We start from the raw sequence: 66,992 nt of genomic DNA on the forward strand, positions 1-66,992 counted from the left end.
AGTTGATGAATTATATAGTTTTATGTGTCTTGTTGGTTATATGGAATTGTTTTGGTGTATTTTGCAACTTGCTTAGAATGGTAATTTAGTAAATTTTTGGGGTTTTTTTTTTTACTGGAATGGACTTATAGCCGACGAAATTCGACATAATTCGTCGGCTATAGTTATTTTTAATTTTTTTTATAAGGTTTAGCCGATGAATTATGGAAATGTCTCGTCGGCTAAACCCTGCTAAAGCCGACGACACAGACTATATTTTGTCGGCTTTAGTTATTTTTTATTTTTTTATTACATACTATAGCCGACGAATATATTAAACGTTTCGTCGGCTAAAGTCTCAGACTAAGTCGACGAAACATTTAAGATATTCGTCGGCTAAATTCTAGGAAAAAAGCCGACGATCTCTTTTTCGTCGGCTAAATTTTGAGACTAAAGCCGACGACGTCTTCTAGTTTCGTCGGCTAAAGTGATTGCCAACGACTTTTTCCCGACGAAATCTTAGCCGATGAAGGCTTGTCAACTAAGATCTTAGCCGATAAATTAAGCTAACAGGCCGACGAAACTTTTTCGTTGGTTAAAGTGCTTGTCCTGGTAGTGTTAGTATGTGATAAATATGGACAAAATTGTTCAGATTCCCAAATAGGGCCCAACTTTGGCTGTTTGACAAAAAATGGCGAAATTACTTTGGGCCCTTTGATGTGCCCCTGTTGGTCTGTGCCTAGTGCGGTCGCACGGGCCGCATTGGGCTTGGGCCGAGCTTGCATATGAATATAACCCTCAGCTCAACACAGGAATAGCAAAAGAACAGTGGTAATGTAACTCCAATTTCTTCAATACCAGATAAACAGAACAGCTGAAAATTTGACACCATCTCACAAATAAGCAGAACAAGCACTCAGACTCATACACTCAAACCATAATCCAACTTATTAGGTCGAGTAATTAGTCCGAAAAACAAGATATAAATTTACTTCGCCACCTTTTTCTTTGGTTGACGGCATACACAATTTTGATAAAAGAAATTACGAAAAGTTGACAATATCATGCATACAAGCCAAGACCACAACAAGAATCTATGAAACAAGTGACTGAACTACACATTCGAATCGATTCTACCAAATCTTGTTGAATGCTCCACAATATGAAGAGAGTCACAATAGCCAGAGAGGCTCATCTACTGAATACTAACACAAGCTTTACACACTCTCATTCTTCAATTCTAAACGCAGGCAACCATCTCTCAAGGAAACACACAACTATCAAATGTAGCCACATAATCAAAACGAAATTTAGATCATCTTTCCAACATCACTAGTCCAAAACAAATATAAAATTTTTCTTCAAACTTCAACTTAAGTTCAATTAACAAAAGAAAAAACAGACAAATGATGACGCATGGCAAGGTGTAACCCAAAAACTCAGCTTCAATTATATGATCCCAAAGATAGAGATACTCAGTCAGAAAGATATTACCAATCTATATTGCAAGCTGTGTGAGATACCCAACCTATTGCAAGAGAGTCACAAATATACAATTTTTCTTCAAATTTTAAACTTCAATTAACAAAAGAAAAAATGGACAAATGATGACGCAGTGTCAGGACCCACCCCAAATTTCACCCCGAAACACGAGGTAAATCCTGTGGGGTCCACTTTCAAGGAAAATTTACCGAAAATTCGGCATAACCTTCCTTGAAAATGGACAACCCTTACCTGAAAAAAAAAAATCCAATTTACACTTCTATAACCAAATAAACCAGCCTCAACACCTGGAGCCTTCCTGCTCCCCAAGTTCATCACATCCCCCAAATTAATCAAATACTAAACTTTAGGAATTCCACAACCAACAACAAAGACAACATTTATTCACTAACTGGTTATCAGAGCATATCTAGTAATGAAAGAATAACAATGAATAAAGATTAAGCTGAAGCAGCCTCTGACTATGTCTCGACTCTAATTTAACAATACAGAATTAGACATGTAAACTTCTCAATCCCCAGGTGGCGGACTACCGCCTAGGAGTGGATCTTGAGTTGATCTATTTTTACTTATTTTGTGAAGTGTTTTTGATTCCTGTCCGTTAATTTTAAGGATTATTGTTTTATTTTCTTTTCCTTATCTCCTTTTGAGCCTGTTACTCTCCTCAACCAAACAATAAGTACAGGTCCAAACACTAAGTCCCATGTGAGGCATGAGCGGATGCGGCATGAGCGGCGTAGAGAAAGTAATAGTCTTTAGGATCTTAAGCCAAGGATCTTAAAACCTCCTATCCTTTTAGTTTCGGTCAAGTTTTCTCTTCTCATCCCAAAATGAGTCGACTTTTTAGGTCTAACTCAGTCACTTCTAGTTCGTCTAAGTCCTCCCTCAATAGAATCTCATATATAAGCAACGAAGAACAAATAGAGTTTTAGTCAAACGATAACATAGACATGAATGACTGGAATATTCCTAGAGTTCCTAGTCATGAAATTTATTGAGACATTTACTTTCCGACGATAGGGCTCCCCATAGGGAATAATAACGGTAAATAGGGTTGACCGCTACTATCGGCACCGAAACGTTACCCAATTTACGTGATTTTTGAACCATAGCCGTATTTCACCATTCTGAACACATCTTATTTCACGAGATTTTTGATAATTTTGCTTCCTATATAGAGTTGGTTCACAAAGTTGTATAACCTGTTAAACAAGTTACACAACATTAGTAGACACGTTGTGATTCCGATGACTAAAATTCACAAACCAAAATTCGACAGTCATATATGATCATTATGATGAAAGATGTCTGTGGTAAAAAATTCAACTGGATCCGACAACGTTAAGGGCTCGATCGAAACAGTCAACCCTAATCCATCGTCACTTATCACACGAAAACGCTCATATCTCTATCTATATTACATAGTTTGGTCAAACCTTCCGCATGAAAAACTCTCAGGAAGATGAGACACAATTGCCCAATATAAAAATTTTGAGACATTTACCTTCCGATGATAGGGCTCCCCATAGGGAATAATAACGGTAAATAGGATTGACCGCTACTATCGGCACCGAGACGTTACCCGGTTTACATAATTTTTGAACCATAGCTGTATTTCACCATTCTGAACACATCTTATTTCACAAGATTTTTGATAATTTTGCTTCCTATGTAGAGTTGGTTCACAAAGTTGTATAACCTAAACAAGTTGGACAATATTAATAGACACGTTGTGATTCCGATGACTAAAATTGACAAACCAAAATTCGACCACCAGATATGATCATTATGATGAAAGATGTCTATGGTAAAAAATTCAACTGGATTCGATAACGTTAAGGGCTCGATCGAAACAGTCAACTCTAATCGGAAATAAGAAAACTGCATTTTGAAGCCCTAAACGGACTTGGATGGCCAAAAAGGCCTATATATCATGGTATAGCAATGAGTTTGACTCATATGGCCGTTACGCTTCCGGAAATGTATCACAATAGTCAATCGGACACCGAACGCCAAATCTGCAGTATACTGGGTTTCGACTGTTCTACATCAGAGACGTTACCCGATTTACGTGATTTTTGAACCATAGTCGTATTTCACCATTCTGAACACATCTTATTTCACGAGGTTTTTTTTAATTTTGCTTCTATGTAGAGTTGGTTCACAAAGTTGTGTATTTGTTTAAAACCTACTAAGCAAGTTATACAACATTTTATTGTTTTTCCTTTAGCCAATGGATAATAGCCGACAAGATTTTTTTTCGTCTACTAAAATACTTTAGCCGATGAAGGAAAACTTTGGCCGATGAAAAAAGAATTTCGTCGGCTAAAGTATAATACAGCCGACGAAAAAATTTCTTTAGCCGATGAAATTTTTTTTACGTCGGCTACAGTTGACTATAGCCGACAAAAGAAAATTTCGTCGGCTAACGTGAACTTAAGTTGACGAAAAAATAATTCGTCGGCCTGGTTTTTTATTTTCGTTGGCTAAAGCCTTTCTTCTAGTAGTGTATATGATCCCAAAGATAGAGATGCTCAATCAGAAAGATATTACCAATCCATATTGCAAGTTGTGTGAGATACCCAATCTATAACCACATTCCTCAGCCGAGTCAGCAACAAAATCTCTCCATATGAGTAGCAGAAAACGAAGCCTAGAACTATAGCAGAGAGCAAGAAAATGGAAGTTACCAAATGGGGAAACTCACCCTCCTATTTATAATGGCTCTCTTTAAATAGTAACTTTAGTGTTATGACCACAACATTCTCATATGAACTCCGATTCAAGTGTGACATGTGTCCACGAACTCAGTTCGACGTCCTCTACAACTTTCATGCAGAAAATTTTCTCAAATTTCAAACGAAGGAAAAAGTTAAAGTTTAGAGCCACTAAAAGCTCGGAAACAAAAGTAAAAGTAAAAATAAAAACGATGCACTTTACCGTCCAAATGACAGTAAACGGTCAAAGAAGGTTCAGGACGTTACAAATCCACTGCCACTGCCACTACCAAATATGAACAGAGTCGCCTAGCCCTGTGCCTCAAGAAATTGAAAACTTGAGTCATACAAAGCCATTCACCATATGCCAAGATCCACCGAGCACAGCTATTGACTGCCATCAAGGCCCCAGCCCCCCCCCCCCCCCCGCCACGGCGGATTAAGATGTTCTTACCGATCCCCCTGCACAAATCGACATGACAGAAGCCTTCAACCAAGCCCTCAAGCCATCACCATCTTCCAAAGACCAATAGGAAATTTGCAATTTGGAGATTTAGAGATCCTGTCCGACAGCCAAACCCTCAGCGTTGACACAACCTACAGGCCTGCCACCACCTAGATTAGCCGCCGGACGAGATAGAGTTTGTCACATCCCGACTCTTAATTTTTACCCTAATTACTTGCATGGTGTTAGTAGAAGTTTTTACCGTCTTCATTAATAATTTTTTGTTTCAAAGGACCCTAGAGATGTTTTGAGGGACGATTATTTAGGGGAAAAATCTTTATGTAGGAGGATTTATTGAAAACGGTAAAAAGGGTAAGTTTTGATTAGTAAAAGGTAAAATTTTATTGTGTTATGTTTTTGGGGTGTTTTATTTTGGGGTTGGGTTTAAAAATTTTGGGTTGGAACCGGTTGGAAAAAGAAAGGAAAAAGCCGAAGTTTTTCTTCTCTCTCTCTCCTCTCACCCAATCTTCTCTGTCCCCGCTAGAATCCTGATCTCCGTCCCACGACGTCCGGCCGATCTGGGCCGCCGCACCGGTCCCGTTTCGACCATTGTCTCCTCCTCTCTCCCCCAATCTTCTCTCTCCCCGCCAGAATCCCGATCTCCGTCCCACGACGTCCGGCCGATCTGGGCTGCCGCACCGGTCCCGTTTCGACCGTTTTCTCCTCCTCTCTCTTCTTGGGTTGGTGGCAGCGCCTCTCCTGCCGTCGTTTGCTAGATATCACGACAGGTTTTAAATTTGTTGTGTTAAGGGGAGTCTAATAATGTGAAGTTTGGAATTTTTGGAAGAATTTTGGATAGGTTTGGGGATTTTTCTAAGATTGGTGAATTTGGGGGTTAATGGGGTAGAATCACTACAAAAATAAATTCAGTTAGCCACGGCAGAAATCCGTCTCCAAAAGCTACTTTGCCGTTGCGAAAGAGCAACGGCGACGTGTAATATCCCGGAATTTCAAATTTCTAATTTTAAAAGGAAAATTATTTTCGAGTTATGTTTATTTTGATTTCTATATTTCTTCACATTCTTTGTGGTTTTCGAAAATTATTCAAATTTTTGTTTGTCGATTTTTGTCTTTCGAGCCCATAGGATTAACCTAGACGTCGTTACGAGTTCGTGAGATTTTTCGGAGCATCGTTTGGACATTAGAGCTATTTTTAATAATTTTTGAAAATTTGGTATTATCTAAAAATTATTTGAAAATGGTAAAAACAAATCAAAGTCGGTTTGAGGGTGTATATAGCAGGAAGAGAGAGAGATTGGATCAGTTCATAAGAGCAAGTCCACCCTCTAGGCCTTCGTTGGGAAGGCCTAGGTCATGGTTGAGACCTAGGTCGCCATGTGGCAGTGATTTTGGACTGTAGTTTCCACCCACGATTTATGGTCTGGGTTGCCACGTGGCGGGTGACTGTTTAATAAATTTTACATTAGGTAATTAATTATGGATAATGAAAAAAATTTAATATGGACCTTTGGATCAAATTGCTATATAAAATCTGGGCCACTCAATGTTGTTTTAAAAGAAGAGAGTTGTGTTGACCCGGTCAAAACACCAAAACTGGCGTTGACCCGAGCCTTTCCTCTCCCCTCTCTCTCTCTCTCTCTCACGTCTGCCACCTTCTTCTCCAGTCGATTCCGGCCGCTTCCGGCCACCACACTCCACCAAACTCCACCAAAACGTTCCTTTCCTCTCCCTCTTCAAAACCCCTCATTCAATAACCGAATGCAACCCTCAACAAAAGAGATTGACGGAGAAGAAGGTGTCACTGTCCGGCGAGTTCTTGGATTGTTTTGTTGTTAAATTCGGAAGCATTATATTGACGAGATCGTTTCATGACATTAGAAAATTTAAGCCTGATGTCGAAATCGAACTTTGCTCTTCAAGTGTATTAGCTACTTTTATTGCATGGAAAAGCGTGAACATACCTAGAGGTATTCAAGTTTTTGGCTTAGGCCCCGTGGAATTTTTTATTTTTTTTTCCAAAGGATGTTCGCGGTATATAAAAGTTCATAGTCATCTGGAAGAAATGTTACGTGTGAGAGGAAGTTCGTAAAAGGTTGAGGGTTTACTGAAGATTCAGAGTCTTTGAAAGAAGCTTTACTCGCGTCGAGCGTGAGATTAGTGAACCAGAGACCGATGTTTTAATTGTAGCGACGCCGTGTTTGGATGAGCAGAAGAGAGATAAAGTGTAGTACGTTTTGGTAATCGGGGGAAACTTAGTCCGAGGTATATTGGTTCTCATGAGAAAATAGAGCAGGTTGGCAAAATATTCTCAAAATATTCAATGACATAATATAATAAACTCAATGACACACGTCAAAATATTCTCAAAACCATAATATAAACGAGATTTAATTAACAAGTAAAAATCATATTTAATATCTCAATCCAAAATACTCGCTAAAACATTCTCAAGGTCAAGATCGATATTCCACCAATAATTTCGAAAATTATAAATAGTGAACTACTGAAAATCCCATTTTCGGAAATCTTTTATAAATCTCTCAAAGTCCACTAATAAAACAATCATAATGAAATCCGGAATTTATAAAGAATATTCAAACTCAAATATCAAAATAATAATCCGAGCTCAAATCCATAAATCATGACCAACACTTAATCAATGCATCAAACTCAAATAAATTTCAAGATCATTTCGCAAGTCAAAATTATAATATACACTCGGAAAATAAAATGATAAATTATAAAATCTTGCATGCACATTTATTAAAAACTAAAGTGTCCACTCACAAATTTAGGCATAAGCCCGATGATATTCGCATCGCCACTCAAGCGAGGTTCCCTTCGTATCCCGACACAATAAATATGCTTAGGACCAAACTTCAATTCCGGAAAATAAATACGTGAATATAAACATCCAAATCTCTTCCATTTAACCCATTACTCTTACTAGGGTTAAGCTCACCGGATTCACACCAAACTCCACCACAACGTTAATTCATCAATTCTAACATTCTAGAATAAATACCAAGGAAATCCAACGGCCGTATTTTCATTCTAATAACCGCCAAAATCCTTAATCATTGGAAAATCTCAAACCTCATCAACACTCCTCCAAAAATTCCAAACTTTACTTCATTAAACTCCTCTCATTAAAACAAACTCAAAAACATGAAAAACTACTCTTAAGGGGCGGCGGCGCCGCCGCTTGCTCCGCCTGCAGCCGTACTCCGGCAACCTCCAATGCTTCCCAAATTTTGACACAATATTCCTCTCAACCCACACAACAACTTCCTTAACTAGCACAAAATCTAATTCTAAGCCTAACTAGGTTAATCGAACCAAAACAGTGAAATAAGCTGTAGAACTTCAATTATACTTTTCTCCTTACCAAGATCGAATTGAACCGATTCAATTTGAGGGATTACTAACCTTGATGAGAGCTACAAGATGAGCTAAGAATCGCTGGCTATGGCGGCCGGAGGAGCGAGTTCCGGCGACGAGACTCCTACAACACAGTCGGCTTTCATGTGTGATTCCTCCCTCATGGCGGCGCTAGGGCGGCTCCCACCGGTCCAGGAAGAGAGTTGGGTTGATGACCGACCGATTGGGACCGGTGCGGCGGTCTCTGATGGCCGGACGGCGGCGAACGAAGGTGGTGAATCCGGCGGGTCAGGGAAGGTTCGGGAGAGAGAAGAGAGAAGGGAGAGAGAGAGAGAGAGAGAGAGTTTTGGGCTTCTCCAAATCCTACCCGGTCCAAACTTAATACCCACAACAAATAAAGCCTACTAAAATTTACTCCCTTTTTACCAACTAAAAATTTCCCCTTTTAACTGATAACTTTTTCATGCTAACTCCGATTTTAACGTATAACATGTCTACGAATTCGTATTAACGTCCTCTACGACCTTCTTTAAGAAATTTTCCCAAAATAATTTTTCCTACAAAAGTCGACTCTAGGGTCCTTAACGGTAAACGGTTACTCAACACGGTAAAAGACCAAAGTTATACCAAAAGTAAATAACCGTAAAATAACTTAAGAACCGAGGTGTGACACTAGAGTTGTTCAAGATATATAATGTTTTTATGTGTCCATGCTTCGCAAGTATATTGCTGATCCCTCCTATGTCTTGCAAGAGCAACCGACTAGTTTGAAGAAAGACTTGACCTATGAAGAGGAACCGGTTCAGATTCTTGACTGAAAGGAACAAGTGCTTAGGAACAAAACAATCCCACTTGTCAAGGTGCTTTGGAGTCAACAAGTAGAGGAAGCTACTTGGGAACCGGAGGAGCAAATGAGGCAACAGTATCCCTACCTCTTTGATGGATAGATATGTGAATTTCGAGGATGAAATTTTTATAAGGGGGGAGAATTGTCACATCCCGACTCTTAATTTTTACCCTAATTACTTGCATTCTGTTAGCAGAAGTTTTTACCGTCTTTGTTAATAATTTTTTTGTTTCAAAGGACGAAAAAAATGTAGAGATGTTTTGAGGGACGATTATTTCGGGGAAAAATCTTTACATAGGAGGATTTATTGAAAATGGTAAAAAAAGGGTAGTTTTTTATTAGAAAAGAGGTAAAAATTTATTGTGATATGTTTTTGGGGTGTTTAATTTTGGGGTTGGGTTTTAAAGTTTTGGGTTGGAACCAGTTGAAAAAAGAAAGGAAAAAGCCCAAGCTTTTCTTCTCTCTCTCTCTCTCCTCTCCCCCGAGCTTCTCTCTCCCCGCTGGAATCCCGATCTTCGTCCGACGCCGTTCGGCCGATCTGGGCCGCCGCACCGGTCCTGTTTGGACCACCGTCTGCTCCTCTCTCTTCTTGGGTTGGTAGCAGCGCCTCTTCCCCCGCCGTTTGCTAGATATCACGGCTAGAAGCTGCGGTTGCCCTCTCGCTGGAGCTCCCTCCTTCGACCGCCATAGCCGGAGCTGTTTGGCTCGTTTGGAAGCTCTTCTTCTGTGCATCAAAACCTCAAAAGGTTTCACTCCCTCTTAGTCTAGGTAAGGAGAATCGGGTGTTAGAAATTCTAGGGTTCCATTTTTATGTTTTGGTTCGATTGACCTAGTTAAGCTTGAAATTAGACTTTGTGCTAGTTAAGGAAGTTGTAGAGCGTGTTAAGAGAAAGCTAGTGTTAAATTTTGGTAGGCATCGGAGGTCACCGGAGTAGGCCACCTGCCGCCGTTGCCGGCGGAGTAGACGGTGGCGCTGCCGCTATTAGGGGGTTTTTTTCAGGGTTTTAAATTTGTTATGTTAAGGGGAGTCTAATGATGTGAAGTTTGGAATTTTTGGAGGAGTTTTGGATAGGTTTGAGGATTGTTCTAAGATTGGTGAATTTGGCAGTTAATGGGGTAGAATCCGGCTGTTGGATTAATATTGTTAAAACTGTAGAAGGTTATAATAAGGCTGCCGGTATTTGTGGTGCAGTTTGGACCGTATTGATTTAAAAAAGGTGAAGTTGGGTAAGGATGAGTGTGTTTAAGGCACACATTTAATTTTGGCTATTTTTATATAAGTGTTGAATTTTAGTTGGGGATTTAATTATATGTTTGAAATAGGACGTGAGGAGGCTCGAGCAAAAGAGACCTCGGATCAACGTCAGGCTTAAGCCTAAAGTTGTGAGTGGACTTTTGTTTTAAATCAAAAGCATGCAATATTTTGATGATCAGTTTATTTCTTCTACTGGAATATATTACTTTTCTGATAATTGGCAATTTTACTTATTTTGGAGAGTTACCGAAAATGAGATTTTCGGTGGATATGTATATGGATATTATGAGGATATTATGTATATAAATGCTAGCTAGCCATACGTGCTTTTCCGCCATAATGAGGTAAAATTTCAATATCGTGTGACATGAGTGTTAGACGCAAGCGTCGTAGCCCTATATAAATATAAGAATTTATATAAGGGATATGCACGTATACATACACCGTCTTTTCTGCATAATGAGGTAAAATTTCATTGTGGCGTGACGTGAGCATTAGACGTAAGCGTCGTAGCCTTGTATAAATTTCTATTTTTCTTATATTTCTTCATAAGAATTCATACAAGGAATATGAAGAGTGTAAATATATACATATATTTATATTTTAGCCTGAAAGGCTCTATCTTATAAAGTTTTAGAGACTAGCCGGGACTAGTCATGTAATTGCCAGCTTTTGAGCTTGTCATTTACAGCATATCTTCTCTATGAAAATTTAATTGGGAAAACATAAAGTTATTTGTTGCTCATTTCTCTTAAATTTACTTTTGTTCACTCACTCTAATGTTTTCAAATGTTTTCCCCTGGACCCTTTGTTTTTAAATGTCCAGTTTGCAGGTTAGCGTAGTTGAGGTCGGGCGTACATGGAGTCGAGGTATAATCCATCGTATAGCTTCCGCTTATGTATATATTTATCTTCCTTTTACTATTAGAATTGCTCTGAACCTATAAATTGTTGGTTAAAGGATTTTTATTATATTAGTAAATAATTTGGGAGGTATTGTGAATTTGGAGAGCACGAAGGCTTCAGGAGTAAAAGGTTGAATTTGGATTGTTAGAAATGTTTGCAGGTGTTTTATAAGGAAGGGTTGTCCATTTTCAAAGGAGGTTATACCGAATTTTCGGTAAATTTTTCTTAGAGGTGGTCCCCGCAGGATTTACTTCAGGTTTCAAAGTGAAATTCAGAATGAGTCCTGACAGAGTATGGGACCAGGTAACACCACCCTTAGAGAGGAAGAGAGAATTCTATTGATTAGGTGCGGCTACTGAGGAATAATAGTTTGTTACCTTCTGAAACAAAATAGTAATTTCTGTAATTTTGATTAAATATATGTATACTATATAAGTTTTTTAATGACAACAGAATTGACCAGATAAAAGATAAAAGGTGATTAAATGTGAACTGCCACATAATTTGGTATACAATATTTCGTAAAAGTAATTTGGGTTCTCTAGCATTTTTCAAAAAAAAAAAATGTATATATGACCAAAATATCAGGAATAATTTCGATTTTTCAGTCCTTGCCACAACAAGACTAAGCCTAATCATCAGGTTGTAGTTCAATAAATACGAATGGGCATATTGTAAATAGAATACTTGAATTATCTACAAACAAAGATTTTAGTTGAGTTGAGATTGGCTAAATTCTTCAAGTCTTATGTAAACTTTTCTGATTGCCTGGTTGCAGATCTTAGGAGATGTGCAGGGTCCGCACATGAGATATATGACATTTCCCAGAGGTCTCATGTAAACACCGTCTTCTCGGAGCTGCTTCAAAAGAGAAGTTGCGTATAGTGACCCGTACCTATTCAAAATCAATAGAACATCATTTCAATAGAGGTTAGAAACATCGCCCTTCAAAGAAGGTTTCAATATCTTGACCAAAAGTTACAATGACTTCATTACTGTACATGGAAAATTCATTTTTTTTGTTCTGTATTGAATTATACAAGCACCTCTCAACATCTATTCGATAATATATATATATATTTAAATATATATATAGAAGGCAGTAAGATAGAAGTATGTATATAGTAGTACGGCGTCACCTTAACTTAACCATGGTTGGTGATTTACCTTAGTCATGTTATTCTTGTAACTATAGTTAAGTAACTAGAGTTACTTTTTCATTGTATATATAACCTAGTTTGTAGAAGAGAAGGCATCGGCACATAGATAGCTTTGCTCTCTTTCCTAGCTTGTGTTCTTCTTGTATGAAACTTCATTGCCATCAATAAAAAATAATTATCTTGTTGTTTCTTTTTGTGTTTGTCTGTTTGATATGAGAAACAGATATTAGAGCATCTCCAACAGCTTACCCATTATCAATTTTAGAAAATATATAGCTGTTTTTAGATCCAATAGCTTCCCTATCTCATTCCCCAAAATGAGGATAGAGAAGAAAGAGAAGCACTCATTCCCCAAATTTGCAACAAAGTCTTCCTTCCCTAAATTATCGAAATTAGCATTGTCATAAATTCCTCACATGCTCCAATGAGAAGAAAAAAATATAAAATATATTATTGAGTATTTTATTGTTCTAATAAGGTATAGAATATTTCTTTTTTGTTATAATTAAAAATGATGTAGAATATTTAATTGTTGTAATAAATGCCAAAATCTCCAAAATGGGGAAGCTGTTGGAGTTAGAGCGGATTTTGACTTTTGCTTCCCCATTTTGAAGAAAATATGCAAGAAAAGTCATGAGCCAAATGGTTGGCATGACAACATTTGATATGATAAGCTTTGGCAAATGATCTTACAGCTCAAGATGTGGTCCATCTGTTAAAACTTTGGATATAGTTCTGTTGTGTTTTGGCTCGTTGATATGATTTGAAAATTAAGGATCCAGCAGGAAAATCTTAGTCTAGAAAGGAAAGAAGATTTTCTATAAGTTTTACGAAAGTAATCTTTCAAGATCTGTTAGGATTTTGTCTGCTAGGTTTAAGAGTCCTAAAAATCTTATTGTATCAGCAGCCCCTATAATAGGGAGCCGCAGGGGGATTCTTTAAGGGTGAGACAGAAAACCTAGAGAGTCAAGAGTGATAGAGAGATAAGAGATCTAGCAGGGAGTTGGGGATTAGCATAGGGATTTCAATAAGTACTTGTAATCAAGTTGTTATTCTCTATAGTGCTAGTGAATCTCTCAAGAGAGATCACAAAGTGGACGTAGGCTAATTATAGCTGAACCACTATAATTACGCTGTGTTTGTTTCTGTGCTCATTTGTTTTATCTTTGCTTATATCGTAAAGCGTGAGTAAAGATCCAAGGGACTTAACCACTATAAGTGGTACCAAAGCCTGGTCTCAATGTATTTTGCGATGGTGAAAAGCAAAGGGATGGTCGAAGCAGGAGATGTGAAAGTGTCCATCAAACCCTTTGATGGCAAGGATGATTTCACGCTTTGGCAGAGGAAGATGAAGAACGTCTTGATTCAGCAAGAGACCGATGAGGCTATTGGAACAAAGCCTACAAGCATGTCTGACGCAGAATGGACGAAAAAGAACAAGAAAGCAAAGAGCTGTATTGAGTTGCATCTTGCTGATAATGTCTTACTTCACATTGGAGAGACAATGACTGCAAAGGAAGCATGGGAAAAGCTTGAAATCGTCTACAGGGGTAAAAGCATCGGCAACAAGCTACTCTTGAAGGAACAACTCTTTGGCCTCAGGATAGAGGAAGGGGATGATCTTAATGATCATATATGCAAGTTCCAGAACTGCATAGCAAACTTGGAGAAGGTCGGAGCGAAGATAGATGACGAAGACACGGCTGTTATGCTACTGCATTCGCTGCCACCTTCATTCAAGCACTTCAAAACCACCATGATATTCAAGGAGTCGATCACACTCTCTAAAGTGTGTGAGAACCTGGAATCTTACATCAGATTGGAGAGAGAAGAAGATAGTTCTCAAGCACGGGGACTCTATGTCAGAGGCAAGGAGAGAGGAAGGTCAAGGAATAGAGGTGGTGGATTTCAAGGAAGGGGCAGGTCTAAATCCAAGGGAAAAGGCAAAGAAAAGAAAGATGGTTGCTTCATATGTGGTTCACCCGACCACTGGAAAAGGAATTGCAAACAATGGAAGGAGATGAAGGCGCAGATGTCAGGAGAAAGCTCCCAGTCAGCCAACGTCGTCATTGGATACAATGATGAGGATGGAGAACTCCTCGCAATCTCAACCAGCTCCGGCGCGCCTAGACATTGGACCTTGGATACGGCCTGCACGTTTCGTATGTGTGCACACAGAGATTGGTTCAACACATATAAGGAGAATGATTCACCAAGCAGAATTATGGGAATCGGAACAGTAAAGATCAGAATGCATGATGGCATTGTCAGAACGCTGGGAAACGTTAGACATATCCCAGGTTTGAGCAGAAATCTGATTTCATTAAGTACCATGGATAAGGCTGGATTTTGGCATAAAGGTTAGAATTGAGTGCTCAAAGTAGGAAAGGGACAAATGGTCTACATGAAGGGTGCAATACAACCAGATAACATGTATAAACTCACAGGTTCTACAGTAGAAGGTGGAGCAGCAGTTTGTACGGAAGAAGACAAGACTGAGCTTTGGCATAAAAGGCTAGGGCACATGAGTCAAAGAGGGTTGCAAGAATTACACAAGAAGGAACAGTTAGATGGTGTAATGAGTGCAGCTTTAGAATTTTGCAAGTATTGCACACTTAGGAAGCAGACCAGAGTGTCATTCAATTTGAGCAACAGCGAGAACAAATCCAAAGGAGTACTGGACTATATTCACACAGATGTCTGGGGGCCATCAGCAACAATATCAAAGGGTGGAGCCAGATACTTCGTGTCCTTCATAGATGATTTCTCAAGGAAGGTCTGGATTTTCTTTATGAAGACTAAAAACGAGGTTTTCACCAAGTTCAAGGAATGGAAAGCTGAAGTAGAAAATCAGACGGGCAGAAAAATCAAGTGTTTGAGGAGCGACAATGGAGGTGAATATAGAGATAAGAAGTTCTTACAGCTGTGCAAAGATGAAGGCATCACAAGGCACTTTACTGTTAAGAAGACTCCCCAACAAAACGGTGTTGCAGAGAGGATGAACAGAACTCTCATGGAAAAAGAAAGGAGCATGAGATTTCATGCAGGGTTGCCTGAAGAGTTTTGGGCAGAAGCGGCTAATCATGCATGTTATTTGATTAACCGATCATCTTCTAGGGCTATTAATTTCAAGTGTGCAGAGGAGGTATGGTCTAGAAAACCGGTTGATTATTCCAACTTAAGGGTGTTTGGTTGCAGTGCTTATGCACATATTCCCAAAGACGAAAGAACCAAGCTAGAACCTAAGTCTCTTGAATGCTTGTTCATCGGCTTCGAGAAAGGAGTAAAAGGTTATAAGTTGTGGGATATAGTCAATGAGAAAAAGGTGATCAGCAGAGACGTTATCTTTGATGAAAAGACCATGCCATTAAATGCAGAAGCTAATAGCAAGAAGGGGCAGATGGCTGTTGATGAAGGAGAAGCAATCAGTATTTCATTAGCTAAACCATCAGTTGCAGATTCCGAAGCTCAGGTGGAGCAAATTGAGCAAGGGAATGATGAAGTAGCTATTGAGGAACCAGAGCATCAACAACAGCCAACCGTTATGGCTCAGGTGGAGCAATATCCACAAAGAGGACAAAATTCTCCCTATCCCCACAAGCACCTGAGTCATTCAAAAGAAGCATAGCACTTGACAAACCCAAAAGGAATCGAAAACCAATTCAGCGTTTTGGATTCGAACCGGAAGAAGATGTGAGTCGTGCTCTGAGTATAAGTCAAGGAGATCCAACAACATACGAAGACGCCATAGAAAGCGTGGAAAGTGCAGGTTGGATTGGTGCTATGACTGAAGAGATGGAATCTTTGCATAAGAATTCCGTGTGGGAGCTGGTTCCTAAACCCAAAGAAAGAAAACTTGTTGGCTGCAAGTGGGTGTTTAAGAAGAAAGAAGGAATACATGAAGATGATGCAATAACTTACAAAGCACGTTTGGTGGCAAAAGGGTATTCGCAGAAGGAAGGAGTGGATTATGACGAGATTTCTCTCCAGTTGTCAAACACACTTCAATCAGATTATTGTTGTCTATAGCAGCTCAGTATGATATGGAGATTGAGCGAATGGATGTGAAGACTGCTTTTCTTCATGGGGACCTCGAAGAAGACATTTATATGTCGCAGCCAGAGGGTTTTGTTGAAACAGGAAAAGAGAATCTGGTTTGTCGCTTGAGGAAGTCTATATGGGCTCAAGCAATCACCAAGGTAGTGGTACAAGCGTTTCGACACATACATGCTGAAAATAGGCTACACAAGATGTCTATATGACTGCTGCGTCTACTACCATGTATTCGAAGATGGGGAATTCATTCTACTACTTTTGTATGTAGATGACATGCTAATTGCATGCAGGGAGATGTCGAAAATTCAAGAACTTAAGAAGAAGTTAGGAGCTGAATTCGACATGAAGGATCTAGGAGCTGCATAGAAGATCCTTGGGATTGAAATAAAGAGGGATAGAAGATCCAAGGATCTAGGATCACAAGAAAAGTACATCATGAAGGTACTTGAACGCTTCAACATGGATGGAGCCAAGTTTGTTTCTACCCCATTAGCTGCACACTTTAAGTTGAGTGCACAGCAAAGGCCATCAAATCAGAAAGAAATTGATGTGATGAAGAATGTTCCATATGCAAGTGCAGTAGGGTGTCTCATGTATGCAATGATATGACCAGATTTAGCTCAAGCATTGAGCGTCGTCTCCAAGTATATGTCAAATCCGGGTAAACGCCATTGGGAAGCAGTAAAGTGGATTTTAAGGTACTTGAAGAGGACTAAGCAGCTTGGAATTATGTTTGAGAGAAAACAGGGAGAAGCATGTGTTGCTGGTTTTGTAGACTCTGATTTTGCAGGAGACTTAGATAAAAGGAGGTCCACAACAGGTTATGTTTTCACCTGTGGAGGAGGACCTGTGAGCTGGAAGGCGACTCTTCAAGCAGTCACAGCTCTATCTACTACAGAGGCAGAGTATATGGCATTAACAGAGGCTTCAAAGGAGGCTATTTGATTGAATGGGCTGGCAAGTCAGTTTGGGATTCACCAAGAAGGCGTGGTAGTGAAGTGTGACAGCCAAAGTGCCATTCACTTGACAAAGAATCAGGTGTTTCATGCAAGAACGAAGCACATTGATGTTCGCTATCACAGGATCAGAGATTGGGTAGAAGCTGGAGATATCATTGTGGAGAAGGTTCACACCAATGACAATGCAGCAGATTGTTTAACCAAGCCTGTTTCTGCAGAGAAGTTCAAGCATTGCTTGGACTTGCTCAGTGTCACAGCTTGCTGAGTTGTGGTGGAGCACCTCCTCACTTGAGGTGCGTTAAGGCAAGAAGAGTCTTGCCAAGGTGAAGGTTCTTGGAGGTTTTGTTCAGGGTTACTTCAAGAAGATTCAAGATATCCTGAAGGGAGTAGCAATCATTTGGTATCAACTCACCAAGGTGGAGATTGTTGTGTTTTGGCTCGTTGATATGATTTGGAAATTAAGGATTCAGCAGGAAAATCTTAGTTTAGAAAGGAAAGAGGATTTTCTATAAGTTTTAGGAAAGTAATCTTTCAAGATCTGTTAGGATTTTGTCTGCTAGGTTTAGGAGTCCTAAAAATCTTATTGTATCAGCAGCCCTATAATAGGGAGCCGTAGGGGGATTCTCTAAGGGTGAGACAGAAAATCTAGAGAGTCAAGAGTGATAGAGAGATAAGAGATCTAGCAGGGAGTTGGGGATTAGCATAAGGATTTCAATAAGTACTTGTAATCAAGTTGTTATTCTCCATAGTGCTAGTGAATCTCTCAAGAGAGATCACAAAGTGGACGTAGGCTAATTATAGCTGAACCACTATAATTCCGCTGTGTTTGTTTCTGTGCTCATTTGTTTTATCTTTGCTTATATCGTAAAGCGTGAGTAAAGATCCAAGGGACTTAACCACTATAAGTTCTATACGGTGTTTATAAATTCACATGAATTTTCATCATATAATTTCTCAAGACGGCATGTAGAATAAAATCTTCTCTTTACTGCTGAAAATTTAGCATTGTGAGACGCTTTTAGTGAAGGTGAATGGCTGTATGCAGAGCCACCATATAAATGTAATACAAAGTTAAAAGGCCATACCCAGCATTGCAGCCTTCTGCTTGGAGTTCTATAGCACAAAGTGTTCCCAACACAACCACTCTTTTAATTGCAGGATGTGATGATATTTGATACACTAGTTTGTTATCCCATAGCTGCATGTATTTGAAAGTGACACCATAAGGTAATGAAAAAGTCAACACCAAATATCTCGGGTAATGAAAAAGTCAACACCAATGACTCCGAGACAGCAGGCTTGGGTAAAATATAATATCGAGGGATTTCAGCTATGACTAGACTACATCACATATGGATCAACGGATCATCCCCTTTGGGTTTTTTTTTTGTCTGATAACAATTGTTTTAAGCAAGTGGACATGTAGCAAACTATACCCATCCAATTTATAAGAGTTACACCTGATATGTACGCTATAGTAAAAGTAACGGAGTGGATATTCTTGGATTATAAAATTGAGATATGAACAAGCAAATGATATTTACATACCTCTGTGAGCAAGCTTCCTTTGGAACTGATATTAGGATTTCTATCAGAATCTTTAAACCATCTGATGGATTTAGCAGCAGCTGTGCACCCGATAGCATGTGCAGAATATGAGTGTCCATGCAAAAGGGCCTTCAGCTATAAAATAAACACAAAGTACTTCTTTGAGTACCAAGAGGCAATCACTGATGGAGCTTTATTCAGTGCAAACACTAACGGTAGACCGGTATGCGTCTTTGAGTCCATGAAAAATGAGATTTCTTTACACCATCAAAACACATGGCTTTACTCAATCTAAAAACTACTGTAGGCCAGCATACATGTCAAAGCTACAATAAAAATCAATATAAAATGCTTATTCGTAATAGAACTTCGGACTGGGTGATGCTCTCAGAAAAACAACACAAACAAATGTGGCATAAGGATGTGTAATCTCATGAGCAATTGAATCAAATTCTAACAAAAGTTCAAGCACTTCAAATCAACCCACCGCCATATATATTACCTTTGAGTCTCCAATAAATGAGTCAAATACAGCATCCGTAGCCAATGTAGCAGACAAGGGTACAGTACCACCTGTCATCAGCTTCCCAAAACAGGCTATATCTGGTAAACAGCACAGAAGTTCGGCAGCAGACTGTAAAAGAAAGAAAACCTCCCAATCAATAGAAAAAAACTTTCAATTGAAGAATGTCAAAGGGGAGAATGACAGCCCAACCTCTGTTCCTAGGCGCCAGAAACCGGTGAAGACCTCATCAAAGATAACGGGAATGTTTTTATTCCGGCACTCATTCACAAGAATCCGTTGGAAAAGTGGATCAACCATATGCATCCCTCCAGCACCTTGTATAACTACAAAAAAAATTCAAAAAGAATGAGAAAATCGCTAAATAAATGTGGGAAAGATTTTAGGTGGAGGTTATGGATAGGAATTGAGTCCATTAACTACTTTTCATGTTAGTCATTGACTAAATTTCCATGCAGTATCTAACTAAAAAGAGAAGTCTATCGTTTCCTAAACCACTACCGGATTGATAAAGGAGAGTAAGACAGAAGGAAAAGAAATTGATGATTAAACCATATATATACAAATACTGATACAAACAATCTTGCCTGGTTCAATAATCAATGCACCAATTAGCCCTCTCGATTCAGGAAACTTCGATAACTGATGTGATACAAATGATGAATAAATTTCAGAAAGATCTGACTTGTCCCTGCTCTTGTTTAGTATATCATCACGGGAACAGAAGGCTGTAAAAGTGTCAAGTAGATGCACGAAATGGTATCCAAGTATGCAGTAAAAATAAATAGAAAAGTTACTCACTCAGATTTTTAGCATTTAAATCTGGAGAATGCAATCCCACAGGTAGGGAAAGGTTCCACATATTCTTGCTCAAAAAGACTGTAGGAGGATCGAAAAAAAAACCTCTTCCTTTATACCTGCAGTTAAATATATCTATCTTAGATAGGTGTAGTGATGAAAGAGATTAGTCTCTTATTATTGCTAGCTAGTCCTATTCACTATACTTAGATAAGATTATGGTAGCAACTATCAAGACAAAATAAAAGATGGAAGGAAAGTACATGCACTTCTAATTGCATACAAATCATTTGAGATATGTCAAACAGGTAATAATATCCTATAGTCCTGAAAGAGAACAAATGTGAGCCAAGATCACCAGTTTATCTGTATGAGTGTCAATATGGTATGCACAAATAGTCATTGTATGCTAACAAACATGACACAAAGGTGGTTAAACAAGAGGGAACTTTGCTGGAAAATAGAAGTTACTGAGGATTTTATTTTTTAAGTGAAAAGTTGTCAGATCTAGATAGCCAAGAAGAAGGGATGGGGTGGGGGCGGTCTATGAAGGAAATGATCTAAATCCTACTTTGAAGGAAACGATCTAGAATCTCACATCATCCTAAGTAATAATCAGCTTGTAACATTCAATCCAAGGAACTATATAAAAATAGAGAAAATAAAAAGAGAAAAATATAAAATTAATAAAGGAACTACAATAATATTCTTTAATTTGGAGATTAAAAGTTTAACACATACAGATTGCTGATATATGTTTGTTGTCAGTATTCATACCATGGTTGTTGTAGGAAGCCGGTATAACATGACGGTGCTTGTGCTTCCATAGCACCCAAAGTATCACCATGATAAGATCCATTAAGAGCTAGGACCTGAAATTAGCAATCCCTATGTCATCAGACTGAGCAAAATTCTAACTATAAGTCTATAACACACACAATTGCATTCTGGCAAAAAGAAGATGGTACTAAAGTAAGGGCAATGATGAACTATGAAACGCACCACAAGCTCAGGACATCTCTCAGTTGAGTTGTCCTTCAAAGACTCCAAGAGAAGTCCGTGATCATGAGAGAATTTACGGAATGCCATCTTCAATGCAATCTCAATTGCTGTAGATCCATTGTCCGAAAAGTACGTTCTAGACGCCCAATCTGCATATGGAGAAATGCAGATACCCGTATAAAAAACAATGATCGTGTATAGGCGGAGGGTAAAAGAAAGAATAAATAAAAAAAGAATACCAGAATATAGATGACAAACATCTTTTATTTTTTGGGTTACAACTTCATTATACTTCTACCAGTACAACAGAAATACCAAAGGAACTCTGGCAACAAAAGGGGAGATACATACTCAAACAAGAGATCCATTAGCAAGATGATAAACCCTTAAAAAAAATTATTATATGTCTTTCGCAAACCTCAGAAAGTAATGAAAAAGAAAATACACAAAAATAAGTACATACCTTTTCCAACACCTTCAAGCAAAAGTTCTGCACATTCTAAGGCTGGCTCATAAACATTCTCAGGAAACATCACATGCCCAAATCTTGCAGCTGCATAACCGATATCCCTCGCAAGCTCAGTCTGAAACCACCTAAACAAAACCCATGTTAAGAACTTTAGAAACTCGCATTTTTCTTTATTTCAAACTAATTAAATTATAAAAAGATGATACCCAAGGGCAAAAACCTATGTAGAATGATAAACGAGCACTGTACTTCGTTAACATATACATACCAGGAAACTAGTGATCTAAAGAATTATTTGATGGCGAAGATAGGGGAATACACATACTGTCCATCAGAAAGCCAAAAGCTAATCTTAGTAGTAACTTTATTTTCATAGAATGAAAGTCCGTAAGGATGCGATGGGGCTGATAGGTTAGTGAGATTCTACCTATCTGTTTCATCTCTTGGTAAGGGAACTCTCATACATTTAAGAAGTGCATCAGGTTCTCTCTATCAACGGAAAAGGTACCACGCTGCTCATACACTTTAAAAATTTATTATCATGTTCTTCTCAATTGAGAAGTATAACCATGCACCTGTTGAAATCTACATATGAAATGCCATTTGTAATGATACGTTCAAGAATATGCCATTTGAAATGATACGTTCAAGAATTTTCCAAATACAAGAATATAAACATGTATTTTTTATTTCAGGATCTGGCCTTCCATCAACATACATTAAGTCAAAAATAATACCAACACTTAACATAAGATAATCTTAAAATGACCTGTAAAGTAGCATCAGGTCCTTGTGTCCACCAACTTGCACATGCGTCAAATTGTTCAGTTATGGCATCATTATTCTGAAATTATAATCACACAGAAGAGAGTTATTACAGTTGAATACAGAATAGAATATAACCCTGCAAGAAATAGCCTTACTATGACTTAAACTAGACAGTCAACCAATCTGTAATCTGTACTACATTTCAGGAAAGTTCATCTGAACAAAAAAAGAAAGTTGAAAAAGATATAATGAAGCCCAGGATGCATATTGGGGGCGATTGGATGGTAGCATTATATGTTTAGTAAAGAAACATATGCAATGACACAAACCTTGAAGACTGCAAAGTTCTCACCACAGCGTGAATCAATCACTGTAACATTTCCTTCCCGTACCAATGTGTGCTGAGTAAATGGCCACCAAAAACATTTACTGCCCTCTTTGGCATGTCATGCAATCTCTTGATTCTCTCAGAGTAAGCTGATAGCATTATCTCCATGAGCGAATCAAAAACATTACGAGCATCATCGTACCACTCCATAAGGTCATCTGACAAGTCTTGTGGAACAGGTGGAAGAACAAGCACTGGAACACTGAAAATAGAACGACAACGATTAACACAGAACAGTGTTACATGAGTAGAACAAAATAGTACACATGAAAAACGAGAAAAATGCAAGGTATTTAAGCTAATATTAAGTCAGAGGCACTGAAACTGAAAAAACAAAGGTACCTGTTCCTAAGATATGATGCTAAAGGGACCTCATTTACAAGGCCTTGATCCTCAAGAACAAGCGCGACAACATCATAACCCCGAAGTTTCAAAGTTTCATAAGCTGAAATGGTTCCGGAAATCCCACCTAACCGCCCATCTCCAACAAGAATTGCAGGCAAACGAAAAGGCCTGCTCATATACACCAATTTCTCACATTTAGAGTCTGTTAGACTAAAACCACAACAAAACAGAACTACCCGAAACTATCTGAAATACATATACCTGAACAAGTCACATTGAAGTGACCCAGAAGGCCCGGGACTTGCGACCCCGCCAGCCGTCTCAACCACACAGAAATGGTCCATCTTCTCCTTTCCAGCCCCAATTTCCAAACACCCCTGCACCATTTCGAGCAAAGCTGAATCCTCAACAGCCCCATTCTCCCTCTCCGCAGCCAAATGAGGCGAAACGGCGTCTCCCCAAGCGTACATTGTCTTACAAACAAGCTTTGAAAGCTCATCATCTCCGGAATCGTCCCCGGAAATCCTCCTCTCCTCAAACCAATCCAAATCGCACATGCCATTATCGAAAATTTGAGGAGCTCCTGGGGCTAATAGGGAGCGTGCGGCGGAGGCGGAGGCCTTGAGGACGTGGTTGGAGGCGAGGAGAGGGGAGAGGCGGCGGCAGAGGGCGAGGGAGGTGAGTTTGGAGAAGACGAAGCGGGAGTCGGAGTCGGCGGGGAAGCCGGTCTGGACGGGCTTGAGGTAGAGGAAGGAGGAGCGGCGGCGGCGAAGGAGAGAGGAGGCGGCGAGGCCGGTGGAGACTAGGGTTTTGCCGAGGGAGGTGTTGGAGGACCATATGAGGTAGATAGGGTGAGACAGAGGGACGCTCAGAGGCGGAGGATTAGCGTTGGCGGTGGTGGTGGTGAAGGGTTTGGTGACGTGGCAGTGATGGCGGCTGCGGCGGAGGAGGAGAGAGGTGAGGCGGAGCATGGTGGTGGTGGAAGAGCGGAGTAGAGGGGAGGGAGTGTGAGGAAAAGTTTGATTTCAGGAGGGAAAGAAGTAGGTGCGCGAAATGGGGGCGATATATACGATAAGAAATCTGTTGGAAAATGGTCCCTCTTTATTATTGCCACGTGTCGTTGTATTTTCCTTTGCTAGTTATTTTGGTGGAACGCTCTCTCACCAACAGAGTTATTGGTTGTGACATGTTTAGAACCTTACGGAAATAGTGTGGCTCAAAATGAGTGCATGTTACATACATTGTGTATGGAAATGATTCATACTATTTTTAATCTTTAATGAAAGAATCGTTTAACTCGAGATGAAATTGTAAAAAGTCCCAATAGAAATACTTTGTCTTTTTTATGTCATCTTTTCATGGTTGAAAATTTAGAATCTTGAAATTTCAACATAATTATCCCAAATCATTGAGGAACCTCACAATGATGATAAAGCGAGATTGGTGGTTAGATGAAGATGGGGGACAAAGTTGTTGTAGAATATTTTGAATATATTTACTTTCCTTGTATGTGTAGGTTAAATATTATGTATAGGTGTAGGAAATATTTTCCTATTAGCACTACAATTGTATCTTTATATAAATCTCTTATATGAAGAAGAATAATACATTGAAGCATACTAAACCATATTGAATCCTTATTTTCTACTTGGTATCAGAGCTTGCCATGTTCGATCCTTTTAATTTACACCCAAAACACCACAAATCGTTGCGTACCAAAAATCTCACAAATCACACACAAATTCCCAAATCCCAAAACCAAACCTGAATTCCCGAATCCTTGAATCTCAAAAACTAAACCTCCAAAATGGCACACCAAATCAACTACCATACCACCGCACCATGCCGGTCTCCATGCAAACCAAATTCATATGCAAACTCAAAATGTCCACTATGTGGAGTATTAGGTCATAGCAAGCAACAATGCTTTAAAACAATTGGGTACCCGGATTGGTGGGATTTCACCCTGAAACCCCGAAAGAATCAAGCAAAAACTGTCATAACCACTACAGAGGAAGACAAACCATCCAATGCCTCCAATGTCACACAGTCAGGTGTGAGTGGTAAGGTATCTATGAATAGGCCTTGGAGTATTGATACAGGAGCATCAGATCACATGTGTAATGACCCTAGCCTCTTGAAAAAATTAAAACCGTCCTCTCAAAATATTGTTTCTACCGCTGATGGTACTCCAACTCCGGTTACCGGAGAAGGCTCTATTGTCTTTTCAAACACATTAACCCTTGATTATGTATTAGTCGTCCCTTCATTGTTATACAATCTTCTCTCAGTTGGCCAAATCATTTAAGAATTATCATGTATTGTCATCTTTTATCCGTCTTTCTGTGTATTTCAGGACATTCTGAAGCGACGGATTTTGGGTTATGGAGTAAGAAAATGGAAATTGTACTACCTAGATCTGACAGAGACAGGACAGAAACATATGCAGTCTTTGGGTCAAGCTAATCAGGTCAATAGAGCTAAGAGTGCTAAGAAAGATGTGTGGCTTTGGCACCGCAGGTTGGGTCATCTAAACTTCGGTTATCTTAAGAAGCTGTAACCGCAATTATTTTCGGGTGTCGACTATTCAGATTTTCATTATGACATATGTGAACTGGCCAAGAGCCACCGTATTTCATATTCACCAAGCCTAAATAAAAGTCTTGTTCCATTTATGAAGATTCACTCTGACGTGTGGGGTCCTGCAGAAATTCCTTCTCTCTCTGGCGCTCAGTATTTGTGACGTTTATTGATGATTGTACCCGTACGACTTGGGTGTCTCTATTGAAGAACAAGAGCGATGTTTATTCTAGATTCAAAGAATTTCACAAGATGGTGTCAACACAGTATCAACAGGTTGTTCGAGTTTTCCAATCTGACAATGGCGGAGAATATATTAATGGTCCTATGCAAGAGTTTATGAAGTTACATGAAATTCGACATCAGACTTCAAATACTTATATTTCTCAGCAAAATGGATTAGCAGAGAGGAAAAATCGGCAGTTGCTTGAAGTTGTCTGTGCCTCTTTGTTTGGCTTGAATGTACCTCTAAATATTGAGGAGAAGCTGTGACATCTGCTGCCTACCTCATTAATCGTACCCCTTCTCGGGTTATTGAATGTGAAAATCCTCTACAACAGCTTTAGAATCTTCTCTCGGTTCCTTCATTGCCTAACTTGGAGCCTCGTGTATTTGGATGTACAGTGTATGTTCATATTCCAAAACAACAACGGAGTAAGCTTGATCCCCGTGCAAGGAAGTGTATCTTTGAGGGTTATGCAGATTTTCAAAAAGGATATAGATGTTATGATCCTCTTACAGACACCAAGCATCCCTTGATGTTTCTTTTCGTGAATCTGAGCCTTACTACTCAAGGGGAGTATCAAAGTCTTCCCTTCAGGGGGAGAGAGCATATGAAGGGAATTCCCGATTTGCATTCGAAGAATTAGAAGAATTGGAGTCGAGATTTGGAGTAAGAGGAAACAAAAATCATGAAAACTACGTCGTACAACAGCAGACCAACATTGACAAAAACAGTGGGCCTCGCGTCGTAGTGGCTGATGGCGTGCCACGTGTCGAACAACAGCGGATCTCCTCTGATGCAATAGAATGTGAGTCGAGTGAACCGAGCCGTGAGCCAAACGGAGAGGAAGCCGAGCCACAATTTCAGCTTGGGTCACATGTCTGCATTGATCCAGTTTTGGGGAGTGAAGCTGTGCCACATGTCGTGCACATAGAGGTTGGCACAACTGACGAAGAAGAGATTTTCGGACTGGAAGAGGCAGGCACGCAGATAGGGCCACGTGTCGCGCATGGATCGGCTGATGCAAACCGACAAGAACCATAATTTTCAACTGATTTGACCACTTGCTCTTCGGATACCTTTCCCTTTTCTACACCATCAACGGAAAAATCCGCTGCGAATGTCCCTTCTTAGGTATCTTTAAATTCAAACCAATTATCTGGGGTAGATAATATTGTAACTAGGAAGTCACAGAGGGTTACCAAGGGTATTCCAAAGAAACAATATGAACCAGACATCAAAGCCAAAGCTAAATATCCTATAGCTAATTACATGTCTAACCATAGGTTGGCTAGGTCACATGCTCTTGTCATTAATCAATTATCTAATGTTTCTATTCCTAGTATTGTACAGGATGCAATGGCGGATCCTAAGTGGACTCAAGCGATAAATGAAGAACTAGAAGCCTTGCAAAAGAACTCGACCTGGGATGTTATTCATAAACCGATTGGAAAGAAGACAGTTGGATGTCGTTGGGTATTTACGGTTAAACTTAAAGCCGATGGGAGCATTGATAGGTATAAAGCTAGATTAGTTGCCAAAGGATACACCCAACGTTATGGGATTGATTATGAAGAAACGTTTGCGCCTGTAGCAAAGATCAACACTGTTCGAATCTTGATTTCACTTGCGGCAACTAAAGTTTGGCTTCTATGACAGTTTAATGTGAAGAATGTTTTCCTCAATGGAAACTTGGAAGAAGAGGTGTATATGGACATGCCCCCAGGAGTCGAATGTAGACCTTGCGATGTTGGAAAGGTTTGTAAGTTGAAGAAGTCTCTGTATGGTTTGAACCAGTCTCCTAGAGCTTGGTTTGGAAGATTCTCCAAATCAATGAAGACATTTGGTTATCAACAAAGCAACTCAGATCACACTTTGTTCATCAAACGTAGTCAGGGGAAGATCACCGCTCTAATTGTATATGTTGATGATATGATTGTTATAGGAGATGACCCAAAGGAGATGGAGGCTCTACAGAAGTACCTTTCAAAGGAGTTTGAGATGAAGGACCTTGGACAGTTGAAGTATTTTCTCAGAATTGAAGTTGCAAGGTCAAAGACGGGGATTTCTTTATCCCAGCGAAAGTATGTACTTGACTTGTTAGCTGAGACTGGAATGCTTGACTGCAAGCCTGCTGAGACACCAATTGAGATGAATCACAACCTTGCCATCTATCTGAATCAAGTTCCAACTGATAAAAGAAGGTACCAACGTCTAGTAGGGAGACTTATTTATCTTTCTCATACTAGACCTGATATTGCTTATGTTGTGAGTGTGGTTAGTCAATTTATGCATTGTCCCAGCGAAGAGCATATGGATGCAGTGTATCGTATTCTAAAGTATCTTAAGATGGCACCTGGAAAAGGCTTGTTATTTGAAAAAAAGGGTGAATCAGAAGTTGTAGGGTACACAGATGCTGATTGGGCTGGTGATAAGACTGACAGACGGTCTACATCTGGGTATTTTACATTTGTTGGAGGAAACCTTGTAACTTGGCGTAGTAAGAAACAAAAAGTCGTTGCAAGATCAAGTGCTGAAGCAAAGTTTCGAGGTATGGCACATGGAGTTTGTGAGATGCTATGAATTTGTAATGTATTGAAAGAATTGGGTTTCAAACTCAAGAAACCCATGGACTTGCATTGTGATAGCATGTCTACTATTGAAATTGCTCATAATCCTGTTCAGCATGACCGGACAAAACACGTGGAGGTAGATCGGCATTTCATTAAGGAAAATTTGGACAGGAAAATCATTCTTTTCCCTTTTGTGTATACGGAAGATCAATTAGCAGATGTTATCACGGAAGATCAATTAGCAGATGATATCACAAAAGGAGTGTCAGGGAAAGTGTTTGACAACTCAGTTGGCAAGTTGGGCATGATCGATATCTATGCACCAACTTGAGGGGGAGTGTAGAATATTTTGAATATATTTACTTTCCTTGTATGTGTTGGTTAAATATTATGTATAGGTGTAGGAAATATTTTCCTATTAGTACTACAATTGTATCTCTATATAAACCTCCTATATGAAGAAGAATAATACATTGAAGCATACCAACCATATTGAATCCTTATTTTCTACTGTTGTGGCATATGAATCACCTCGATGTGGATCTATGGTGGCTCGTTGGTTGGATCCATGGTTGAAGAATGGGAGAGGTTGCATAGCCACCGCATGTCGTGGGTATTGGAAAAATGTGGTCTCGATAGGAGCCATTTGGAATCCCACATCGGAAACGTGATAGAGTTATCTTTGGGTTATATGGAATGGTACCACATACACTAATGTGGAAGCCTTTTATGTAAAACCTTATACCCGTTTCTCCACCGCGTGGCTAAAATGGGGAGAGTATCGGCATTATTGGACCCGTGTGCGTGGGACTTGTGGGGCCCCTCTGCCTCTTCTGCATAACAAGTGGTATCAGAGCCCAGATGACGCTTGAGACTTGGTGTCTCATACGATCGAGTTGCAATTTGATGGAGCTCCCGTTTGGATTGGGATCACAAGATTTGAATGGTTGTGATCGAGGTTGAGCCATTGGAATTTGGATCGTGAGACAATTGGAGATGGCTCAAATCACGCTAGGTGGAGATTATTGAAAAAAAGGTGGCTTAGATAGGAGCCATTTGGAATCCCACATCGGAAACGTGAAAGAGTCATCCTTAGGTTATAAGGAATGGTGTCACACACACTAATGCCGAGACCTTTTGTGTAAAACCCCATGCCTGTTTCTCCACCTAGGTGGCTAAAGTGGGGGGAGTATCGGCATTATTGTACTCGTGGGGCTCGTCTGCCGCTTCCGCATAACAAGTGGTATCAGAGCCTAGGTGACGCTTGGGACTTGGTGTCTACTACGAACGAGTAGTTGCAATTTGGTGGAGCTCCCGTTTGGATTGGGATCACAAGATTTGGATTGTCACATCCCGACTCTTAAATTTTTACCCTATTTACTAGCTTGGTATTAATAAGAGTTTTATCGTCTTCGTCAATGAGTTTATAGTTTCAAAGGTCCCTAGAGATGTTTTGAAGGACGATTATTTCAAAGAAATTGTTCATAGGAGAAATATTTGAAGACGGTAAAAAGAGTAAATTTTAGCTAGCAAAAAGGTAATTTTTATTAGGGTATTATTTTTAGGGTGTTAATTTGGAGTTGGGTTTTTATTGGATTGGGTGAGGAACCGGTTGGGAAAAGCCCAACACTTTTCTTCTCTCTCCTCTCTCTCTTCCCTCCCGAAGCTCTCTCTCTCTCTCCCTGCTGGATCTTCTGTCACATCCCGGGACCCGCTCCGCCGTAACACGATATTGTCCGCTTTGGGCCCCCGGCCCTCACGGTTTTGTTTCCGGCAGCTCAGGAGCAGCTTCCCAGGAGGTCACCCATCCTGGGATTGCTCTAGCATCAACATGCTTAACCTCGGAGTACCCATCCCCTCCGAAGCCGCTGAGCCACCAAAAAGCCTCGTGTTAGATTGGAGGTGGGCATGTACATATACAGCACATAACCCCTCTCCGTTTGGCCGATGTGGGATATTACAATCCACCCCCCTTGGGAGTCCGACGCCCTCGTCGGCACATTCGCACCACACGGCAGAGTGGCTCTGATACCATTTGGCCGGGTCGCCGCTCCGGTCTCGTTTGGACCATCGCCGCCTCCTCTCCTTGCCTGGACTGGTGACCGGGCCGGTAACGCCGCCGAACGGGGAGAAAACTCCCCTACCAGCCGATTACTCCCTTCGTCGGAACTCCCTCTTCCGGCCGCCATAGCCGGAGCTGCTTGGCTCTTTTGGAAGCTCTCCCCCCGTGCAGCAATCCCCCAAGAGTTTTCATTCCCTCTTGAGCTAGGTAAGGAGGTTTTCATTCCCTCTTGAGCAAGGTAAGGAGAATCGTTGAGTTGAATTTCTAGGGTTTCTTGATATGTTTTTGTTCGATTGACCTAGTTAAGCTCGAAATTGGACTTTGTGCTAGTTAGGAAAGTTGTAGAGCGAGTTGAGAGGAAGGTGGTGCTAAAATTTGGTAGGCATTAAAGGTTGCCGGAATCGGCCGCCGGGCAGACAGTGACGCCACCGCTGTGAAGTGGTTTTCTGGGTTTTTAGATGTGTTATATTAAGGGGAGTCTATTGATGTGAAGTTTGGAATTTTTGGAGGAGTTTTGGATAGGTTTGGGATTTTTCTAAGATTGGTGAATTTGGCAGTTAATGGGGTAGAATCAGACTGTTGGATTTCCCTTATTATTGTTTTAGAATGTTGAAATAAATGAAATGAAGCTGTGGGTGGAGTTGGGCATGAATTCGATAAGCTTAACCCTAGTAAGGGTAGTGGGTTAGATGGAAGAGTTTTGAGTTATATATTTAAGTATTCTTTTTTTGAAATTGAAGTTTGGTCCTAATCATGGTTATTGTGCTAGGATTCGAGGAGACCTGTCAGGACCCATACCTAGTTTCACCCTGAAACTCGAAGTAAATCCTGCAGAGTCTACCTCCAAGGAAAATTTACCGAAAACTCGGCATAACCTCCCTTGAAAATAGACAACCCTTCCTAAATAAAACACCTGCAAATATGTCACACCCCAACTTGAGTAAAAGCCTAAACTCGAGTTAAGGCATGAATCGCACTCTAATTACAGACAATTTAATATCCGTAATTAAAATGAGATAGATATCGTAATATGACGTAAGAAACAACAACCTTTGTATCTTTATTTAGATTACAAGCCTTATAAGAAGACACTTAAAGCACACATGCTTAAAGCATTTACAAACAAATAATAAAAAACTAAGAATGGTGTTTCTTTTCAAAACGTCCATTCTTTATTCAAGCCTTATTTTACAATATAACACTTTCTATGCTTCACGAACCACACCTGCAAAGGGTTTGATGAGGGGTGAGCAACGCTCAGTAGGGCTAGTTAATATATTAATAAAACATGACAAACAAACAAACATGGCATGGTTGCAATATGAACTCAACTCTCATCCAACACCTCACATCACCCTCAAATACAATTTACTCATTTGTTAGTCGTCTTGTTATACTCATGGTCTCCAAACCCGAAACCCGATAAGATCGTTTTATCGATGTCCGCCATCGAAGGGGCATACTTTCCCCAAACTTGTGCACGTGTGGGCTACCCTGGATCTTGGACAACCCATGAGGAAACTCAACTACACAAAGGTTTTTCAATAATAAAATCTCATATATTCCCAAACACTAATTCTCCATTTCACCTCCAACCTCACTCGTTTCCCACCAATGTCATGTAATATAGATTCAAGATAAGAACACATGCTTTCAAATATAGACATATCATAATCAATTCAAGATCTCAATTCATCTACATTTAATTTGAATAGTGCCACATAATTCAATGTCAAACAATTCAATAACAAACAATCCAATATCAAATAACTCAAGCAATAACCACACAATTCGTACACAAGCACAATAAATGAAAACACCCCATCAAACCCTACCTCGATTCGCACAGCACAAAGTCGAGCTCAAACTTCACTTCTCACACTTGTGGATCACCAAAAACGTCTCCAGAACCTTACCAAAGAGGTAAAGTTACAACAATGAAAAACTAGATTTAGTACTATGTTACAAGTAATATACATAAATAAGAAATTCTAAACTGTAAAACAGATACAAAATAAGACTCAAAAGTTATATAAAGAGCTACTGCAAAACAGAGGAATCAACTGTTAAAGAAAGGACTGAGTTAGAACAAGGTTTCATCTGTCAGCCTTGTGTCAAAACAGTTGAAGATGCTGTTTTTGGCTTCACTTTCCACTCACTCAAATCCAACAAAAGTTTATGAACCAAAGCCTATTGTAAAGATGGGATTACAAGCTTTAAGTACATAGCTTAAGTTTTGAAAACAAAGCCCTGGACAGAAAGTTTTGCTCTCTCAAAGTTGAAGCAAAAATCTGAAAACCCAGAAAATTCAGTTTTGCTGAGTTTGCTACTGTTTTGGGCAAGCAATTTGACAAACCAAATATTAACCAAATCCTGTGAAATTCAACACATACAAAGGTGGATATATGAGCTTTCCAAAGGTACTTTCGGATTTCAAAACAAAGGCCTGAGCTGAAAGATATCCTACCTCAAAGTAGGCAAGAAAATCAGTATTTATGCAGAATTTATAGAAATTTGCAGCAACCTTAAAACTTGATTTCGGAAGCTTTAATTCGACTTTTGAAGTAACAACACAAGTTCTAAAGCTTCATAACAGAAAGGAACTGATTTCCAGAACACAAAATTATTTTAAACATAATAAACAGTTGAATCAAAAAGACCCAGAAATTGCTTTGGACATTCAAGAACAAGGTTCTTGAGCTTCAACAACAACGATTCTAATTGAGACCTAACACAACTGATTCGAACTGGTTTCCTATCTCTACAAGTCTGAGAATTCAAATTTCCAAATATAATCAAATAAAGTAATCATAAACAAAAACTAAGAACCCAAAAACAAAGTAAGTAGAATTGAGAGAACCTATGCACAAATTGAAATAAGCTAGAACAAGAAGTGGATGTCCAAAACGAAAATTGAAAAGGGGTGTTCCTCTCTCTACTTCTGTGTTTCTAGTTCTGTCCCGTTTCGTCTCACTCTTGGTTTTGATCGAATTGTAAGACCAGTTTCAATATGCTCTCAACCTAATACATATGCTTAACAAGAACAAACAAGTAATTAATATTAACACAAACGTACCATCAGCATGAACAACGCATCCTTCCATTGCTATTGACCTGAAACACAAAGGACTAGGCTAGGCCTTCTGTTAGTCACCAACTTAAGCTTCTCAATGGACAGAACTTACACTTGGAATCGGTGGTGATAATAGGGACCAAAACCATCTATTTATATAGGAACACATAGCCCTAAGATTCCTTCCATTAAAGGATATCTTAGTCGCCAAGTATCCTAATTAGATACCAAATACAATACTGATAGTTTGTCTTTCTTCTAGACAAGGAATATGATTTATTACCATAATGATTTAATATACATAATCATTATCAATCTAGATTTGATCTTGTATTTGTTTCCATGTAGAAGTAGATTTGATAATGTTCTTACAATCATCATATTTCATTATGATAATGTGTGACAAGTCCATATCGTTCTTACAATCTCCCACTTGGACTGACACAGATTATACATGATGATCTGCACTTTAAAACATCAAAGTCTATTCTACCTACTGTAGTGCGCGCCAGATACAAATATAAACCAAAATCCTTTCACAACATGGTCAGATCACAGTCACCTATGCAGAGCAAGAAACAACATACACTTTAACAAAAATGCAGTGCTTCAATACCACAACATAACCTTCTGTGATCCACATATGTCTATTATGCAGTATTGCAAATATATGTCAATGTGTATTAACAAGTAAAACATATATTTAGTCCTACCTTATGTTTCCTAAACCAGAAACTCAAGCAATTTCACTTTACACTGATGGCTCATAATCTGCTTGAATCGTATCATCATGGTAAACATGATTTAAGCCACCTGATAGCAAGTATAACAAGTAACCATAATGATAATTTTTTAGAACAAAACACATAGCTGCAGTAATACCAAAACATTCTGAAAATACCTCAAAATTTTATTAATAACCATAAACTGTCATTACAAATAAGTTGTGACACAAGAACTTAGATCACAACTGTAGAAAATACAAGAACTCAAAACTGAAAACAAAATTTTGACTTGACTTTGCTCTTAGCTCCCACTGAACCTAACTACTTAAACTTGGTAATACTCCAATGCTTTCTGTGTGTTGCTTGAATGCAGCTACTGATAGAGGTTTAGTAAAGGGATCCGCAAGCTAAGAATGAGTATCAATATTCAAAACAATAACTTCATCATACTTCACCCTTTGTCTAACACTCAGGTATTTCAAATCTATGTGTTTTGAGTTATTTGATCTTTTGCTGTTCTTACTGAAGTAGACAGCAGCCTCATTGTCACAGTAGATTACCAATGGATCATCTACTATATGACTCAATACTTTGGTTTCAATTAGAAAGTTCCTGACCCAAAATCCTTCACACATAGTTTCATACACCGCAATAAATTCTGCTTGCATAGTGGACGTGGAAATCAACTTTTGTTTCATGGTTTTCCAGGCAACAGCCCCACTAGCTAATAGAAACACATATCCACTAATTGACTTACTTGAGTTTGGATAATTTCCTGTAAAATCAGAATATGAAAATCCAATGAGTTCCAGATTTTTCACTTGCTTGTAAACAAGCATGTGACCTTTGGTTCTTTGCAAATACCTCAATACTTTCTTTCTAGCTACCCAGTGCTCATGAGTCGGATTTGATTGAAACCTTGACAACATCCCAATTGCAAAAGACAAATCCGGTCTAGTACAAACCTGAGCATACATGAGACTTCCAATGAGTTCTGCATAAGGTTTTTCCAACTTCTTCTTTTCACTATCACTTATTGGATTTCTGTTCTTTGTGAGTTTATCACCCTTAGACATGGGAGTTTTTCCTCAAGAGCAATTTTCCATACCAAATCTTTTCAAAACTTTGGCAATGTAATTTTGTTGGCATAATATCCCAACACCTTTTGTGCTCTATCCCTTTTAATTTCAATTCCTAGTACATAGGATGCATCTCCTAAATCTTTCATGTCAAAATTGCTAGAAAAATATAGTACTAGAAAAATATATTGGTTCCCAACTGTCTTAAGGTAAACACACTCATCCACAATATTTTCTGTAAATCCAAAAGAAGTAATCACAGAGTCGAATTTCCTGTACCACTGCCTAGAAGCCTGTTTTAGCCCGTAAATTGATTTGTTTAGCTTACAGACCAAGCGCTCACTCCCTGCTTCAATATAACCCTATGGCTGCTTCATGTAGATCACTTCATCGAGCTCTCCATTTAGGAAAGCGGTCTTCACATCCATCTGGTGCAACCCCATGTCAAAATGTGCTACTAAGGCCATAATAATTCTAAAAGAGTCTTTACCTGAGACTAGAGAAAATGCTCAGTGTAATCAACACCCTCTTTCTGTGTAAAACCCTTAGCAACCAGTCTTGCCTTATGCCTTTCTATTCTCCCAGTTGCATCTTTCTTGGTTTTGAAAACCCATTTGCAACCAATAGGCTTCTGTGTAGGATTTGGTTCAACTAATTCCCAGACTGCATTTTTATACATGGACTCCATCTCTTCTTCCATGGCCTGATGCCATTCTGGTGACTTAGAGTCTTCAATGGCTTCATTAAAAGTCTTAGGATCGTTATCTTCTGCACAATTTTCCTCAATGTCTGCTTCTTGAAGATAAACGACATAGTCACTATCTTTCCCCCCCCCCCCCCCCCCCCCCCCCTACCTTATTTTGGTTTTCTTGCTCTCTGTGATCTCCTAGGTGCAGGGTTTGGTTGAGGCTCAGGGATTTGATTAATTTGAGGTTCCTGAATGGGTGGTTCTACAGGTATTTGATGATCATGCATAACTGCATCTTCAACTTGATCATCATCATCAATATGCATTTCCTGGTCAGTTTCCTAATCTTGTGGATTTTGATATTCTAAAGTGTCTTCATCTGCTATTTCTTCATCTACTAAAGGCAAAACTGCAGCTAAATTTTTATCTGTCACAATTTCCTCAAAATCAGAAGATAAATCCTCAAAATTTGTATTGTGTACCCTTTCATTTAGAAACTTTACTTGATAGTTTCAAAAATTCTAGGTGAATGTTTAGCTGCATATAGTTTGTAGCCTTTAGATTTTTCCGAATAACCTATAAAATAGCAGCTTACTGTTCTTGAATCAAGTTTGCACAAGTCTGAATTATAAATCCGAGCTTCTGCATGACATGCCCACACATGACAATGGTGAAGACGTGGTTTTCTACCACACCATAATTCAAATGAGGTTTTCTCAATGGCTTTACTCGGTGTTCTGTTGCAAATATAATTTGCAGTTTTTAAAACCTCACCCCATAAAGATTTTGGTAAGCCAGTTGTACACATCATACACCTAATCGTATTCAAAAGGGTTCTATTCTTTCTCTCAGCAACACCATTTTGCCGAGGGTTATGTGGTGTTGAATACTGAGCCTTAATCCCATGCTCCAGCAAAAACAAGGCAAAGGGACCCTTTTGTGACTTACTTCTGTGTATCTACCAAAATATTCCCCACCTCTATCTGATCTTATTGTTTTGATTTTCCTTTCCAGTTGGTTTTCTACCTCAGCCTTAAATATTTGAAAAACTTTAAGTGCTTGAGATTTTTCTGAGAGTAGATAAACATAGCTGTATCTAGAAAAGTCATAAATGAATGTGATGAAATACACATTCCCACAGATAGTTTGGTGTTGAAAAGGACCACAGATGTCAATGTGTATGAGTTCAAGTAAATTTTGGCTTCTAACCACAGTCTTTTTCCTTAGTTTTATCAGGTTTCCCTTAAAGCATTCAATACAATCATTAAGATCAGAAAAGTCTAAGTTATTCAGGATATTGTTTTTCACTAGAAGTTTCATTCTTTCTTTTGAAATATGGCTGAGTCTCCTATGCCATAAGTATGTAGACTTTTCATTTGAATTGGTTCTTTTAACACCTATAATGGTGTTAGTACTTTTAGTGTTTTCCTTTTCAACAAGTGAAATTTCTTGTTGAGACATAGAACAATTAAGCTGTAAATAATCATTCAATATCACACCAGAACCAATTTGCTCAGAATTTCTTGAAATAATAATTCCATTATCATCAATCAAAAGTCTACAACCAGCTTTAACCAAAAGAGAAACCGAAACTAAATTCCTTCTCATGGTACATAAAAAACATTATCTAGTACTAAGAAATTTCGAGATCCTAAGTTGAGCTTTAGGGTTCCAATAGCTTTGACTGCCACTCGCATGTCATTCCCCACGCACAGGTTCACATCATCACTTCTTGGGACTCTCCTCCTTATGAATCCCTGCAAGGAATTTGTAATGTGAATAGGTGAGCCTGAGTCTAACCACCAAGAACTAGGGTTAACATTTATAAGATTTATTTCTAAGGAAAATACTATATTAGAAATCATCTTACCCTTCTTCACCAACCAGTTTTTATAGCCGCTGCAGTCCTTTTTCATATGTCCTACTTTTTTACAAAAGTAACATTTAAATTTAAACGGCTAGTTGTTTGTAGAGGTTGATGCCTTGGTGATGGTTTCGACAGGTTTGAGTTTGTTCTGTGGCTTCCTTTTCTTTTTAGCTTTCTCGACAAAATTCACCATAGTCTCACCCTTCTCAGCCTTAATCCTCTGTTCCACATCAGCACAAATAGACATGAGCTCATCCAGGCTCCAATTTTCTTTCTGAGCATTGTAGCTTGTTCTAAGATGGCTGAAACTGGTTGGGAGAGAATCCAGTGCGTGATGCACTACCAATTCATCCTTTATTCCCTTCAGCATCTCTCTAAGCCTGTTGTTGATATTGATCAACTTCATATATGCTCCCTGACACCTCCAAAGCCTGAATACTTTATGTTGTGAAACTCTTTATTCAACCTAGCTATCTCAGCCTTCTCACTCTCCTTAAACCTCGCACTCACAGCCTCTAGGTACTCAGTAGCTAATTCTGGTTCCTCCACACAACCCTTTATAGTTGAAGACATAGAGGTCCTGATGGTGTTTTTAGCCATCATGTTAGACCTCATCCACTTATTGTAATGTGTTTTAACAAAAAATTTGTCATCTACAGCAGGTACATCTTGTCACATCCCGACCCTAAAATATTTACCTTATTTACTAGCTTGATTATAATAAGAATTTTACCGTCTCCGTCATTGAGGTTATAGTTTAATTAGTCCCTAGAGGGGTTTTGGGGATGGTTATTTTCGGAGGATTATTCGTAGGAGAAAAATATGACGACGGTAAAAATGATAAATTTTAGCTAGTAAAAGGTAATTTTTATTAGGGTATTTATTTTTGGGTTGTTTTAATGGTGGAGTTGGGTTTAATTGTGGTGTTGGGCCGGGTTGATGTGAGGCCCAAACCCCATTTTCTCCTCTCTTTTTCTTCTCTTCTTCTCCTCTTTTTCTCCTTCTCTCTTTTCTTTCCCCGATTCTTCTTCTCCCGAGCTCTCTCTCACTTCACTGGAAGACCAGCGCCCGCCGCCGCCGTCCGGCCAAGCAGGGACGCCGCACCACTCCAGCATGGTCCGTCGTCCACCCCGCCGCCTTCCTGGGCTGGTGAGCGGCGCTGCAACCCCGCCGAACGGAGGAAGTCCTCCTTGGAAGCCGGTTGTCCTCTCGCCGGAGCTCCCTCCTCCGGCCGCCATAGCCGGCGAGTCTTGGCTCGTTGTGAAGCTCTCCTCCCGTGCAGCAATCCCTCCAAAGAGCTCGCCCTCTCGTGGTCTAGGTAAGGAGAACCGGTGAGTGGAAGCTCTAGGGTTTTCTAGTGTGTTTTCATTCGATTGGCCTAGTTAGGCTTGAAATTGGGTGTTGTGCTAGTTAGAAAAGTTGTAGAGCATGATGAGGAGATTATTCTGTCAAAATTTCATAGGCATTGGAGGTCGCCGGAATCGGCCTCCGGCCGCCGCTGCCTGCGGAGCCGCCGCTGTTTGGGAGTTTTGTATAGTTTTAAGTGTGGAATATGAAGGGGAGTTTATTGATGTGAGTTATGAAATTTTTGGATGAGTTTTGGATAGGTTTGGGAATTTCCGAAGTTTAATTTTTTTTGCGGTTAAATAATGTAGATTCCGGTCGTAGGATCTAAGTCGTTGTTCTGGGGAGGTTGTAATTACGGCTGCCGAGTATGGTATTAAAGTTTGGGTCATTTCAATTTAAGAATATCGCAGTTAGGCAATGATGAGCGTGTTTTTGGCTCTCGGTTAATTTTGCCTATTGTGTAAATATTGGATTTTTAGTTGGGAAATTAATTATATGTTTGGATCAAGACGTGAGGAAGCTCGAGTGGAAGAGGCCTCGGTTCGACATCGGGCTTAGGCCTAAAGTTGTGAGTGGACTTTTGTTTTAAAATATATGCATGCGGTGATTCTATATTAAATGATTGATTTTATTGAATATCAATATGAAATTGTTTATTTTCGCGATGTCATTTTTAGAAGTCAATGTTCTCATTTTGAATGGCTATCGTGTTACTTGGAAAGTTACCGAAAATGAGATTTTCGGTGGAGTTGTGTGCATATTACTTTTTATGATAATTGGCAATTTTCATTATTGTTGGAGAATAATAAAATCCATATTTGGATGATTATGAGAATAATATGTATATGAAGGAATGCTAGCTAGCCATATGTGTCTGTCCACCTTAATGGCGTAGCATATAGCCGCATTATGGTGTGACGTGAGCGTTAGACGCGAGCGTAGTAGCCCTATATGAGTGTTTAATTCATATAGGGGGTATGTGCACATATTTATACACCCGTCTGTCCACCTTAATGGCGTAGTGTATCACCGCATTAAGGCGTGACGTGAGCGTTGGACGCAAGCGTAGTAGCCTTGTATGAACTTCTATTTTTCTTATATTTTTCATAAGAATTCATACAAGGAGTATGGACGAGTGTAGATACATACATATATATTTGTATTTTAGCCTGAGAGGCTGTATTTTATTGAGCTTTGGAGACTGGCCGAAGCTAGTTATGAAATTTCCAGTTTTTGTGTTGAGCGTTTTTGAGCTGTCGCATGCAGCATATTTTCTATGGAAATGTAAATTGGGAAAGCATAAATATTTTCATTAAATTTATGTTTTTGTCCATTCACTCTAACGGTTTCAAATGTTTTCCCCTGGGCCATTCGTTTTAAAATGCCCAGTTGTAGGATTGCATAGTTGAGGTCGGCCGTACATGGAGATGAGGCATAGTCATCATATAGCTTCTGTTTGTTAATTTATTATGTTTCCTTTATTCCTATTAGTGTTGCTCTGAACCTATAAATGGTTGGATATGAGATTTGTGTAGATATTTAAATAATTGGGAGATGTTGTGATTTGGGGGAGCATGAAGGCTCTTGGAGTTTAAGGTTGGATTTGGTTTATCAGAAGTGTATGCAGGTTTTCTTAGGAAGGGTTGTCCATTTTCAAAGGAGGTTATGCAGAATTTTCGGTAAATTTTCCTTGAAGGTGGTCCCCGCAGGATTTACTTCGGGTTTCAGGGTGAAATTCGGGGTAGGTCCTGACAGATCTGGCTAATGCACAGTGAAACAAAACCCTATGTTTTCATGCATACAGATGTAGTTCATGACGGAATCTCTCCAGGCCCTATGGTTTGATCCGGTGAGCACCAACTCATTGTTGAAGTTCATGTAGGTGCTACTTAAAGGAGCAAAATAAAATTTTATGGGTTCTTAAATTTTGTAAAGAAATTTTAAGTTTTCTGTGTCTTATGGTTTTGTTAACAGACAATTGCAAAGCAAAAGCATTCAAAACAAAACACACAGAAAACACACCATATACTTACATACATATCAGTCCATAACTTGAAACAATATTAAGAAACACCTTTGAGCATAATCTTAACATCCCTTAGTTCTTTATCAATAAGCCACATTAGATAAATATGTGTTATCCAAGGAAAATAATCCACATCTTTAGACAGAAGATATTTCCAAGTATCTTGATATATAATCATCTAATATGCATATTGCTGTTTGCATTCTAAAATCATACTGAACTACTTCTTTGGAAGATTTAATAACATGCTTTTAAAGACATATAACACAAAACTAGATTTGTTCATACTGTAAGTCTACTGCAAATATCAATGAAGAATGCTTTGTGCACTATGTTCACTTATACCAACAGAAGACCACAAATCATATGAGTTTATGCCTTTATTTTCTAACCAGGTTTTCATGCCTTTATAAGAAAATTAAACTCTTGCATCTGTAATTTTACAATGAAAATTTTAGGAGATCAAACATACAATACATTGCAATTCAATCACAGATACACATGCTTCAATTCAAAACCACAGAGCAAGACTTGAAACTAAATTTCTTCCGGACACCTCCAGCTATCCTAGCTTATGTGCACTCCGGGCGTGCTCTAGGGTTCTTATGCATAATCATAGATATAACATGCTTTGAATTGAAAAATTTTTAGATAAAACCTGGTTTTGGTCTTTCCCCAAAACGCTACAATTTTCAGCGGAAGCTTTTGAACTTTATATCTTGATGCAGCGCCAATCCCTTGACCTTCTTGATTTGCAGCAGTTGGGTTTTGAATCCCTTTAGAGACGTGATCATCTCGAGCGTTTCCCATCCAGTCTCTTGCCTTCTCTTGATCGAAAATCTTGTCATTGTAAAAAACGTCTGTTCCTGATTTTGTTCTTGAGGATCGGGTCGGGTTGAGACCGGATCCACACTTGCTGCGACTTGGGCCAAGGGTTTGTTTAACCCGTAAAGCAACCAGTAAAACCTTTTTTTTTTTTTTTGATAAAACTTAATCGATTTCTTGTTTAAGCAAAACTGAATTTTGAGAGCGAACTTGGTCGCTCTAATACCATATTGTAAGACCAGTTTCAATATGCTCTCAACCTAATACATATGCTTAACAAGAACAAACAAGTAATTAAGATTAACACAAACGTACCATCAGCATGAACAACGCATCCTTCCATTGCTATTGACCTGAAACACAAAGTACTAGGCTAGGCCTTCTGTTAGTCACCAACTTAAGCTTCTCAATGGACAGAACTTACGCTTGTAATCGGTGGTGATAACAGGGACCAAAACCATCTATTTATATAGGAACACATAGCCCTAAGATTCCTTCCATTAAGGGATATCTTAGTCACCAAGTATCCTAATTAGATACCAAATACAATACTGATAGTTTGTCTTTCTTCTAGACAAGGAAATGGATTTATTACCATAATGATTTAATACACATAATCATTATCAATCTAGATTTGATCTTGTATTTGTTTCCATGTAGAAGTAGATTTGATATTATGCTAAATCATCATATTACATTATGATAATGTGTGACAAGTCCATATCGTTCTTACAATCATCATATCACATTATGATAATGTGTGACAAGTCCATTTCGTTCTTACACGAATCACTCAACCGACTCTCTCTCTCTCTCACCCATTCTAATCTACATAGGGCTTATACTCTTGAGACACCTCCCGGCTAGCTATGACGGTGAAACAAAGAACAGCAAAAGAAAAGGAAGAGAGCCTGCTGTGTAATGCAGCTCAGGTATTTTTTTATTTTTTTATTTTTTTAACATTTTAAATACCACACAAAACTTTCATTAAAACAAAATAAGCTACTTCAAGATGTTACTGTAATACTCCGGAATTTTGATATTAGTTTCTAATATTATTTGGGAATTTTCGAGTTAGAAGTTAGTGTGTTTTGAGGTTCAAAGGAAGAGCGGAGGTGTTCGAGAGATTTTATTTGTTGAAAATACTTTATTTTGAAGGGTCAAGAGTTGACTTTTTATCTGTAAGTTATTTTCGAAAACTTCCTTCATGAAAGTTGTAGAGTTTATCGATATGAGTTCGTAGACACGCGTCACGCGTGAAACGGATGTCGTATGAGAAAGTTATGGTCAGAGAAAGTTAGTTTTCTGTTTTGGAAGGTGTATAAATAGAAAAATGTGTGGGTTATTTCAGAAACCCTAAAATTACAGAAAAACCCCTACAGTTCTCTCTCTCTCTCCCGTTTCCATTTTCACCCTCAAACTTTTTCCGGCCATAACTCGGCCATCCAGCGATGGATTTGGGCGTGCTTGCTATTGTTGGAAAGCTCTCACTCCTCTCTTTCTATTCATACCAGCCTCACACCCTATGGAGCACTGTGCACGGCGCAGCAAGGCCCGCAAGTTACTATTGCCGCCGGCGGTGAAGCTCCGACTGATTCCAGCGACATCGAGGTTTGAGGCTACCTATTTCTGAAAGTTCTTGTCCTTCTGAGCATGATGATACCAGCCTTGAAGCCCAATTCGAAGCGTGGAGCTTATGAGTTCGAAGTGCTCCTTGTTTCTTTCCGGTCGAATTGGCTTTGGCCACAGGTATGAAAAGTGTTCCATTTGTTGTGACCTACAAGTTTGCTGTTGGGAGTTTGCTCAGATTTTGAAGTTGATAGGGTGGCGCGTGAGGCCCACTCGTCGCCGTCTGTGGTGGTGCGTGGCAGCGCGTCCGGCAGTTTCCTAGCTTTAGGTTTTGGTGTTAGCTAGCTCTTGTTATTGTGAGCTTGTTGAGTTGTGGAAATTCTAGGTTGTGAGAAAGGATTGCATGTTAGGACATTAAGTTTAATCTTAGGCTTGTGTGAGGGTTGAGTTTAGGTTTGGAGGATTAGAGGCAGCTTTATTGAGTCGTTAAGTATGACGATCTTAGAAAGTTGTCCTCCCTTGGGCTAAGGGTTAGTTAAGGGTGTTTTGTTATCCTAAAGTACTTGGTTACTAAGGTTATCAATTGTGTTAATTAGGTAGCTTGTGGAATTGTTTTGAGCTTGGCTCTTGAGTCTATTGTGAAGACGCAGCGGGAATATTTAGGTGAGTAACATCTCACCAAGGTTCACTTTGGACCAATTAATAATTATTGTTGATGATTATGATAATTATTGTGTTGATGATAATGATTATTATGATGATGATGATGATAAGGTTTACGATGATGAATTTATGATGATGATTATTGTTGATGATAAGGTTTATGATGATAAAATGATGATGAATTATGATGAGGATTATTGTTGATGATTATGATAATTATTGTGTTGATGATAATGATTATTATGATGATGATGATGATGGTGATAAGGTTTATGATGATAAAATGGTGATGAATTATGATGAGGATTATTGTTGATGATTATGATGATTTTAATTTAAAAATTTTATTTTTGGTTGTTTTAAAATATATGAGATTGATCACCAACGGCTCATAGGTAAGATAAAACAAGTTTTCCTATTATATGATTATTTTTAAGGTTCATGAAATTATAATATTTTTGGTTCTTGATAGGTTATTCTTGTGGGAATAACTATGTCTTGTGCATATAAATATATCTATGTGGAAAGATATAATTTTATGATGTGTTATTGGGTTGTTGATATTGATTTTATTATATTGTGATTTGTGGTTTAGATAGTCAAACCGGGTTCCAAGCCTTTAATCGGGTGATTGGTTACGGTTATGATGATTCTACCCTTATGTGAAATGTTGGGTAGATAGTTAAATCGGGTTCCAAGCCTTTAATCGGGTGATTGGTGACAGTTATGATGCTATTATTATTTTGTGATTTGATATTGGACAGTTAAATTGGGTTCCAAGCCTTTGGCTGGGTGATTGGTTACGGTTAGAAATAGAGCTCTAGTCCGTTTGTCGGTGTAGGTCATGGGAAGTACCTTAAGGTATCTGGGACCCATGGGTACATAAATTGTTGTTGTAGGTCATGAGAGGTATTTATTAATATCTGGAACTCATGGGTACATGTGTTTGTTGTAGGTCATGGGAGATACCTTATTGGTATCTAGGATTCATAGGTACATGTATATTGTAAAAGTATTGGTTACGTGGTTTTATCATTGTTCTGAATTGTTGTCATTTAAATTCCTTGTTTTGAGTATCTCTTGAACTATGCTTTAATGCAGGAGATTCTTTAATCTTATTTTATGTGATTTTTAGTGGAATTCCTGAACTATCTTTTTTGCAGGATTCACTTATGATTTGATTGTTTTGTGAATTATTGTGTTTTCTTATTTACTCTCTTTTGAATTTTATTGTTTTGAGGCAATTCCTGAACTAAGTTCTAAACAGGAATTTCTGGTATCATTTTATGTGATGTTGGGTTGAGTTATTTTTTAGAGTTACTCATACGGTGCACCAATTCTGCCTCTCTTTCTCATGCATGGCCTCCTCCTGCTCAACTGCAAAGGCACTCTCAACCTCTTCTGCTAGAGTAGCAAACAGGTGGGAAGTCACCAACTTTCGAAGCTCATGCCTCAAACCCCGAATGAACTTCCGTGCCAAATCTACTGCATCCATCTCTCTAGCAAAATGATACAGCTGAGAAAAACGGGCCTCATAATCCCTGACACTCATCAGGCCCTGCACCAGAGCTATGAACTCAAGCTCCAACTGCTCCCTCACTGTATCAGGAAAATACTTCTCCCGAAAGAGCTGCACAAACCCCTCCCAAGTCAAGGTGGTCACATCTCTAGATCTCTCTACCCCGCTCCACCATACCCATGCCTCATCCTTGAGAAGAAACGTAGCAATACGCATCTTCTCAATCTCCGTACACGTGATCATGGTGAAGTATGTCTCGATGCCCTCTATCCAATGATCTGCTATGAGGTAGTCTGTACCTCCAAGAAAGGAAGGCGCTCCCATCCTGATGATACCTTGAGCCAGCCTGGCCAATCGTAGACCATCATCTACTGCAACTAGCACCGGCACCTCCAACACCACCTCCTCCTCAAAGAAATCATCCACAGGTGGAGCCCTACCTCTGCCTCTGGCCCCACCTGCCCCTTTGGCTCTACCTGCCCCTCTGGCCCTACCTCGGCCTCTAGCTCTTCCCCGCGGAGGATCCATCACCTAAGAAGCAAGTAAATCTTGGTTAACTCATACATAAAACTTAAACCAACGTATAAGTCAAATGCGACATTTATTAACCAAGGCACTAACTCAAGATGGAACACAAGGATTCAAAATCCCACTAACAGAGTACTCTCTACTCTGACATCTTATTAACCTAGAGCCGACACCTAACCCTTCACATACCCAATGACATATCAATACCGAAGAGCTTATGATAGTGATCCGCTGCAGTCGGGCCATCACTCCGAAGTATTGATTATCACCAAATATGTAACCCTCACTCTGATACCAAACTGTCACGCCCCAATTTTTGAAGGATAATTTTCAAAAATTTTGGCATGATATAACTTAAAATAATATAATCCCAAAACCTGTTTCAAACAAATTTCAAGGAAAACTAAACTCAATGCGGAAAATGTAAATGTTACACAGCTCAACACTGAGTTAAATATTACATTTCCTTATTTACATAAACTTGAAAGTCAAGAAAATGAAAACGCTCACATGAGTTTAATGTTATCTACCCCAAATATAAAAATATACAATGTACACAAAACCCAACAAAAACCCTACCACTAAGCCTCCGCCTCAACCCTGTTGATCCTCACCTGCAGGTCTAACCCCTACACCAAGAATTGGTGCACCGGGTTGTAAACAACAAACCCAGTAAGCTAAAAAGCCCGTATGAGTAATTCTCAAAATAACACCGAAACCTCCAATTACCAATTATATCACAAGAACAATTATATCAATAATTAAATCTACAAATCCAACACTTTCTCAATTAACATGTACCCATGAGTCCCAGGTATTGATAAATACCCCTCATGACCTACAACAACAAAATGTGTACCCATGGGTCCCAGAGACCATACGGTATCTCCCATGACCTACACTAACAGACGAACTAGAGCTCTATTCTTAACCGCAACCAATCACTCGGCCAAAGGCTTAGAACCCGGTTTGACTGTCTAATATCAAACACAAAAATGATAAATAGCATCTTAACCGCAACCAATCACCCAATTAAAGGCTTGGAACCCAGTTTGTCTATTTATCCAACAATCATAATATCACAACATTATCCTCAACAACACAATATCACATCATTATTCTCAACAACACAATATCACATCATAAATTATATCCTTCCACATGGATATATTTACATGAACAAATTATAGATATTCCACAAGAATAATCTGTTGACATGTTTGCAGATCCTATTCAACACAAGGATTCCCAGTGAAGAAAGGAAAAACTGTTACACGATCTGGAAGTTCAAGTGTTGATCACAAGTCTGCATAATCAGAGGTACTACCTCAAGTGTTACAGGTAATGAGTTTGTCACTGGATCGTTTATGGTAAGTTAATCACTTTATTGGTTAATTATCTTGAGTGAAAAATTTATGGTAAAAATCTTATGTTTAGGATTTTTCATATCAGGTTCTTTAGAGTGCTTATTTGTAGGATCTCTAATTATTTTAGGATATTTGACTTGTGATTTTCCAAATCAAGTTCATTAGAATTAGTCATCTGCATAACTCTTGCTTATCTGGTTTTTTTTATGTCTATGTGCTTTATCATTGGCATCATCATGATCAGGAAATTGATTTGCATGTTTTTAATGACTTTGTTATAGCAGTAAACTGGTATATCAGTTTTGGAAAGTGCTCAACAGATGTAACATGATTGCCTCATATCTAAAATGATTTCTGATCTGGTCATTAAATGGCATCAGTTAAGGGGGAGTATTTTCATACTCTATAAATTGCTTCTGCTGCATTTAGAAACTCAGTTTTCGAGTTGTTTTCTGTTGACACTCATATTACAAACTGCTTGTGTGTGTTTACCTATAAACTAAGTATCTCCTTCTTACTTGCAGATGAATTGCATTTGAGATTGTTGAAACCTGGTATGGTGAAAGAGGAGAAACTGGTTGTGATTCAGAACCAAGGAATCCTGACTGTACAAGAAACTGTCGAACTTCCAACTAAAAGAGATATAGTTTCAGTATTGCTGCATAAACTGATTGTGTGTAAGAATCAGTTGTATCAGAATCTAGTTGTGTGAGAACTAGCATAGATGAGTGTGTGAGATCTCAGTCTAGCAATTCAGTTTCCTTTGTTAAGGTTACTTGATCTGCATTTCTTGTGTGAGAAGTAAGAAGAGAGCATTGTATTCAAATTGTGTAGCTGTGTGAGAAGTACACTTTGTGTTTACTGTTTGAAGATTAATGGAATAATCTTGCTTGGTGCCTTTTTCCCTCATTGAGGTTTTTGCACCAAGCCTTTGACATTTGTGTGCATACTGTGTTCTTACTGCACTTTAACCATTTCTATACTTAAATAATCTATCAACAATCAATAAAATTATGATCACATGAATCTCAAATGCTCTAAAGAAAACTTGTTTTATCTTACCTATGAGCCGTTGATGATCAAGCTCATATATTTTTAAAAACAATTAAAAGCATATTATTAAATCCAACATCATCATCATTATCATATGACCATAATAACATTTGGTTCAAAAGTGAACCTTGGTGAGATTTACTCACCTAATCATCCTGCTGCAATTTCCACAACCGATAATAGCAAACGAAAACACAACTTCACAAATCACCTAAAATCACACAATTAAAACCTTAGTAACTAAAATACTATAGGTTAACACAATACCCTTAACTAACCCTTAGTTTAAAGGAGGACAACTTCCCAAAGTCGTCGAACTTAGAGACCCAAAATGGCTGCCTCTAATCCTCAAATCCTAACTCAAACCTCAACCAAGCCAAATATCACACTTAAAGTTCTAATATGCAAACCTTGCTCACAACCTTGGACTTCTACATCTCAACAAGCTCACCACAACAAGGGCTAGCTAAAACACAGCAACGTAAGCCACAAATATTGCCGGACGCGCTGCCACGCGACGCTTGTGGCGGCGGCGAGTGGGCCCCACGCGCCTCCATGAAATTCCAATTTTGAGAAAACTCTCAACAGCAAAGTTGAAGCTTGAAGCAAGGGAAACAACTTTCATACTTGAGGCTTCAATCAATTTTGGCCGGAACCGGCCGGAAACTGCCCCAAACCGTGACCAAAAATTCAACTACAAAACCGACCTCAAAACTTCAAAAACTTGCTTCAATCTATGCCTAGACACTACTAGGAGGAGGAGAGGATCACAACTCACCTATGGCTGCCCCTCGTTGCCACCGTATACGGCGGTTCCGACTGGTGGCACAGCAGCGCCCTTTGCCGGCCAAAAGCGTCGTTTCCGGCATCCCACATCGAGCAGCAGCTACCCAGCCTTCAAGAGGGCACCTGTGGGAGTCAAACGGGACCGGCGACGGTCCAATTGGTGGCCAGACGGCGGAGCTAGCTTCGGTGGAAGCTTGGTCCTCGGGAGAGCTCGGGAGAGGAAGAGAGAGAAGAGAGAGAAGAGAGAAAAGAGGGAGGCTGACTTTTTAGGGTTCCAAAATAACTCCCACACATATTTTTCTACTTATACACTTTCCAATCTTGGAAACTAACTTCCTCTGACCATAACTTTCTCATATGACATCCGTTTTAGGCATGCCACATGTCTACGAACTCGTATCGCCGAGATCTACAACTTTCAAGAAGGAAGTTTTCAAAGATAACTTACGAAAAATAAAGTCAACTTTTGGCCTCTTAAAAGTCAAAGCACCTTAAAATAAACTCCCGAAACTTCAACTTCGCATAAACCGTGGAATTTCCATAAATAATCCTTCATTAATTAAGGAAATAATACAAGGAAAAATGATATGAAAATCTAGGGTATTTCAGAGGTAGAGGCATAGTGGCAGGATTTTAGTTTCTGTGCGATTTATTTTATTTTATTATGGCAGTTTGTTTTTAAGCTCATGTGAGCGACTTTATTATTACTAGACTTTTGAAGTTGATGTAATTAAGGAGATGTAATGTTTAACTCGGTTGATGAGTTGTTGACATTTACATTTCCAGTTTTTGAATTTAGTTTAGAAGTTGTTGAGCAGGTTTTGGGATATTAAAATTTGTGAGTTGTATCAAACCCAAATTTTTGAATTTTATCCTTCGAAAATTGGGGTGTGACAGTTACAAAATACTTTTAAATTTCTAACTCCAACCTTATAACTCCTAGAGCCTTCGTGCTCCCCACAAATCACAACATCTCCCAATTTATATTTACTAATCTAACAAAAAACTCCCATAACCAACAATTAATAGGTTCAGAGCAATTCTAACAGTGAAGGGAAGATAAATTTATATATAAACAAAAGCTATACGATGGACTATGCCTCGACTCCATGTACACCCGACCTCAACTATGCTAACCTACAAACTAGGCATTTAAAAAAACGAATGGCCTAGAGGAAAACATTTGAAAAACATTAGAGTGAGTGGACAAAAATAAATTTAAAAGAAAATAATTCTTTATGCTTTCCCAATTTAAATTTCCATAGAAATTATACTGCATGCAACAGCTCAAAAGTTCTCAACTCATAAACTGGCAAATATATGACTAGCTCCGGCTAGTCTCCAAAACTTTATAAAATAGAGCCTCTTAGGCTAAAATAAAATATATATATATATATATGTATGTATTTACATTCGTTAGATTCCTTGTACGAATTCTATGAAATAAATAAGAAAGATAGAAATTCATATAAGGCTACGACGCTTTACGACGCTTGCGTCTAACGCTCACGTCGCACCATAATGAAATTTTTCCTCATTATGACGGAACTAGACGGATGTATATACGTGCAGATCCCCTATATGAAAACCTATACGAAAATATAAGAAAATAGTTTTATATAGGGCTTGCATCTAACGCTCACGTCACGCCATAATGGAATTTCCCTCATTATAACGGAACAAGCACGTATGGCTAGCTAGCATTTATTATACATACTATCCTCATAATCATCCATAATCATCCATAAATACTATCTCAATTTCGGTTATTCTCCAACAAAATAAATTATTCATCAATAACCATTCGCATGCACATTATTTAACACTACAGGAAATATCGACTTAGCCGACGGAAACAACACGTCGCCTAAGACCACATACCCTTTGCGTATAATCTTGGCTGACCAATTATCCGTCGTCTAAGTTCTGTCGCCTAAGTGTCGTGAGGTAGACACTTACACGACGGAACTTAAGTTAGTTGTCGACTAAGAGTGATCAAACCTGACGGACCCTTACCTGCCTTGTCGACAAACTGAATCGTCGATAAAACTCTCTGTCGATGGAAAGTTTTCGTTGGACATGTTCTTAGCCGACGAATATGAAATTCTTCTTAGCCAACGGAATTGTCGTCGGTATGTATGTTTACCAACGAATATTGCATCGTTCTTATGCGACTGAAAATTCGTCGGTAGAGTTGTTATCCGACGAATGCTTAACAATTCTTAGTCGATGATTGATCTTTGTATTCGTCGGATAGGTTGTTTATCTTACGCGACGAATGTCACTATTTCCGGGGCCTAGGTATTTTATCTTGGGAGACGAATGTTACTGTTCTGTGGCTTTGGTTGTTTATCTTGGGCGACGAAGAATACTGTTTTCTGTTGCTGAAGACAAATATCTTGGGCGAAGAAGGTTTCTGTTTCCGTTGCCCAAGACAAATATCTTGGGCAACAAAGGTTATTGGTTCCGTCGCCTAAGAGATTTTATTTAGGTTGAAAAAACAGTGAAGTTTTTTGTTTTTTTGGGCTGTTTCCAAAAATTACAAATCAGTAACAATAATCAAACACATACAGATACATATATATCGGAAGCACTGGATTTGGACCATTTTTCATATATTGTTCATAGATGGACAAATATTATTCATATATATAAAATAATTAATAAATTAACTAGGTAGAAAATTGTTTATACAATCTAGCTAAACTATGATTGAAGTACTACAAAATCAATAATTCCAAGGACGTCGGTTGTCCAATTCTATATTATCGCCTAGATCATCATTGTTTTGTGGGGAAACATGTGGATGTCGGAGGAGAAACATCTGGAGGAGGGGGAGGTGGCATACCTAGGTGCTCATATATGGCTACAACTTGGGACTGCACAGCACTATACATAGACTCAGCACGCAGGACACACTGCTGGACCTCTTGGAATTGCTGTTGGGCACGCTGCTGGACCTCTATTAACTGCTGCTGGGCACGCTCCTCTGATTCCTTTAGTCTTTGGTCATAGCGCTCCTGCACCTCTTGGAGTTGCTGCTCATCAACTCTAGGAGGACGACTACGTGAAGTGGAACCATTTGAAGAATGGCTCAAGTCTCGCTCGCCTCCTCGTCCCATCCCTCTGATCTCCTTTCCTTTGCGAGTTTTGAGCACCGTATCGAACACCTCAATTTGTTGGGACTGAACACTTTCCATAATCTGCTCCTCCGTCGCGTCAGGGTGTTATTCCTTAAATACATCCTTTCGTTTATTGACCTAATCAACCATGTCATTCTGCATTTAAAATACATCAATTAATAAACAAAACATGTAGCTCAACATTTCCATAATAAAGTTTACTGGTTGCATAATAAACAGGGAAACTACTGGGTCAGTAGAAGTTTACTGACCCATAGTAAACTTCTATTGAGGGTCAGTAAACTTGCAATTCATTATCTCCCTTTCAATTTCATGGCCACAACACACGACAGATACTCTAATAAACAACTTTATTGCTCCCAAGTAAACCCAGTAGATGTTTACTGCCCCCTAGTAAACTTCTACTGGGGGTCAGTAAACTTGCAATTCATTATCTCCCTTTTGAGTTTCATGGCCACAACACACAGCAGATACCCTAATAAACAACTTTATTGCTCCCTAGTAAACCCAGTAGAAGTTCACTGCCCCCCAGTAAACTTCTACTGAGAGTCAGTAAACTTGCAATTCATTATCTCCCTTTCAGTTTCATGGCCACAACACACAACAGATGTAATACCCCGGAATTTTTAGAAGCTAGTTTCTTTTATTTTTATTCGGTTGACTTTTTGGCTGACTTTTAAGAGGCTAAAAGTTGACTTTATTTTTTGTAAGTTATCTTCGAAAACTTCCTTCATGAAAGTTGTAGAGTTTATCGATACGAGTTCGTAGACATGCGGCACGCTTGAAACGGAGGTCGTATGAAAAAGTTATGGTCAGAGGAAGTTAGTTTCCGATTTTGGAAGGTATATAAATAGAAAGTGGTGGGTTTTATTTTTGGAAACCTAGCAGCCTCACTTTCTCTCTCCTCTCTCCCGACCTCCTCCCGCACGCAAACTTCTCCGGATCGGTTCTCCTCCGTCCGGCCACCATTTGGACCGCCGCCGGTCCCGTTCGACTCCTGCAGACATCCTCTCCATTTCTGGAGCAGTCCCGCTTGCCGCCTCGCCGTCTAGACGCCGCCACGAAGCGGCGGAGCTGCTGCGGTCTCACCGGAGTTTTTCTTGTTCCGGCCACCAATCGGGACGCCGCCGGTCCCGTTCGACTCACATGGATGCTCCCTTCAATTCTGGGCTGGTGTGACACGGCGTAGCAAGCCAGAGACGGAGCTCTTGGCCGGAGAAGAGCACGGCTGTGTCACTGATCGGAACCGCTGTTTGCGGCGGCGACGAGGGGCAACCCTAGGTGAGTTTTGGTCCTCTCCTCCTCCTGGTAGTGTCTAGGCAAAGATTGAAGCAAGTTTTTGAGGTTTTGAGGCCGATTTTGCAGGTTTGAGGTGTGATTCCGGGTTAGGGTTTCGGGGCAGTTTCCGGCCGGTTCCGGCCAAAATTGGTTGAAGCCTCAGGTATGAAAGTTGCTCCCCTTGCTTCAAGCTTCAACTTTGTTGTTGAGAGTTTTCCCTAATTCGAAAGTTTTTGGTGGCGCGTGGGGCCCACTAGTCACCGCCTGTGGCGGCGCGTGGCAGCGCGTCCGGTAGGGTTTGTGGCTTAGGCTGCTGTGTTTTGGCTAGCTCTTGTTGTGGTGAGCTTATTGAGATGTAGATTTCCTAGGTTGTGCGCAAGGTTTACATGATAGGACTTTAAGTATTTAGTAGGTTTGGTTGAGGGGTGAGTTAGAATTTGAGGATTAGAGGCAACCGTTTTTGGGTCTCTAAGTTCGACGACTTTGAAAAGTTGTCCTCCCTTGAACTAAGGGTTAGTTGAGGGTTTTGTGATAACCTATAGTATTTTAGTTACTAAGGTTTTAATTGTGTTTTTAGGTGATTTGTGGGTGGTGTTTTGAATTACTGGTTTTATCTTATGTGGTGTTGGAGATGTTGAGTAAATTTTGAGAATTACTCATACGAGCTTTTTAGCTTACCGGGTTTGTTGTTTACAACCCGGTGCACCAATTCATGGTGTAGGGGTTAGACCTGCAGGTGATGATCAGCAGGGTTGAGGCAGAAGCATAGTAGCTGGGTATTAGATGAAGTACATTTTATTGTATAATTTTCAGTTTGTTTTTAGGCGCATTTGAGCGTCCTTATTTTCCTAGACTTTTGAAGTTAATGTAATTAAGGAGATGTAATGTATAACTCAGTGATGAGTTTTGTTGATATTTATATTTCCAGCTTTTGGGTTTAGTTTGGGATTGTTGAGCAGGTATTGGAGTCTTATTTTTGAGTTATATCATGCCCAAATTTTTGAAATTTATCCTTCGAAAATTAGGGTGTGACAACAGATACCCTAATCAACAACTTTATTAATTGCTCCCTAGTAAACAACTTTATTGCTCCTTAAAACTATACATCTTAATTAATGACAATGATAATAACACTTTTTTTTTGTTTTGGAAGAAGCAGGAAAATATGACATTGTAATTGGACAGTGCCTACATTCAACTTAATGGTCTCATATATATACCAATAGCCGGATTTACACATGCTTGAACCATTTGCTAAGCTTACATAAAGTAAAAAGAAAGACACTTACATATTTCTTGGTCGTATCTTCATCACCGACCCTGACATAGGTCTTCTAAAAACCTTTGATAATTGGAAGCTGCTCCCCTTGTATTATGAGTTCCTCCATTGTGTAGATGATAGGAGAAGACCCCATGTGGTGGTGCATAGTCTTCTCCCCACGGTTCCGCTTGTTTACCAAGGAGAGTCTCTAATATATACACGAAAAAATATTAAATAGATTAGTAAAATACAAGGGAAACAATGAAGGTAATTTAAAAATAAAAAAATAAAAAACAATGTAGGTTATTTGAAAAATCACCTTGAACGCATCTGACTCGAAGTGCTGGCATAGAAACTCCCATTGGTCCTCTCTCCCAATGAAATCTGAAGGCATGCCAGAGGACCTTTCCTTCAGATAATCTTTGTGGCACTGGTACTTCCAGTCCTTGTACCTCTCTTGTTCCCTCTTCAATATCCAATTGAACATTGGCTCATCATTTTCATCCCACTCGGACTTTGGCTAAGTAAGAAATAAAAAAAAATTCCCATGTTAAGCACTGAAAAATAAAAAATAAAAAATTAATACACCCAATTACTGTCACAAAACACATCTTTCAATTCATATCAACACACAATACTTTACACACATTCAATCATACTTTACACATATCCATAACATTTTCACTTTATAAGAAAACTCAGTCTTATGGAAAGAAATGAAATTTTATCAACAGAGAGATGTCAATTCAGTCAGTTCATGCCTTCCAATTACATAAGCGATATATATGTTATCAAACAAATGTAATTATGTAAATTTACTTTTCATATACTTTTCAGTTACTTACCGACATTGCATTCTACACCTTCCACTTCTCAGTCTGATCAAGGTCGTAGAACGTGCTTGCCCTCATTCCCACCAGACTCCGTATGGCGCAACCGATATCATGTGCCACCAAGCTATTTATCCCCCTCACGCTAGGGCCTTTTACACGGGGGCAATACGCCAGCTTGATCTTCTGCCCTGTTTGTTGAACGATATCCTCCGCCTTATTTCCAGAACAAAAACTCCGCTTCTTTTTCGGGATCGGAGCTACAATTAACATGTGAAAATACATTATGATACTTAATATATAAGAGGATATCTGTTATGTGTAAGTGGTATGAAAATGAAAGAGACATATTGTATTGAAAGTTTACTGACCTCCAGTAGAAGTTTATTGACCCCCAATAGAAGTTTGCTGGGGGGCAGTAAATTAATACACTTACCTGTTGGGCTTCTAACTTTGATTCGAGCATTGCCGACGATGCGTCTTGTAGATTCGGGTGCGGTTGCAGTCTCCGGTGCGGTTACAGACGCCGATTGAGATCCTATTGAACAATTGTCAACTGCAGGGCGCTGCACGATCAAGGGGGGAGCCCCTGGTGGTACTGTCTCAGCCGGCATGGAGTTAGGATGGCTGCTACTGCTAGCTGAGCCGAGACTCTGTCGTATTGACCCCATCAAAGCACTGGCCTGAGTGGCTCGGCCCTTCCTCTTCCCCATGATCACCATATCTTGCACATGAATAACACACAATTGTTAGTAAATGAGTGAGTAATAGATAAAGATTATGAAAAATAGTCCATAGAAAAACATACAGGTTGATCAAACCACTTGTATTTCTTCACTTTTTTTTATTTTATTTTTATACTTGATGCATTGGTGATACAGAAAACACTAACAAAATCTGTGAGCCACTTAAGTAGAAGAAATAAAACAAACTGTGGACATGATCAACGAAGTAACAAGCAAGATCAATCTGAGAAGAGAGAGAGAGAAGAGAGATCAATTTGAGAAGAGAGAGAATACGGACCTGCAAAAGGAGCGGCGGTGAGAAGGTGAGAGCAGAGAGATCGGAGCGGCAGGTGGATGCGGTGGCAATGAGTGGAGGAGGTGGGCGGATGCGCGCACTTGAATCAGTTGCCGGTGCGTGGATGGGGTCTGGTGGCGCGACTTTGGTGGGATTTGGGAATTGTGGGTGGGAATTGCCGGTGCGTGAATGGGGTCTGGTAGCTAGAGCCTGCTGATCGATCCGCTGCCTCTTCCCAAACGCACCATGATGACCCTCAGTGCCACTGCCTCCTGCAATGGCCTTCCCCTTCCCATGCAGATCTCTCAGTCCCTCAGCCTCATGCATGGCCTCCTCCTGCTCAACTGCAAGGGCACTCTCTACCGCTTCTGCTAGAGTAGCAAAACGGTGTGAACTCACAACATTCCGGAGCTTATGCCTCAAACCCCGAATAAACTTCCGTGACAAGGCCACTGCATCCATCTCTCTCGCGAATCGATACAGCTGAGAAAAACGTGCCTCATAGTCCCTGACACTCATCAAGCTCCAACTGCTCCCTCATAGTATCAGAGCTATGAACTCAAGCTCCAACTGCTCCCTCACGGTATCAGGAAAATACTTCTCCCAAAAGAGCTGTACAAACCACTCCCAAGACAAAGCGGTCACATCTCTAGCTCTCTCTACCTCGCTCCACCATACCCGTGCCTCATCCTTGAGAAGAAATGTAGCAATACGCATCTTCTCAATCTCCGTACACGTGATAAGGGTAAAGTATGTCTCCATGCCCTCTATCCAGTGATCCGCAACAAGGAAGTTCGTACCTCCAAGAAAGGAAGGAGCTCCTAGCCTAATGATACCCTGAGCCAGCCTGGCCAATCGTAGACCATCATCTACAGCAACTGGCACCGGCTCCTCCAACACCGCCTCCTCCTCAAAGAAATCATCCACAGGTGGAGCCCTACCTCTGCCTCTGGCCCCACCTGCCCCTCTGGCTCTACCGGCCCCTTTGGCCCTACCTCGGCCTCTAGCTCTTCCTCGCGGAGGATCCATCACCTAAGAAGCAAGTGAACCTTGGTTAACTCATGCATAAAACTTAAACCAAAGTATAAGTCAAATGCAACATTTATTAACCAAGGCACTAACTCAAAGTGGACAAAAAGATTCAAAATCCCACTAACAGAGTACTCTCTACTCTGACATCCTATTGACCTAGAGGCGACACCTAACCCTTCACATACCCAATGACATATCAATACCGAAGAGCTTATGATGGTGATCCCGCTGCAGTCGGGCCATCTCTCCGAAGTATTGATTATCACCAAATATGTAAACCTACGCTCTGATACCAAACTGTAACACCCCAATTTTTGAAGGACAAATTTCAAAAATTTGGGCATGATAAAACTCAAATTCTAAATATCCCATAAGCTGCTCAACAATTTCCAAAACTAAAAACAAAAACTGGAAATGTAAATGTCGATAAACTCATCAACCGAGTTAAACATTTAATCTCCTTAATTACATCAACTTCCAAAAGTCTAGTAATAACTACTTCGCGCACATGAGCTTCAAACAACTGCCATAAAATACAAATAAATGTATATCGTAAAAAACCCAGCTCCTAGGCCACTGCCTCAAACCTTCTGATCATCACCTGCAGGTCTAACCCCTACACCATGAATTGGTGCACCGGGTTGTAAACAACAAACCCGGTAAGCTAAAATTGGTAATTCCTGCCTTAATAACTTAGTTCAGGAATCACCTAAAAGCAAGAGAATTCAAAGAAGCAATTAAGAAAAACACAGTAATTCAAAATCACTCAAAATCATAAATGAAACGAATAATTAAAAGGAAACACAACTATTCGCAATCAAACAAATCAAAATGAAATCCTGCAAAAAGGCATAGTTCAGGAAATACTTAAATCAAGGAATTTTAAAAGACAACATATAAGAACTTCATACAATCATTTCTCTACTCTTACTTATGAGTTCGCCAACACTTAGTCATCCCCCATAAGTAACCAACAATGCGTACTCATGGGTTCGTCAACACTTAGTCATCCCCCATGAAGTACCGACTGACAGACTAGAACTTTATTACTGACCGTAACCAATCACCCGGCCAAGGCTTGGTTCTCGGTCCACCACGAAGGCTCCTAATCTAAAAATCACCACTAAGGCACACACATACACAACTAATGCACAAAACCACACTAAGGCACGCATTCAAATACTCTCCCATCATAACACTTATCAAATCACAAATTAATAATATAATCATAACCGTAACCAATCACCAGATTAAAGGCTTGAAACCCGGTTTGACTATTTAAACAACAATTCCCAACATAAAATATATCATCGACAACAACACGAGTATTTCATAAATTATATCTTTCCGCCTAGATATATTTATATAAACGAAGACATAAATATTCCCACTAGAATAATATATCAACAACCATATTTCAACATCACAACATCACATGATCGGAAGTCCTTTTAAAATATTTTATTTTACTAGAAAACATATTTTCACTTACCCATGAGTCATTGACGATCAAGCTCATTTATTTTTAAAACAAAATCATTTTCCTTTAAGGACAACTTCACAACTAACACTATTAAAATTATAAAATAAACTCGGTTCCTCAAGAACCATGTGATTTACTCAAAATATTAAAAATAACATCATAATCATCAATCAAAACTATTACCATCGTCATCATAATAATTATCATCATAATCATCATATCATCAACATTTCCATCAACATTTTCATCATTATCATTAATCTCATCATCATCATACAATTATCATCATCATCATCATATCAAAATCAACATCACAATCATCATCATAATCATCTTCAAAATCAACATCACAATCATCATCACAATAATTATAAATGATTGGTCCGAAAATGGACCATGGTGAGATGTTACTCACCTCAAATCCAGCTGCGTCTTTGCACGCACAACACAAGAATATAACACCAAACCACACTCCACAAGTCACCTATTAACAAAATTAATAACTTTAATAACCACTTAACCAAAAAAACCTTGCACCCTTAACAAGCCTTAACCCAAGCTTTGCCCAAAAAGGGACAACCTTTTTCCGAGACCTCTTAAGGTCATCGAACACTTAACTACCTTCCCCCAGCCTAACTTTGGATTCTCCTAGCTCAACACTTCGCACAAGTCTACAATAACAAAGAATTTAACAAGCAAAACTTAATCAAACTTGACCTAATCTCATAATATACCAACATGCTCACAACAACAAGAACTAGCTAACCAAAATAACTAAACCTACACACCCTGCCCAACACGCCGCCATACGCCACCACGGGCGACTGCGAGTGAGCCCCACGCGCCACCCTACAACTTCACAATCTCAACAAACTTCCAACATCAAACTTGAAGATTACTACAAGGGGGACACTTTCATACCTGAAGGTCTAACCAGTTCAGCCGAAATCGGCCGGAAATCACCGAAAACTCGCCGAAAAAGTTTAGAATTCACCACCACCACTCCACACCGAGAGTCGAGCTTCAAGACCACTAGAAAACGAACCAGGACGCCAAGGAGCTTCTATCCCAACCGTTTCCAAGCTGCGTCGCCGCCGCCGGAGGTGGGAAACCTGACCGGTCTCCAAGCCGGACTTCCAAGCTTTGGGTCACCACTTCGGGACTGAATCGGCGCAAGTCACCACCACAGGGCAGCTCGGACGGAGGAGAGGAAGAGAACCCGACCGGTGCCGTCGTCTGGGTCGGCCGGAAAAGTCGGGTCGAGTCGTCCGGGTCCGCGTCGGGTCGGCTGGGGGCTTTGCACTCTCTTGGGGTCGGAAGAGAGAAGAGGAGGAGGGGAAGAAAATGGGATTCTGAAAAAATGAGGACCCAAACGAAAATTTCCTATTTAACCTAAATAATCCCGAAAAGCCACAACTTCCGCTGACCATAACTTTCTCATACAAAGTCCGTTTTACGCGTGCCACGTGTCTACGAACTCGTATCGTCATGCTCTACAACTTTCGTGAAGGAAGTTTCTCGAGAAACCCAACGAATTTAAAAGTCAACTCTTGACCCTTCAAAATAAAGCATTTTCAAGGAAATAAACACTCGACTACTTCCAACCCACTCACTAAACCACAAAACCATACAACTCTTACTTAAATAATTTCCAAAATAATATTAGAAACTAATATCAAATTTCCGGGGTATTACATTTTCCCCCATCTTAACACATCGAGCGATATTCCCTGCATACCCGTGAGGATACTTAACGTTTCCAAACCACTGAAACACTTCCGCCTTCTTTTGAGGATGGACTGTGTAGCCTGCTTTCGGTATTATGGCTTTTTGGTTTTTTTGTTCTCTACTAGCCATAGCTGGGGGCGTATACTTATCATCTTAAGATCAACACATGCATTGGGGGTGTCCTTTTTCTGATGTTTGAGATTCAGAATTGTTCCAAGAACGCTGTCACAAACATTCTTCTCTATGTGCATGACGTCCAAGTTGTGTCTGATTTTCAAGGTCAACTAGTAAAGCAATTCAAAGAATACACTTTTGTGCGTCCAATACTTAAACTCATCAAGCGTGGGAGGATTCAAGTCCGTTACTTCTTTACTGGTGCTCAAATATCCGAACCAGTGCTGGTTAAGCCTCTCCAAAATCCACTCACCAGACCTCCCTGGGGGTTTCGGATTATGCCCCTCAGTCCCATCAAATGCCTTAGCATCCCACCGCCACTCATGATCCTCGTCAAGATGTCTACGAGATCCCAAGAAACAAATTTTGTCTGCGTGGCGACTAGAATTGACATCATCTAAGCATACCGGGCAAGCCTTGTACCCCTTAGTTTTTTGGCCAGACAACATCCCGTAAGCTAGAAAATCACTGATGGTCCAAATAACAGCTGCTTTCATCATGAATGAAGTTTGACCATGCCTGTCAAAAGTAGGAAATCTATTTTCCCATAACTCCTGCAGCTCGTCAATTAATGGTCTCATGTACACATCCAAACACTTTCCTAGAGAATACGGCCCAGGAACCATAAGCGTAAGAAAATTGTACTGCTTCCTCATACACATGTTGGGAGGTAGATTGTACAGAAATACTATCACAGGCCAAATGTTGTAAGACAAATTCATGTTTCCAGTAGGATTAAATCCGTCTGTTGCAAGTCCGAGTCTGACATTTCGACAATCTCCAGCAAATTCGGGAAAAGAACGGTTAAAGTGCTTCCAAGCCTCCCCGTCTGCAGGGTGTGTGAGTTTATCCGGATCTATCCTCTCCTCTCCCTGATGTCTTGCCTTGTGCCATCTCATATGTTTGGCCGTATGTGAAGACATGTACAGATGCTGCAGACAAGGACCCAATGGGAAGTAACGAAGAACCTTCCTAGTAATGGGCCGGTTTTTCTGTTTAGATGAAGTGGAAGCTGCATACCTTGGCTCGTAGCAGTGTGGGCAATCAACTTTATCCTTGTTGTCTTTGTAATACAAGATGCAGTTATTGACGCAAGCGTCTATCTTCTGGTGATCAAGACCGAGGTCAGCCAACATCCTTTTTACCTAGTCGAAATTTTTCAGATAACTGTTACCTTTGGGAAGCACTTTCTTCATAAGTGATATTCTCATCAAAACATACGTCAGTCTTTCCCCGCTTGTTTTTTATCTGCATGTGCTCCATGACGGTACCCAACACAGTATGCTCACTGCCAGGATACAATGGGGTTTGTACTTCCCGTACAAGGCTGTTGTACTTATCGTAATCACTGTTGTAGTCAATGTGGGAGACATTAGGGAAAGTGTCAGGGGCGTTGTCATAAACAACATTTTCCTGGTATCCAGAGGCGGTGAACAGGAAGACATCGTTTAAGAGGTTCATCACAGCAGGGTCCCTATAACTAGCATTAGAAGATCCTGCCTGCTGATTATGTTGTGCTTGAATGTCTGCAAGTGTAGGCATTTGAACTTGATTTTCGCCGTGCCATGTCCATGTGGTATAACTAGGACAAATACCGTTTAGTGCCAAGTGAGAATACATGTCTTCATATGTTACTGATTTCCGATTGAGACATTTGTTGCATAGACATATGTGAATAACTTTGTCTTGAGGACTATGTAGACGCACGAACTCACTAAAATAAAAAATGCCTCTCATATAAACTGGGGACCCCTTCCCTAATTGCATCCAGCTCTTGTCCATGTTGTACACTATAATAACAGGAAACAAAAATATATAATCAAAAAATCGTGAATAATAAACGAGAAATATATATATATATACACACACTTTGTTGGGAAAATAAACATTTACTCAAAAACAAGGATTTTAAAGCCCATTTCAATGAAAAAACTGTTGAGTAACCCATATTAATGTTTTACCGCCTCTAACAATTAATAGTATACCACTTATTGCATTAATTAATTACACGTTTTCTCTCATGTTCAAAAAAAAAAATAACACGTTTTCCCAGACTCCCACTCTTCACGATCTCGTTAAATATCTGTCGATTCCGTCGCTCTCTGCATGCAGATAAATCCCACTTGAGTAGGAAATCACTCTCTGCCCTAATCTCAGTCGATCTCAGCCGATCTATGGTTCAATCTCGGCATTGCTGTCACGTTCAATCGCTCACGCTCGACGTCACTCTCTGGTTAAATATCGGCCTCGATATCTGCTTCAATCGCTCTTACTCGACCTCGCTCAGGAAAACCAAAAAACAGGTACATTTATTTTTTTATTGAATTTAGGCTTATTTTGGACTTATCTGATGATATTGAAGCTTCATTCTCTGATTTAAAGTGATTAAAAGCCATGAATATGAAAACATGAAAATTATAGGGTTTCTCTGGTCATAACTGTTACAAATTGAGATTAATGTTGTTTAAGATTTTTTTTTTTCAAAGATTTACTGTGTATAATTGGCATGACAATGAAAGGGAGATACTATATTGTTGTTTACTCTTGTCAAGTAAAAGTTTACTGGGGGGCAGTAAACTTCCACTGGGTTTACGAAGGGGCAATGAAGTTGTTTATTAGGGTAAGAATGGATATCTGTTGTGTATAATTAACATAATTATAAAAGGGATATACTATATTGAAGTTTACTGGCCCCCAGTAGAAGTTTACTAGGGGGCAGTAAACTTCTACTGGAGGTCAGTAGGGGCAATGAAGTTGTTTATTAGAGTAAGAATGAATATCTGTTTGTATAATTGAAAGGGAGATATTGTATTGAAAATTACTAACCCCCAGTAGAAGTTTACTCCCAGTAGAAGTTTACTAGGGGGCAGTAAACTTCTACTGGGGGTCAGTAGGGGCCAATAAAGTTGTTTATTAGGGTAAGAATGGATATCTGTTATGTGTTGTGTCCTGAAATTGAAAGGGAGCGAGTTATTTTGTGCAAGTTTACTGATCCACAGTAGAAATTTACTAGGGGCAGTAAACTTTATTTTTTGCATATGCAGTTTATAAATGCAAGTTTTAACTACTTATATGCAGGATGAGAAAAAGTTCAAGACATTTAGTTCTCACTTCTGATACCGAAGAGGATTCGGTTCAAGAATCTGTAGCTTCTATGAGGACAAAACAAAATATAGAAGAAGTTTTATAGAAGATAAAATCGAAGAAAAAGAGAAAAGAGGTCCAGAAGGGTGCCGCTGCTGAAGAAGAAGAAGAAGCAGTACTGGTAGAAGAAGAAGATGATGATTACACTGAAGATGAAGAGGGGAAAATAGAAAAGTATCTTTTTCAGAAAAGATCAACAGGCAGAAAAAAAAAACAAGAGGAGACAGATTCAGGGGAGGAGGAGGAAGACAAAAAAGAAAGAAGAAGGAAAAAGGAGGAGAAGGTGACTTGACCAAGATCAAACACGTGCAACAAAAATGCTCACTGACATCATTTTGTATGTTAATGAATAGACACAACGAGAGCATCCCAGAAGAATCATGGGAGTTGATAAACAACACTTGTTTTCGGGGAATAATTAAAGTATTCAGATTGGGCAAGGTTATTGAGGAGGATCAAGTGAAGAAGCTTGAATCTGATTTTGAGATCCTAATGAGGCACTACAATAGTGACAATAAAAACTTCATATTTGGGAACAGGGAGATTAAAATTACGGAGCATGACGTTCATTCAATTTTTGGAATAACCAAAGAAGGCTCAGATGTGGATATCACAATAGACCAGAAATACTACAAGGGCAGTAAGAAGAATGTGGCAGATTCTACTATCTTTGAAAAGCTAACAAGAAAAACAATCACCAGAAAGGTTATTGATGACACATTAACAGAAGAGCTTAGGAAGATTCAGAAGAAGAAGGGGGATCCAAGGAAGATAGCCTCTTTGGTTATAATGTACCTTATGGCAGCTTTATTTTTCAGCAAAAGCGGAAACCACATTGAATGGAAACTGATACTCAAGTGTGAAGACCTTGAAGACGTCGACAAATACAACTGGTCACATAAGGTATTAGAATTTTTGCACCAAGGACTTCTTAAGCACGTAAGGGGGGAGCCAAGAGTTTTGAACGGATGGCTCCTTCTGGTTCTATACTGGTTCCTTGAGAAAACAAAAATAAAGAAGCGGATTATCGGGAAAGAGAAGGAGACTCCCAGATTTATAAGATGGTCAATACAAGAGATCATCAAAGAAAATGAGTATTTGAGAAGACCTGAATTGCTAGAGGTAATGGTATTTTATTTATATAGCCATATTTTTAAAAAAAAATATTGCATTGTATTTTTTGTTTTTTTAGAAACTAAATTAAACTGATTTGTGTCTTATAAATGTAAAAACAGGAACTTATATAGAAGGTCCATGGATGGATGAGGAGGAAACGAGTTCCGACAATGATGAGCGGCAGCTAGATGACAATGGAACACCAAAGACAATTGATTGGGTAAGTTTGAATGGTTACTAACACCTAGTAAAACTAATATAAATATGAAAATGGAACTTCAATTGCAAGTTTACTGACCCCCAGTAGAAGTTTACTAGGGGGCAGTAAACTTCTACTGGGTTTACTAGGGGGCAATAAAGTTGTTTATTAGGGTATATGATGTGTGTAATTGTAATGAAATTGAAAGGGAGATAATGTATTTTTGTTTACTGCCTTAGTAGAAGTTTACTGGGGGGCAGTAAACTTGTTTATTTGGATATAATTGTTTAACAGTAACGATTTCGTTGTTATAACGTGTATAGGAGCTGCCGATGGAAGATATGAAGAAGAAGCTGACAGAACTTGCCAAAGCAAATGAAGAACTGGTGAACAAAAACACTAAATTGCTCGACAAGTTAAAGAAAGCGGACAGCCAAATCATTGAGTTAGAGAAAGAAAGGAGGGCAGACAAAAATCAAATCAACGCTCTCAAGAAACTGTTGCACAAGGGGGCAAAACATGCTTAGACAAAGCAGATAATATGTGTAACTGAGGAGAAGGAGGAGGAGGAGGATAGGTCAAAGCCGGTTCGAGAGAAAGAATATAACTGCAGAGACAAAATGGAAGATCATAGCTGTAGAGAGGAGCAACCAGTAACTGAAGAGGTAAGAGTAGAAATCAGTTTACTGACCCCCAATAAATATTGTGTTTTCTTCATTTTTTTTAGAATAACTTGTGTGTTTTCTTTTGTGTAGGTTTTTGAACAAGTAGCAGAACCAGTTCCGTTGCGGAAGATATTTCCAGAAGACGATGAACCTATGATGACCGATGTCGACCTGTCTAAACTAAACAAACTTGTTGCTCAAGCTGTGGAAATGGCCAGAAAAAAATTGAATGAAGAAACCAGTTTGAAGAATAAAGAACAGCAAGCAGAAGGGCTCAAGAAATATGTCAACCAGAA

The 66,992-nt window shown here is 39.4% G+C and overlaps 2 protein-coding genes across 2 annotated transcripts; both read right to left on the reverse strand.

Moving 5' to 3' along the window:
- Window positions 1-11,765: 11,765 nt before the first annotated feature.
- LOC101311473 (bifunctional dethiobiotin synthetase/7,8-diamino-pelargonic acid aminotransferase, mitochondrial-like) lies at window positions 11,766-24,041 on the reverse strand. Its single transcript, XM_004298005.1, is given in 15 exon segments — window positions 11,766-11,949; window positions 18,315-18,427; window positions 18,778-18,912; window positions 19,280-19,411; window positions 19,493-19,626; window positions 19,888-20,028; window positions 20,102-20,217; window positions 20,876-20,970; window positions 21,089-21,249; window positions 21,564-21,684; window positions 22,339-22,413; window positions 22,661-22,767; window positions 22,770-22,927; window positions 23,068-23,238; window positions 23,332-24,041. Coding segments are annotated over 15 exon segments (2,553 nt in total).
- A 37,641-nt stretch (window positions 24,042-61,682) lies between these two features.
- LOC101312053 lies at window positions 61,683-63,033 on the reverse strand. The gene is made up of 2 exons (XM_004298006.1): window positions 62,794-63,033; window positions 61,683-62,717 (listed from the first exon to the last, which is right to left on the reverse strand). The coding sequence occupies exons 1-2, from the start codon at window positions 63,031-63,033 to the stop codon at window positions 61,683-61,685; spliced, it is 1,275 nt and encodes a 424-aa protein (XP_004298054.1).
- Between the last annotated feature and the right edge of the window lie 3,959 nt (window positions 63,034-66,992).

The sequence above is a fragment of the Fragaria vesca genome, linkage group LG4, assembly GCF_000184155.1.
Source record: "Fragaria vesca subsp. vesca linkage group LG4, FraVesHawaii_1.0, whole genome shotgun sequence".
NCBI classification, from domain to species: domain Eukaryota; kingdom Viridiplantae; phylum Streptophyta; class Magnoliopsida; order Rosales; family Rosaceae; genus Fragaria; species Fragaria vesca.

What these genes read in the sequence shown, in the direction of transcription:
- LOC101312053 (XM_004298006.1), bottom strand. Translation starts at nt 63,033, where the DNA reads ATGAACCTCTTAAACGATGTCTTCCTGTTCACCGCCTCTGGATACCAG. An exon ending in ACAAGCGGGGAAAGACTGAC is followed by an intron (nt 62,718 to 62,793) that starts GTATGTTTTGAT and finishes AATTTCGACTAG; the next exon opens with GTAAAAAGGATGTTGGCTGA.